Source organism: Oncorhynchus mykiss, chromosome 10 (assembly GCF_057628025.1).
Source record: "Oncorhynchus mykiss isolate SJ-2025 chromosome 10, ASM5762802v1, whole genome shotgun sequence".
In the NCBI taxonomy this organism is placed as follows: Eukaryota; Metazoa; Chordata; class Actinopteri; order Salmoniformes; family Salmonidae; genus Oncorhynchus; species Oncorhynchus mykiss.
The window spans coordinates 48570541-48626722 of record NC_143031.1 but is presented as its reverse complement, the minus strand read 5'-3'; the positions used below and the strand labels follow the sequence as shown (position 1 = coordinate 48626722).

The 56182-nt window shown below is 44.2% G+C and overlaps 2 protein-coding genes across 2 annotated transcripts; both read left to right on the top strand.

Moving 5' to 3' along the window:
• The first annotated feature begins 4848 nt into the window (after positions 1–4848).
• fhl1b (four and a half LIM domains 1b) lies at positions 4849–29982 on the top strand. The gene is made up of 7 exons (XM_021618854.3): positions 4849–5021; positions 21578–21762; positions 26436–26610; positions 28714–28883; positions 29063–29249; positions 29398–29550; positions 29640–29982. Exons 2-6 carry the CDS (start codon positions 21607–21609, stop codon positions 29547–29549), a joined length of 840 nt encoding a protein of 279 aa, XP_021474529.1. The 5' UTR covers positions 4849–5021; positions 21578–21606; the 3' UTR covers position 29550; positions 29640–29982.
• Positions 29983–30417: 435 nt separating this feature from the next.
• Positions 30418–47657, top strand: adgrg4b (adhesion G protein-coupled receptor G4b). The gene is made up of 27 exons (XM_036933249.2): positions 30418–30531; positions 31117–31193; positions 31921–32562; positions 34344–34441; positions 34565–34629; positions 34756–34786; positions 34932–34969; positions 35175–35323; positions 35550–35654; positions 36043–36119; positions 36218–36282; positions 37622–37770; positions 37982–38111; positions 39581–39681; positions 39783–39987; positions 40305–40473; positions 40627–40767; positions 40871–40996; positions 41103–41148; positions 41297–41400; positions 41516–41637; positions 41856–42124; positions 42263–42368; positions 42875–43158; positions 43435–43536; positions 46844–46999; positions 47134–47657. The coding sequence occupies exons 2-27, from the start codon at positions 31124–31126 to the stop codon at positions 47286–47288; spliced, it is 3705 nt and encodes a 1234-aa protein (XP_036789144.2). The 5' UTR covers positions 30418–30531; positions 31117–31123; the 3' UTR covers positions 47289–47657.
• Positions 47658–56182: the final 8525 nt, after the last annotated feature.

The window sequence follows — 56182 nt, the reverse complement described above, 5'->3', positions numbered from 1 at the left end:
TTTACATATGGCATCACCCGTTTCACATGTACATACTGTATTGTATTCTGTACTACACCACTGACTGTTAAACAGCCATCTCCAGGACATCAGAGGCTGCTGCCTATAGACATAGATGAGGATTCACTGGCCACTTTAAGGAAATGAAACACTAGCCACTTGTCTCCGTATCTTGCATTACTCATCTCATATGTGTTAACTGTACTCCATACTATTCTACGGTATCTTAGTCACTTTAATTGTTTGTAAATATTGCATCACCCATCTCATATGTATATACTGTACTCTATACTATACCACTGTATCTTAGTCCAGTGCCGCTCTGAAATATATGTATATATATATATATTCTTAATCCATTCCTTATTTAGATTTATGTGTATTTTGGGTTTATGTTGTCAAACTGTTAGATATTACTTGATATATATTATTGCACTGTCGGAGCTCGAAGCACAAGCATTTCGCAACACCCTCAATAACATCTGCATATGTGACCAATAAAAACTGAAACGGATGGAGGAGCTTCTGGGTGACGCTGAGAACATGACTTTTCACAATTTTCTCAAGGCATTCCATTACTAAGGTTGTCAAGGCGACAGGGCGGTAGTCATTCAGCCCAGAGGGATTAGATGCTTTAGGAATGGGTATAATTATTGAGTTTTTCCACAATACTGGCACGTGTTGCTGGTCGTTGACTCTCGCTTTGAGTCAACTACTCACCACATTTTAGCCACTGCAGTGCTAGCTAGCTGTAGTTTATGCTTTCAGTACTAGATTCATTCTTTAATCCTTTGATTGGGGAGGTCTGATAGGTTGAAGGACATCCTCCGGAAGTTGTCATAATTACTGTGTAAGTCTATAGATGGGGGTGAGTACCCAGAGCCTCCTAGGTTTTGTGTTGGAGTCAATGTACCCAGAGGGGGACGGAAACTAGCTGTCCTCCATCTACACCATGGTGCTACCCTACAGAGTGCCGCTGAGACTACTGTAGACCTTCATCCCAAAACAACGTGTGATATTTAGTGTAGTTTTATCTAAAGGATAAAGGATAACTTTTTTATTTTTATGAAATTCACTGAGGAGGTGAATAGTCCTCTTCCTCCTCTGAGGAGCCTCCACTGGTACACATATTTACACACAGGTACGCACACGGTTTCACCCTACCTTTCATAGGTGAGTCTATCACATGCTTGTGTGTGTGTGCTTTGTCCTGCAGTTTTGGCGGCCATGTTGTTGTGTAGGAGGACTCAGGCTCACTACACCTTCAACGACCTTTCGTCTGACTCCCAGGACAGAGTCCAACCGGTACTGGAACAGATGCCAGTCTATTGGTCTCTAAAACCATGCTGTTGGTTTTTGTTAGACAATGCCTGGCCTGACATTTGAATTTAGATTTTTGGTGTTAAAATGTTCATTTTTCATTAGATAAACACAACAGTTCTAGCCATAACAATCCAGTGTTCAACTTGGACCCACCATTCGGGAATCACTGTTCAATGGTGATTGTATGTACAGAATAGTGCAGTGCAGATGCAATGTTAAACATTATACGCTAGAGGGCACTCTTTGAATTTGGTTTGCAATGTAAAGGAAAGTCAGTTCATGTGATACACAATCAATGAAAATATGACGAGAGTGCCTTTATAGAGGTTATTCCTTTATTGATGATGATTGTGCTCAGACTACTACAAATCAAGTGCAGCAGTTTCATACAGGAAACCCGACTGTTTCATTAGCTGATAGCATCACATCAAATAGATTCATCACACTACCCTTAATATGTTGGTCTATTTAGCCGACCAGGTTGAGCACACATTCTCTGATGGCTGGTGTTCTCGGTGACATTCTAATGCTGTAACATGCGTTACTCGCAACGCTTATCTGTTTTCTGCTTTCCCACCAACCACCCCGGCCTCCACCTGTTTGGGATCTGCTTTTGTTTCGGTCAGGGGGATTGGTATAGCATGCCTTGTTCACTGCCTGCTATTATTATATCTTACATGATATATGCTCTGGCAGTGAGCTACCCCAAAGGAGCCGAGCCAAAAGGCCAAGACTAATGTATAGTAATCTCCTAATGAATTGCTAAAGGAATCCGTGGCGTTTTGAGGATTAGATCTCTTGATAGTAGCCTCCTCCAGCTACCTGAATCCGCTGTTGACTCACAGCGGCCCACCCCTTACTGCCACCCTGCCAGGCTGCTGTGGCCCCTTGGCACGCTGTCTCACCAGCCCTCAGGCATATGAGGTGAGTGTTCACAAGCAAACACACTCCCACACACACTGGTAATGTAATGGTAGTGGTTCTTGATTCGTTCTCTGTCCAGAATGAAGGGCGCCTGCACAATGATGAATCTGACGAACTGAATGACGGCAATGCAACCATGTATTGTGACGTTACAATGAGCACCGATGCCTCAAGCACCCGCACCACCAACCGCAAATGCCTGTCTGCCTCCACAAGGGGTGTGACCTCCTTGAACCAGGTGGTGGTGTTTGGGGAGCATGAACTGATCATAAGGGGAACATGTCTGGTTCTGCCCATGGACGACACCCCTGAGCCTACTGTGATTTGTACATATTAATGAATAATTTACAGTAAATCATTTGGATTATTATAACTTGAAACCCAGCTCAATGTTATACCAATACACTGTGGAATATAATGTGTATGAGCAGACTTATTCATAAGCAGATTTATGTTAGGAGATCCCTGCCTACTCAAGTCTTGCTCTGTGCACTACAATGTCCTTATCCATAAGCAGATGCGTTGATACTGAATCTATTGACCCAAAGTAGGGTTTGGTATGACACTGTACAGAGCTGCTGTCTATGGAGTACACCCTGGCTTAATCTGTGTATGGGCTCCAAGACAGGAAGCTGGAACTGTAACTCCGAGCTCCCGCTATGCAGGATATGTTTTTGTTTTCAAAGAATTATACCTGGCCAAACCCTTTCTTTTTTAGTCAGGTAGGCAGAAACTAAATCTAAATCAAATCATATTAGTCACATGCGCCGAATACAACTATAGACATATTCTGACATTTGTTCTATACTACATTTTTGTATTTTCTTTTATTGTCATCTTTATTTAACATAAGCCACTTGCGCTAACAAATTCTACCCTACCACAGACAGTAGATAGTGTAACCACATGTTATGAGTACTGTAACTGTACCAGTGTATTGTAGTCAGTATATATGAATGGAATTCTTCACATAGTCTACCCTGGAACAAATCTAGTCTGTAAGTAGGGTTGTGGGTGGGGTTGTAGATATTTAGTATATAAAAGGCCATTTGTCGAAGTAGCAGCAAATTCAACCTGAAAAGGTGAGGCATTCTTTATTTGTTCCAACCGTATTTGGGTGTATGATATTGATGTATATTTTGTTTTTGCCTTGAAATGTGAATTAAAAAAATAAAGTTAAATTGGTGGATGTGGGGAGAAACAAAACCTTAGATCTGTATTATTCATTTGTACATGACAAAGTTACTAACAGCTCAATAAAATACTTTATTATGTGAACTTAATGTGAACTTAATGGTGAATAAAAATATGTTAAAAATGTTGCTATTACCAAAAAAGGCAAATCCATCTCACTGTGTGTGTATTTATGTGCAAGTATGTGTTAAACTGTAACTTGTTTTATATCACATAGGCCAGGGGTTTTCAAACTTTTCTTGCCCAGAATCCCCTGCCAGGCAAATCAGCGACCCAGGGACCCCAATTTATGTTAGCATAACAAAACAACATCACGTCTTGTTTTATCATCAAGTGAATGATAATGGCAAGTAGAAGTAACGTTAATCAACATTATAAAATTAATATATTTGGTAGACAGTCATTATTTGAACTCATTGAACTCATTGGAAGAGCAAGTGTGAACTCAGTAATCTAGCTAGAAAGGTATATTGGCGGAGTAGAGAAAATGTTGCTATTGTAAAGCAAATTTTCTGCAATTCTTCAGGTTTTTCTATTGAGCTGAGAGAACACTTTGCAGTTTTGAATCTAATTTCCAGCAAGTTTGGCATGGAGCTGAGAGACATTTTAGCTCTATGCATTTTGCCATGGCTAAATGTTCCTCTGCTCAACAAAATCAATGGCCATGTGCCTTGAATGCCTGTTTTTTTAACGTTTTTTTTTTAAACATGTTTTGATTCTTCCTTACTGTCGAGCTTTTATTTGATTGTTAGTTCTCAAAGATGGTATTAAATATATATAGATATATCTATATATATTATTTTAAAATCTGCTTGCTTTCTATCTGTTTTTGGTCATTTAACTGTTTTTCCATCCCGAAAATTACCACTTCTATGCAGAAACAACCCTGTAATTAGCGCCAGTAATTTCCTCCATATTAAAGGGATAGTTCGAGATTTTGGCAATGAAGCCATTTATCTACTTCCCCAGAAGTCCGTTGAACCGGAACAGCTAGCATGCTAACTTCCAATCATTGCGCTAACGCTAGTCAACATTGGCTCATGAAACTACTTCTAACTTCTTTCATACTGGATGCAAATACATAGAAATGTTATCCATGATGGTATTCTTTTGCACCTAGCGTTATTCATAATTTTGTTTTTTAAATCACCAAAAAATCCTCCCCCAAAAGTTTCCCAATGATATATTTTTAAAAATCGCAGACCACCTGCAGTACCTCCACAGATCCCAGTTTGAAAACCCCTAAAATAGGCTACACTTTCAGTTTAAAACAATTGTGTAAAGAATAGTGCTACAATTAAAAACAAAGATCAATCAACATTTCAGACCAATAAGTAGGCTTATTGTTAATTCAACCATTTCCTGAAGACCTGGCCAATATATTCTGCATGGAAATACAGTACTTTTGCGTTTATTCGAAGGCAGTCATATCCTGTCATGATTTATTACCCTATATCCTGCCTCCAGAGTGGTTTGCATTTTTTTGTAGGTGCCTTATACAGTAGTAGGCTATATCCTGTGCAGAATAACTGGCGCTTGTGCAGATCAGGGTGCGCGTCCCACAACTTTATTTGAACTTGGTAAGTTGCATGGACAGATCCAAATCTTGTCGTTATTGATTAATACAAGGACATTAGAAAGTATTTGTAGACATGTTGGCAAGGCATGTTTTTCGATTCAATTGTGAATGTAAAAGCTATGTAAACACGAATGTACCGTTAGCCAGTCCATATAATGCAACATGGCAACATATACTGATATTGTTTCTGATGTGCATCTTCGACTTCTGCATTTCATGTCTTTTATTGTCTTTTATTCGAGAATCAGCAATATATACCGCATTTTAACAAGCCTATTATTAATAGTTTTCTGCACATGAATTGGCTCCATGATAATTACATAGCAAACTCTGGCGACTTCGGTTAAATCACCGGCGTTAGTAATAGGAATATGCCTGCTTTAATAGATCGTCATCTTTCTTTAAACACCGAATACTATTTCCTTTGTATCAATTAGAGACTTTAAAAAATGCTGTAGGGCTATTTGCAGTAATGTGTTGAGTTGGTTGGGGCGTTGGCTGAAATATCATATGCAACATGCTGACTTGTGAAAATCTTCCTCCAAAATCTGTTTCTTGTTAAGATTTTTCAGTGTAGGGATGGACCTCTGGGACTGAGGCATGTGATGGCAGAAACATGCATCACCAAGATCAATTAAATGGATTCCTGTCCTCTCTCTCTCTCTCTCTCTCTCTCTCTCTCTCTCTCTCTCTCTCTCTCTCTCTCTCTCTCTCTTTCTCTCTCTCTCTATCGCTCTCTATCGCTCTCTCTCTTTATGTCTCGCACTCATTCTCTCACCTCCTCTCTCTCCGTCTCTGTGTGTCTGTGTTTGTCTGGTTTAAAGTCCAATTGTGCTATCGGACAGATGTTGGGCCATAGAGCGCGTTCTTTCAGCAGCTTTCCCGCTCCCTTAAAAGAGCTAACGTCAGAGGTTGCACGCAGAAAATTAATTACTATGAGCTCAGTGCTCCATAAAATCTTAATTTGCTCATATTGCTGTATGGCTGCTATATAAAGCTGACTCTTATCCATCCTGTAAAATGGTAGGCAGTATACCCCAAAGATCTAGACACTTAGAAAGTTTGTGTGTATGCATTGATATGTTTGTGTGTATGCATTGATATGTAGGCTACGTGTGCGTTTTTAAAATTGTATGTAGTTCTGTGCTTGAGCTGTTCTTGTCTAATGCTGTTCTGCATTATGTCATTCTGTATTATGTTTTGTGTAGACCCCAGGAAGAGTAGCTGCTGCTTTTGCAACAGCTAATGGGGATCCTAATAAAATACCAAAATACCTACAGTACCAGTCAAAAGTTTGGGCACACCTACTCATTCAAGGGTTTTTCTTTATTTTCCTATTTTCTACAATGAAGAATAATATTGAAGACATCAACACTATGAAATAACACATATGAAATCATGTAGTAACCAAAAAAGTGTTAAACAAATCCAAATATATTTTAGAGTTTAGATTCTTCAATGTAGCCACCCTTTGCCTTGACAGCTTTGCACACTCTTGGCATTCTCTCAACCAGCTTCAACTGGGATGCTTTTCCAACAGTCTTGAAGGACTCCCCACACATGCTGAACAGTTTTCCTTCACTCTACGGTCTAACTCATCCCAAACCATCTCAATTGTGTTGAGGTCAGATGACTGTGGAGGCCAGGTCATCTGATGCAGGACTCCATCACTCTCCTTCTTGGTCAAATAGCCCTTACACAGCCTGAAGCTGTGTTGGATCATTGTCCGGTTGGAAACAAGTGACAGTCCCACTAAGTGCAAACCAGATGGGATGGCGTATTGCTGCAGAATGCTGTGGTATTCATGCTGGTTAACTGTGCCTTGAATTCTAAATAAATCACTAACAGTCACCAGCAAAGCACCTCCTCCTCCATGCTTCACGGTGGGAAACACACATGCGGAGATCATCCGTTCACCTACTCTGCGTCTTACAAAGACATGGCGGTTGGAACAGAATCTCAAATTTGGACTCATCAGACCAATGGCCAGATTTCCACCGGTCTAATGTCCATTGCTCGTGTTTCTTGGCCCAAGCAAGTCTCTTCTTCTTATTGGTGTCCTTCAGTAGTGGTTTCTTTGCAGCAATTCGACCACAAAGGCTTGATTGACGCAGTCTCCTCTGAACAGTTGATGTTGAGATATGTCTGTTACTTGAACTCTGTGAAACATTTATTTGGCCTGCAATTTCTGAAGCTGGTAACTCTAATGAACTTATCCACTGCAGCAAAGGTAACTCTGGGTCTTCCTTTCCTGTGGCGGTCCTCATTAGAGCCAGTTTCATCACAGCGCTTGTTTGTTTTTGCGACTGTACTTGAAGAAACTTTTAAAGTTCTTGAAATTTTCCTGATTGACAACCTTCATATCTTAAAGTAATGATGGACTGTAATTTATCTTTGCTTATTTGAGCTGTTCTTGCCATAATATAGACATGGTCTTTTACAAAATAGGGCTATCTTCTGTATACCACCCCTACCTTGTCACAACACAACTGATTGGCTCAAATGCATTAAGAATGCGTTAACTTTTAACAAGGCACACATGTTAATTGAAATGCATTCAAGGTGACTACATCATGAAGCTGGTTGAGAGAATGCCAAGAGTGTGAAAAGCTGTCATCAAGGCTAACGGTGACTACTTCGAAGAATCTCAACTATAAAATATATTTTGATTAGTTTAACACTGTTTTGCTTACTACATGATTCCATATTTGTTATTTCATAGTTTTGATGTCTTCACTATTCTATAATGTAAAAATAAAGAAAAACCCTTGAATGAGTAGGTGTGTTCAAACTTTTGACTGGTACTGTATATCTTTACATACAGTGAGCTTCAAAAGTATTGGGACAGGGACACATTAGTTGTTGTTTTGGCTCTGTATCTCACGGCCGTCGTTGGAAGGAGACCAAAGTGCAGCGTTGTGAGCGTACATTTCTCTTTTATTTAGTAAATGTCGCCAACAAACGAAAACAACCTTGAAGCTTACAGCGCTATAGTGCCACTAACAAATATAACCTCCCACCCTAAAGGGAAAGGGCTACCTAAGTATGGTTCCCAATCAGAGACAACGATAAACAGCTGTCCCTGATTGAGAACCATACCCGGCCAAAACATAGAAATACAAAATCATAGAAAACAAAAACATAGAATGCCCACCCCAAATCACACCCTGACCATACTTTAAAGTACCTAAGTAATTTCTTTGGGTATCTGTACGTTACTATTCATATTATTTACAACTTTTACTTTTACTTCACTACAGTTCTAAGGAAAATAATGTATTTTTTATTCCATACATTGTCCCTGACACACGAAAGTATTTGTTATATTTTGAATGCTTAGCATGACATGAAAATGGTCCAATTCACGCACTTATCAAGAGAACATCCCTGCTCCTCTCCATTAAGGTGAAGCAACTACTCCCAGTGGTCCCAGCTTGCGTGGCGGAAACCCAACTCAACTGGGACAAGCTCTTGTCCAGCAAGGTCCAAACCAGACACTTTGATAGGCCTTGGCAAGCTGCCGGTGGTGAGCCGTCATTGGCTAGCCACCTCAACCCCAGTTTCTCTTCTATGACCGCCACTGCTCTCCCTGGGAATACGGAGCGCTTCACAGTCTCCATATTAAAAAAAGTTTACGTATTTGCGGCACGTCCAGTACAGGCGTTGAACGTAACATCCCCACTGTTGGTTTACCAGGCAGAATTGTTACAAGAGATGGGCAATCTCTTAATCAAAGACAGCCAAACCATGACCTATGGGACGAGATCTGCATCATTGCAGATCTCAATCTCCGGGCCTCCAGAAGCGCCATCCAAGGCTGTGGGCGTGCCATGATCCTTGGGGTGCTGGGGGAGAGAGCCTTGTGGCTCAACTTGTTTGGACCTTGTTTGGACCTCTTGTTTTGACCTTCTGTCGCCACCATGCGTCAGAAGTGTGAACTTCGCAGTAAGGAAGGCGAGTGCCCCGCTGACCTGGGTACCGTGACAACCCGGTGTCCCCCTCCACGAGCCAAGGCTTCGCGGCATGGAGAGGGCAATTAGCTTGTCCCATCCTGGACATACGGGTCCTCAACTTCTTTCTGAGACATGTTGTCTTGCTCTATTCACCGAGGCGACTGGTTTACATCAGTTGACATGCAGGACACTTACAGTGCCTTGCGAAAGTATTCGGCCCCCTTGAACTTTGTGACCTTTTGCCACATTTCAGGCTTCAAACATAAAGATATAAAACTGTATTTTTTTGTGAAGAATCAACAACAAGTGGGACACAATCATGAAGTGGAACGACATTTATTGGATATTTCAAACTTTTTTAACAAATCAATATCAAAGTATAAATGCACCTGCACTGTGATAGTCTCAGAGGTCCGTTAAAAGCGCAGAGAGCATCATGAAGAACAAGGAACACACCAGGCAGGTCCGAGATACTGTTGTGAAGAAGTTTAAAGCCGGATTTGGATACAAAAAGATTGGGAAAAAAAAAAAAATTTCAGTCTCTCGATGTGAAAAACTGATAGAGACATACCCCAAGCGACTTACAGCTGTAATCGCAGCAAAAGGTGGCGCTACAAAGTATTAACTTAAGGGGGCTGAATAATTTTGCACGCCCAATTTTCAGTTTTTGATTTGTTAAAAAAGTTTGAAATATCCAATAAATGTCGTTTCCACTTCATGATTGTGTCCCACTTGTTGTTGATTCTTCACAAAAAAATACAGTTTTATATCTTTATGTTTGAAGCCTGAAATGTGGCAAAAGGTCGCAAAGTTCAAGGGGGCCGAATACTTTCGCAAGGCACTGTAAGTATTCAGTCAACACAGGAGGTTTCTCAGGTTTGCCTTTTGTTCCATTCGGGCTCGCCCTGGCTCCCCGGACGTTCAGTGAGTGTGTACAGGGAGCTCTAGCTCTGCCTAGATCGTCGATTACCTGCTTGGCTTCCCTACGCAGGAGCAAGCGGTACGTGACACGGCTTCCCTTGTAACCCACCGCACCGAGTAAAGGTCCAAGATCAACCAGAAAAAGAGCTGTTTGGTGCCCACACAGAGAATAGAATACCTAGGCATCAAGCTGGGTTCTCTCTCTTATCGAGCTACTCTTGGACGACCACATCACGTTGTTCCCGACAGTGCCTCTACCTGTTCAACAGGGTGCACTCGGTCACACTCAGAACATGTCTCCTAGCGCTGCAGTCTGCACAGGTCATCACAGGGGGCAAACTACCTGCCCTCCGGGACACCTACAGCACCCGATGTCGCAGGAAGGCCATAAAGAACATCAAGGACAACAACCACCGGAGCCACGGGCCTGTTCACCCCGCTATCATCCAGAAGGCGAGGAGAGGAGGAGAGGCGAGGAGAGACTGAAAAACAGCGTTTATCCCAAGGCCATCAGACTGTTAAATAGCCATCACTAGCACAGAGACGCTGCTGCCTACATACACATACTTGAAATCATTGGCCACTTTAATAAATGGAACACTAGTCACTTTGATAATGTCACTTTAACAATGTCTACACCAATACGGCTGTGGTGACATATCTTGCATTACTCATCTCATATGCATATACTGTATTCTATACTATCTACTGTATCTTAGTCTATGCCTTTCTGACATTGTTCATCCATATATTTATATATTCTTAATTCCATTCCTTTACTTAGATTTGTGCGTATTAGGTTTTTGTTGTGAAATTGTTGGATATTACTTGTTAGATATTGCTGCACTGTCGGAACTAGAAGCACAAGCATTTCGCTACATCTGCTAAACACGTGTATGTGACCAATAGAATTAGATTTTATTTGATGGCGTCCACCATCTCACTAGTACAGCTACGATGACTGAGACTGAGAGACTCCCAGCGTTGGTTATCTGCCCATTGCCCGTGTCCATGACAGCACCTTGATTGAAAGATAACGTTGAGCACAGATTGTGGTTAATTCCCTAATACACTTTCTGCCCTTTCTTCGAAACTGTCACATCCTTGTCAGGACAGACAATACGGCTGTGGTGACATACATCAACCAACAGGGTGGAACTTGCTCTCTGCATCTACACAGACTAGCTGTCAAGATTATTCTGTGGAGCAACGCACACCTCAAATCAAATCAAATGTTATTTGTCACGTGCCGAATACAACAGGTGTAGACCATACAGTGAAATGCTTACTTTACAAGCCCTTAAAGAAAAATTCACGTCCTGGGTGTACTGAATGTAGGGACGGACTAGTTGTCCAGAGGGAATCCCCTTTACGGGGATTGGAGACTCCATCCCCAGATGGTGAACCAGATCTGGGAGAGATATGATATAGCCACCATAGATCTCTTCGCATTGCACAAAGATATGCTCTGTCCTTTGTTCTTTGCAATAGCAGGATACGCACCACTGGGATTGGATGCGCTGGCTCTACTCTTTTCCTCCTCCATGCTTGATACTCCCCACCCTGAGCAGAGTGATGGAACACTGATTATTCCTAATCTTGGTAGCCCCTCGATGGCCAGGGAGGCTTTGGTTAGCAGAGATCAGTCTTCTGCTTTACGACAATCCCTGGCAACTACCATTACGAATTGAGAGATTTTCCATCCTCACCTAGGAACCATGGCCCTCTGGGCCAGGCCCGTGACAGGAGAAATCTGAATGCAACAGGCTGCACTCTCAGAGTCACTGAGACTATACAGTGCCAGAGCCACTTCTACACCCTCACTGTATGGAAACATGTCGTGGGACCGAAAACAGATTATTCCTTACCAATGCTCTGTATCCGAGGTTTAATGCTTCTTGCAGAACCTTTTGGACAGAGCGAAGGCTTTATCCAATGTTAAAGTCTAACTAGCTGCGATCTCATGTAGGCTTCGACATTAACAGAATAGGGAAACACCTTCTGTTATGTTACGCTTACCCCCATTCTCCAGGCCTTTAGCCCCATCTTGTGATCTGTCTATTGTGCTTGAGGCAATTCCACAGCAACCTTTTGAGCCTCTGGAAGGTTTGGAGTTGAAATATCTCTCCTTCAAAACATCTTTGCTGATTGCCCTTACATCTGCAAAGCGAGTGAGTAAGCTACACGCACTGTCAGTCCACCGCTCGTGCCTAAAGTTTATCCAAGGTAACATTTACTCAATCCCGCCATTACACCTGAGGTCCGTTTCAATTGCAATTGTCTCGCCTTAGAGCTTATGGCTTTCCACCCGCCGCCCTTGACTTCTACAGAAGGAGTGGTGATGATGTTGGGACTACCCTGGCTTTGGAGAACATGTCTGTATTACGGGAGTTAGCCATATCCCATTGTGAGAATGCTTTTCATTTACTACAGCTCAGCGTTCAACAGCATAGTGTCCATAAAGCTCATCACTAAGCAAAGGATCCTGGCACTAAACACCTCCCTCTGCAACTGGACTTCCTGACAGGCCGTCTCCAGGTTGCAAGGGTCACATCTTCCACGCTGATCCTCAACACAGGGCCCCTCAGGGGTGCGTGCTCAGTCCCCTCCTGTACTCCCTGTTCACCCACGACTGCGTGGCCAAGCACAACGTCAACACCATCATTAAGTTTGCTGACAACACAACGGTGGTAGGCCTGATCACATACAACGATGAGACGGCCTATAGGGAGGAGGTCAGAGACCTGGCAGTGTGGTGCCAGGACAACAACCTTTCTCTCAACGTGAGCAAGACAAAGGACTACAGGAAAAGGATGTCCGAACACACCCCCGTTCAAATTGAAGGGGCTGTAGTGGAGCGGGTTGAGAGTTTCAAGTTCCTTGGTGTCCACATCACCAACAATCTATTATGGTCCAAACACACCAAGACAGACGCCTTTTCCCGCTCAGGAGACTGAAAAGATTTGGCATGGGTCCCCAGATCCTCAAAAACTTCTACAGCTGCACCATTGAGTGCATCCTGACCAGTTGCATCACCGCCTGGTATGGCAACTGCTCGGCATCCGACCGTAAGAACCTACAGTGGGTTGTGCACACAGCCCAGTACACACTGGGGCCAAGCTTCTTGCCATCCAGGACCTATATACTAGGCGGTGTCAGAGGAAAAAATTGTCAAAGACTCCAGTCACCCGAGTCATGGACTGTTTAGTAAATATTTTCTTAACTCTTATTTTCTTAAAACTGCATTGCAGGCTTGTAAGTAAGCATTTCACGGTAAGGTCTACACCTGTTGTATTCGGTGCACGAGACAAATAAAATGTGATTTGATTTGAGCGTCAGACATCGAAGCGGTTCTACGATAATATGAGTAGATGTCTCACCGCATTTCCATGCTCGAAAGAGCGCAAGGAACAGAGGCACGCTTGAGAATGACCAGTGGGTGGGCGAGTGGCGTCTTATTCGGAGGAGAGGGGCTCACCTCATTCGCCACTCACCTTGTCTGTCTCCAACAGACATTGTGTGAGTCATTACTCGAGCCATAAGTGATCCACTGAGTGAATCCGATTGTGAGACATCTCACTCACATTATCGTGGAACCAGGGTTATGCAAGTAACCCCAAGGTTTTGTTAGCTGTTTAGTGTCTGCTCTTTTCTGTACAACCTAACTTCTCAGTTACTGAGCTACTGAGTTCAGGTGAGCTCTTTAGGGAAAGAGGTACTGAGAGAGAGCAAGAGAGACCGAGAGGGGAGGGGGGGGGGGGGCATACATTGCCTGTTTTGGCCTACTTTCAACCTTTTTTACAAGTATCTGTGAAAGTGATCATAACGTATGACTCACACAGATGTCATACGGAGCCCCTCGTAAAATGCCCATGTTGGTCGGTGTCAGTCAGCTGCTGATAGATATCTGGCTCATGTCTAGTAAAAGTGTATTGCTGGAAGGATAGTGTGTACTTGTGCGTGAACTAGACTATAGGCAGTTTCTGAAAATAGTTTGGCAGTTTTTGCAGACTGTTGACAGCTTGAAGCAGACTGTGCCACCAGTCTACCAGACGTCCTGTTTCTCAGCTTTCCTCCACATTCTTTAGTGATAAGCTCATGCCAACATACCAGAACCGTACAATGCTTCCCCAGCTGCTGAATTGTCTTCTCTCTGTTTGTGTGTGTGTGTGTGTGTGTGTGTGTGTGTGTGTGTGTGTGTGTGTGTGTGTGTGTGTCTAAAAGCTGTTTGAACCACAGGATGATGTCATTGTCCCAATTCTAATTAGGTCTCCCTCATTTGTGCCACTGGTTAGGGTGAGGTAAAGCACCAAACCCTTTTCCATGGCCAGAAGGATAAAAACAACTTTACTACAGAGAGAGAGGGAGGGGGAGAGAGGCCACAAGGCAGTATATGGCTTGCCAACCACTTTGGAATTTCCGTAGAGTCCCGTGGCTGATGCATATCCCCTGCTGAGAGAGACCTGGCCACAGATGCTCTGGTTTTGCCGTGTCCCCTCTTTGGCTGTAGCCCTTCACACATACCCAACCAGGATCCAGATGCTGGCACGAGATGTCAGAGAAGCAAGAGTCTACCGCTCTGTTTCCAAATAACTCTTATCGTTTCCATGGAGATGAGATCAATTCAGATAAAAGAAGTTTGCTTACCTCTGACGTCATCGTCAGAGTCATTGTAAAGTTCATGTGCGTACGTGTCTGCATTTGTCGAGGATTGACCAGAAAACAGTGATGATAGCATGCAGCACAAAGCAGAATGGCTGGCCTATGAATGGCGGTCATTGTTCTGAGTAGCTCAAGTTACCTCTGACTGCCAAACCACCCGGGCTACTGATAATGGTGGTGGTGGCTCACTCAGAGATAAATCATTGACTTCTTTCATTTCAATGTTCTCATTGGTCATACCTTAACATAGATGCCAGTTCTCCTTTTTTTTTGGGGGGGGGGGGGGGGGGGGGTAAAGCAACATAAGAGGAGGGGGAAATGTAGATAACGTCACGTGTGTCTATGAAAGAGAGAGAGCAAGAGATGGGGAGGGGGGTAAAAACAACATAAGAGGAGGGGGAAATGTAGATAACGTCACGTGTGTCTATGAAAGAGAGAGATCAAGAGATGGGGGGGGGGGGTGAGCGATGGTGGAATAGAAGGGGGAAAAAGAAGGATTTCAACCGAGGAAGTGAAGAAGAGAAAAGACAGAGAAGGTGTGGGTTGGCCTCGGCTGTCAACTCAACAGAAGATACATTCGATTATGGAAACTTTCTGTGGGCACTGGCCCCTCTCGTTTTTGTTTTCTCATGTGCTTAAGTGATGCGTCAGTCTTTTACAGGTTACTACGGGAGATGAGGAGATGGTAGGGAAGATAGGTAGAGACAACATGTGTGTCATGTACTGTCATGTTGTCTTGTCTCTGTCCTTTCCCTTCACCCTGTCTCCCTCTGCTGGTCGTTGTTATGTTACCTTTTCTCCCCTTCTTTTCCCCAGCTGTGCCCTGTCTCCTCCTAACTACCTCGTCACCCCGTTCCCCACCTGTTCCCTTTTTCCCTCTGATTAGGTCCCTATATCTGTCTCTGTTTCTGCTCCTGTCCTTGTCGGATTCTTGTTTGTTTGTGTCATTCATGCCTGAACCAGACTGTCGTCATGTTTGCTGTAACCTTGTCCTGTCCTGTCGGAATCTGCCGGTCCATCTGAGCCTACCTGTGTGTGGTAATTAAAGAAGCTCTGTTTAAGTTGATTCGCTTTTGGGTCCTCATTCACGCACCGTAACAGAAGAATCCGACCAAGAATGGACCCAGCGACTTCGGATCCTCTCCACTCAGCCGTCGAGATCCAGGGAGCGATGCTAGGCAGACACAAGCAGGAATTGTCTGCTGCTCGACATGCCGTTGAGACCCTGGCCACCCAAGTCTCCAACCTCACAGAACAGGTTCACCATCTCCGCCTCGATCCACCGGCCACTTCCAGGGCTTTCGAATCTCCGGAGCCCAGAATCAATAACCCGCCGTGTTACTCTGGGGAGCCCACTGAATGCCGCTCGTTCCTCACCCAGTGTGATATTGTGTTTTCTCTCCAGCCCAACACTTACTCCAGGAGCACTGCTCGTGTCGCCTACGTCATATCTCTCCTTATTGGACGGGCTCGTGAGTGGGGCACGGCAATCTGGGAGGCAAGGGCTGAGTGTATTAACCAGTATCAAGACTTTAAGGAGGAGATGATACGGGTTTTTGATCGATCTGTTTTTGGGGAGGAGGCTTCCAGGGCCCTGTCTTCCCTATGTCAAGGCAATCGATCCATAACAGACTACTCTATTGAGTTTCGCACTCTTGCTGTCTCCAGTGGCTGGAACGAGCCGGCCTTGCTCGCTCGTCTTCTGGAGGGTTTCCGCGCAGAGGTAAAGGATGAGATTCTCTCCCGGGAGGTTCCTTCCAGCGTGGATTCCTTGATTGAACTCGCTATTCGCATTGAGCGACGGGTTGATCTTCGTCACCGAGCTCGTGGAAAGGAGCTCGCGCTCTCCGTCGCCTCCCTCTCCGCATCACTACCATCTTCCTCTGCCGGCTCGGGTGCTGAGCCCATGCAGCTGGGAGGTATCCGCATCTCGACTAAGGAGAGGGAACGGAGAATCACCAACCGCCTCTGTCTCTATTGCGGTTCCGCTGGTCATTTTGCCACTTCATGTCCAGTAAAAGGCCAGAGCTCGTCAGTAAGCGGAGGGCTACTGGTGAGCGCTACTACTCCTGTCTCTCCTTCAAGATCCTGCACTACCTTGTCGGTCCATCTACGCTGGACCGGTTCGTCAGCTTCCTGCAGTGCCTTAATAGACTCTGGGGCGGAGGGCTGTTTTATGGACGAGACCTGGGCTCGGGAACATGACATTCCTCTCAGACAGTTAAAGGAGCCCACGGCCTTGTTCGCCCTGGATGGTAGTCCTCTCCCCAGGATTCAGCGTGAGACGCTACCTTTAACCCTCACTGTTTCTGGTAATCATAGTGAAACCATTTCTTTTTTAATTTTTCGTTCACCTTTTACACCTGTTGTTTTGGGCCATCCCTGGCTAGTTTGTCATAATCCTTCCATTAATTGGTCTAGTAATTCTATCCTCTCCTGGAACGTCTCTTGTCATGTGAAATGTTTAATGTCTGCTATCCCTCCTGTTTCCTCTGTCTCTTCTTCACAGGAGGAGCCTGGTGATTTGACAGGGGTGCCGGAGGAATATCACGATCTGCGCACGGTGTTCAGTCGGTCCAGGGCCACCTCTCTTCCTCCACACCGGTCGTATGATTGTAGTATTGATCTCCTTCCGGGAACCACCCCCCCCCGGGGTAGACTATACTCTCTGTCGGCTCCCGAACGTAAGGCTCTCGAAGATTATTTGTCTGTAGCTCTTGACGCCGGTACCATAGTCCCCTCCTCCTCTCCCGCCGGAGCGGGGTTTTTTTTTGTCAAGAAGAAGGACGGGTCTCTGCGCCCCTGCATAGATTATCGAGGGCTGAATGACATAACAGTGAAGAATCGTTATCCGCTTCCTCTTATGTCTTCAGCCTTCGAGATCCTGCAGGGAGCCAGGTTTTTCACTAAGTTGGACCTTCGTAACGCTTACCATCTCGTGCGCATCAGGGAGGGGGACGAGTGGAAGACGGCGTTTAACACTCCGTTAGGGCACTTTGAATACCGGGTTCTTCCTTTCGGCCTCGCTAACGCTCCAGCTGTCTTTCAGGCATTAGTCAATGATGTCCTGAGAGACATGCTGAACATCTTTGTTTTCGTTTACCTTGACGATATCCTGATTTTTTCACCGTCACTCCAGATTCATGTTCAGCACGTTCGACGTGTCCTCCAGCGCCTTTTAGAGAATTGTCTTTTCGTGAAGGCTGAGAAGTGCACTTTTCATGCCTCCTCCGTCACATTTCTCGGTTCTGTTATTTCCGCTGAAGGCATTAAGATGGATCCCGCTAAGGTCCAAGCTGTCATTGATTGGCCCGTCCCTAAGTCACGCGTCGAGCTGCAGCGCTTTCTCGGCTTCGCGAACTTCTATCGTCGTTTCATCCGTAATTTCGGTCAGGTGGCAGCTCCTCTCACAGCCCTTACTTCTGTCAAGACGTGCTTTAAGTGGTCCGTTTCCGCCCAGGGAGCTTTTGATCTCCTCAAGAATCGTTTTACATCCGCTCCTATCCTTGTTACACCTGACGTCTCTAGACAGTTCGTTGTCGAGGTTGACGCGTCAGAGGTGGGAGTGGGAGCCATCCTTTCTCAGCGCTCCCTCTCTGACGACAAGGTCCACCCATGCGCGTATTTTTCTCATCGCCTGTCGCCGTCGGAACGTAACTATGATGTGGGTAACCGCGAACTGCTCGCCATCCGGTTAGCCCTAGGCGAATGGCGACAGTGGTTGGAGGGGGCGACCGTTCCTTTTGTCGTTTGGACTGACCATAGGAACCTTGAGTACATCCGTTCTGCCAAACGACTTAATGCGCGTCAGGCGCGTTGGGCGCTGTTTTTCGCTCGTTTCGAGTTCGTGATTTCTTATCGTCCGGGCTCTAAGAACACCAAGCCTGATGCTTTGTCTCGTCTCTTCAGTTCTTCAGTAGCCTCCACTGACCCCGAGGGGATTCTCCCTGAGGGGCGTGTTGTCGGGTTGACTGTCTGGGGAATTGAGAGGCAGGTAAAGCAAGCACTCACTCAAACTCCGTCGCCGCGCGCTTGTCCTAGGAACCTTCTTTTCGTTCCCGTTCCTACTCGTCTGGCCGTTCTTCAGTGGGCTCACTCTGCCAAGTTAGCCGGCCACCCTGGCGTTCGGGGTACGCTTGCTTCCATTCGCCAGCGTTTCTGGTGGCCCACCAGGGAGCATGACACGCGTCGTTTCGTGGCTGCTTGTTCGGTCTGCGCGCAGACTAAGTCCGGTAACTCTCCTCCTGCCGGCCGTCTCAGGCCGCTTCCTATTCCCTCTCGACCGTGGTCTCACATCGCCTTAGATTTTGTCACCGGACTGCCTTCGTCAGCGGGGAAGACTGTTATTCTTACGGTTGTCGATAGGTTCTCTAAGGCGGCTCATTTCATTCCCCTTGCTAAGCTTCCTTCTGCTAAAGAGACGGCACAAATCATCATCGAGAATGTTTTCAGAATTCATGGCCTTCCGTCAGACGTCGTTTCGGACAGAGGTCCGCAATTCACGTCTCAATTTTGGAGGGAGTTTTGCCGTTTGATTGGGGCTTCCGTCAGTCTCTCTTCCGGCTTTCACCCCCAGTCTAACGGTCAAGCAGAACGGGCCAATCAGACTATTGGTCGCATCTTACGCAGTCTTTCTTTTCGCAACCCTGCGTCTTGGTCAGAACAGCTCCCCTGGGCAGAATACGCCCACAACTCGCTTCCTTCGTCTGCGACCGGGCTATCTCCTTTTCAGAGTAGCCTCGGGTACCAGCCTCCGTTGTTCTCATCTCAGTTCGCCGAGTCCAGCGTCCCCTCCGCTCAGGCTTTTGTCCAACGTTGCGAGCGCACCTGGAAGAGGGTCAGGTCTGCACTTTGCCGTTATAGGGCGCAGACTGTGAGAGCTGCTAATAAGCGTAGAACGAAGAGCCCTAGATATTGTCGCGGTCAGAGAGTTTGGCTCTCCACTCAGAACCTTCCCCTTAAGACGGCTTCTCGCAAGTTGACCCCGCGGTTCATTGGTCCATTCCGTATCTCTCAGGTCATTAATCCTGTCGCAGTGCGACTTCTTCTTCCGCGATATCTTCGTCGCGTCCACCCGGTCTTCCATGTCTCCTGTGTTAAGCCCGCTCTTCGCGCCCCCGCTCGTCTTCCCCCCCCCCCCCCCATCCTTGTCGAGGGCGCACCTATCTACAGGGTCCGTAAAATCTTGGACATGCGTCCTAGGGGCCGTGGTCATCAGTACCTAGTTGACTGGGAGGGGTACGGTCCTGAGGAGAGGAGTTGGGTTCCCTCTCGGGACGTGCTGGACCGTGCGCTGATTGATGATTTCCTCCGTTGCCGCCAGGTTTCCTCCTCGAGTGCGCCAGGAGGCGCTCGGTGAGTGGGGGGGTACTGTCATGTACTGTCATGTTGTCTTGTCTCTGTCCTTTCCCTTCACCCTGTCTCCCTCTGCTGGTCGTTGTTATGTTACCTTTTCTCCCCTTCTTTTCCCCAGCTGTGCCCTGTCTCCTCCTAACTACCTCGTCACCCCGTTCCCCACCTGTTCCCTTTTTCCCTCTGATTAGGTCCCTATATCTGTCTCTGTTTCTGCTCCTGTCCTTGTCGGATTCTTGTTTGTTTGTGTCATTCATGCCTGAACCAGACTGTCGTCATGTTTGCTGTAACCTTGTCCTGTCCTGTCGGAATCTGCCGGTCCATCTGAGCCTACCTGTGTGTGGTAATTAAAGAAGCTCTGTTTAAGTTGATTCGCTTTTGGGTCCTCATTCACGCACCGTAACAATGTGACATGAATGAGCTCCAATTTGGTTTGTGCATTCAGACTGTAGTAAAATGTCACTGTCTGAAATATGCTAGTGCAGTGAAAATGGCCGGGCTATTTAAGTCTGTGGTCAGGTCTAAGGAAGTGGCAGACATTCCCTGGGTTCTGACTGTTTTACACTGCACTTACAACAACAAGCTCTTTAACATGATTTTATTTTTTCAAACACCATCGGTTCTGTATTGTAAGTGTTTGCACACAGCATATTGTATTTTGTTGTGTTAAACATGCATATTTCTGTCCTAGCAACAATGGAATAACCGTACACATTGTAATAGATGAACGTAAGAGTCTAGTTTTTGTGTGCTGTGGGTCCTTAGTACCTCTTCTGCTTCACAGAGGGGGTCCAAAGGGAGGGTACGCTCACTGGGTCTGTCAAAGAGCTGTGTCAACAGTCCAGGTCTCACCACATTCATACCAGGCATTCCTTCATGTGCACACCTCCCTGCACAAACATACCGTTCACACGCACGAACGCATGTTCACACACATGCACACTCACACCTAGTACATGCACAAGAACATGCTGCTAGAGTCAAAAAGGTGTGTGTAGGCTATAATCAGTCTCCGTTGTTTAGGTTCCACTCATTTTACAAATGGATTTGATTTCTTTTCTGTCATCCTAACCCTACCATCAGGGATCTATTTGTGATCTATGGCAGGGCACGTGGTGATTTTCTCCAGACCTTTTTATGCCCTTTCAACCAGTCACAGTTCATTCTCTGTTTTACAACATCCCTGCCGGTCATATTAGTTGAAGATAAGCATGATGTGAGGAACATGCACAGTCTACCTCTTGTTTGCTGTGATTACACAGCAAAGCAACCGGGCTCCAACCCAGTTCAATGTTCTCCCTTGTTAAAAGATGTTGAACAAATAGCATCTTATCAACACCTTCAGTAAATATTACGGCATGGTTTCCCTGGGAACGGTTTCAATTGAATAGTGTTCCGTCTCTCCTTGTTCACAGTTCACTTATTTCATTCCCTCATATCGTTAGAGCTACACTACTAGAGCTACGCTGTCCCTCTGTGGCAACAAGAAGTAATGCAAGTGGCCAAGTAATGTAAAACCCAGTCATTACCACATCTGATAGCTTTCAATTGTATTGATGTGCTCTGCAGGACTTACACCATTTTACTCTGACGACAGCTCCTGAAACATACCACTTGTGGTAAACAGAGTAACAGCTCAGTATGTCCTCTATGCCTGTGTGTTTTCCAGGTGTTTGCTACCCTGCTGTTGATGTTGCCATGGCGGACAGTATGAACTGCAAATACTGCCGGGAGGACCTGAGTGGGAAGAAGTACGTTAAACAGGAGGAGAAGCCTGTCTGTGTCCGATGCCATGACAAGTTCTGTGCCAACAACTGCACTGAGTGCCGCCGTCCTATTGGCATCGACTCCAAGGTGTGTGTGTGTGTGTGTGTGTGTGTGTGTGTGTGTGTGTGTTCAGTGACACCTCCCATGTCTAATATACTGCCATGAAATGTATTTTACATATTACATGTTATGTTTTTTTGTGTGTTTCCATATGGGTTTGTCTATACCTGCACACGGTCAGCATGTGTTTTCATGACTGCAGACTGTCTGTCTAGACTTGTTTATGAGTGCACACTGTCTACACAGCAGTTGAGGGAGAAAACCATTCTGCTCCTCCCTTCCTAAAGATAAAAACTTAAACAGGAAGTACCCGTGTAAGGACTGTTCAACTTTGGTCTGACCAGTCGGAATCTATGCTTCAGGATTGTTTTTTCAATTGTCACGTTCTGACCTTAGTTCCTTTGTTATGTCTTTGTTTTAGTATGGTCTGGGTTGTCTATGTTCCGTGTTCTATGTTGTGTTTTGCGTTTGGCCTGGTATGGTTCTCAATCAGAGGCAGGTGTCGTTAGTTGTCTCTGATTGAGAATCATACATAGGTAGCCTTTTCCCGCTTGTGTTTGGTGTTTATTTTCTGTGTGTTCCACACGGAACTGTTTTGGTTGGTTATTTCACGTGTCGTTTATTGTTTTGTTTCAGTGTTCGCTTGTTTAAATAAAGAGCATGAACACGTACCACGCTGCGCATTGGTCCTCCGATCCTTACTACTCCTCCTCGTCAGTAGTAGGGGCCGACGTGAGAAAGATATTTAAACGTGTTAACCCTTGCAAGGCTGCCGGCCCAGACGGCATCACTGGCCACGTCCTCAGAGCATATGCAGACTAGCTGGCTGAAGTGTTTACAGACATATTCAATGTCTACCTATCCCAGTCTGTTGTCCCTATTTTCTTCAAGCTGTTCACCATAGTTTCTGTTCCCTCATCACTAAGCTCGGGGCCCTTGGTCTGAACACCTCCCTGTGCATCTGGGTCCTGGGCTTCCTGACAGGGAATTTCAACCGGGAGATAAGGTGTTAGTGCTGATCCCCACGGTAGAGTGTAAACTACTAGCCACATGGAAAGGACCATATGAAGTACTGGAGAGAATTGGAGAAGTCAATTATCGGATCCGACAGCCAGGTCGACGGCCCCAGGAACAGATTTATCACATAAACCTGTTAAAAGCATGGAGAGAGAGAGAAACACTAATGGTCACATACCCCACACACACTCAGGAGACAGCCGAAGTAAATATTTCACCCACTCTGTCCCCAGCACAAGTACAGGAAGTAAAGACCCTGATCCAGAAAAACAGAGATGTGTTTTCAGAGGTACCTGGCCGAACTGAGGTTACGGCTCATGATATCGTTTCCCTACCAGGGAGAAAAGTGAGCATGAGGCCATATCGGGTACCCCCCGAGGCTCGACATGCCGCGATTAGAGCAGAGACAGAGAAAATGTTGACAGCTGGAGTGATCGAAGAGTCACATAGTGAGTGGTCTAGCCCAATTGTGATGGTCTCCAAGCCCGATGGGTCTTTGCGGTTCTGTAACGACTTTCGGAAGCTAAATGAAATCTCCAAGTTTGATGCCTACCCCATGCCCCGAGTAGATGAACTACTGGAGAAAATTGGTAATGCTCGGTACATTACGACCCTTGATCTAACAAAAGGGTACTGGCAAATTCCTCTGACCCCCAGGGCCAAAGAAAAGACAGCCTTTGCAACCCCTGACGGTTTGTTTCAATACACCTTCATGCCATTCGGCTTACACGGGGCCCCAGCCACCTTTCAACGGCTCATGGACAAAGTCCTAAAACCGCACAAAGCATACGCCGCAGCTTATTTAGATCACGTGGGGATCTACAGCCCAGATTGGGAATCCCACTTACCCCGGGTACAGGCAGTGTTAGACGCCCATAGAAAGGCAGGGCTCACGGCAAACCCTGCCAAGTGTTATGTGGGGTTAGAGGAAACAGAGTATCTGGGATACACTGTGGGAAGAGGGTTAATCAAACCCCAACGTAAGATGGTGAAGGCAATTAGAGAATGGCCGAAACCAGTAAATAAGAAGCAGGTTCGAGCCTTCCTATGGCTGACCGGTTACCACCGGAAGTTCATCCCAAGTTATGCCACAGTGGCCGCCCCACTTACCGACATGACTAGAGCCAGAGGGCCAAACATGGTCAAATGGGATGAAAGGGCCACCATAGCATTTAGGACATTACAGGAGGCTCTCTGCTGTAATCCAGTGCTGGTGATACCAGACTTAGAGAGAGAGTTTGTGGTTCAGACGGATGCCTCAGAGGTCGGCTTGGGAGCAATGCTATCCCAAGAGGTAGAAGGGGTGGAACACCCCATCCTGTTTTTAAGCAGGAAGCTGGAACCACGGGAAACCAACTACTCAGTCGTTGAGAAAGAGGCGCTGGCAGTAAAGTGGGCTCTAGAAAGCCTGAAATACTACCTGCTGGGGCGCCACTTCACCCTCATCAGTGACCATGCCCCACTCACCTGGATGCATAGGGCTAAAGAGAAGAACACTCGGGTGATGCGGTGGTTTTTGAGTCTCCAACCGTTTCATTTTGACTTGAAACACAGAGCAGGGAAGGAAATGGGAAACGTGGATGGGTTATCCCGCATGCACGCATATTTTGCTGCGGTAGCCCGACCTCGGGGGTCCGATCTAGGGGGAGAGATGTGTGGCAAAGAAGGGGGTCGAGTGATAAATGGCAGATATGTGAGAGCAGAACTAATAAACGGGCTCTGTCCGATCACTAAAATGGCCACCCCTGTGAGAACTACAGACCACAAAATGGCCGACCGCCAAAACTACAAGTCCCAGAAGCAAGGGGAACCCTCAGAAGGTGGAGCCGACCCACAGATAAAGGGTCAAGAAAAACCAGGAAGAGGGAGAGAGAGTGCTGGAAGGATCTATGAACAATAGAGAAAGAGACAATAGAGATGGGCTGGATTTACCGTGTATGAGCTGGATTGTTTTGGACTTACCTGTTGGAGTTTGGACCTGGACCTACCGAGAACCCGATTCGTGGACCAAACCCTGCTATCCTTGACCTCGCCTACGGCCTGGGTGGACCAGGACAGAGAAACAAACACACAGGTACTGTTCGAAAGAACTCTCATTCTTGGGTGATTTGGTGACAGTTTACCACTTAATTTGTGACAAACGCTCCTAACCTTGAAGAGGTTTGTCACAATATCCACATAATTTTCCTTACTCATGATGCCACCTATTTTGTGAAGTGCACCAGTCCCTCCTGCAGCAAAGCATCCCCACAACATGAGGCTGCCACCCCTGTTCTTCACGGTTGGGATGGTGTTCTTCGGCTTGCAAGCCTCCCCCTTTTTCCTCCAAACATAACAATGGTCATTATGGCCCAACAGTTCTATTTCTGTCATCAGACCAGAGGATATTTCTCCAAAAAGTACAATCTTTGTCCCCATGTGCAGTTGCAAATCGTAGTCTGCCTTTTTTATGGCGGTTTTGGAGCAGTGGCTTCTCCCTTGCTGAGCGGCCTTTCAGGTTATGTCGATATAGGACTCGTTTTATTATTGATATAGATACTTTTGTACCTGTTTCCTCCAGCATTTTCACATGGTCCTTTGCTGTTGTTCTGGGATTGATTTGCACTTTTCACACCAAAGTACGTTCATCTCTAGGAGACAGAACGCTTGAGCGGTATGACAGCTGCGTGGTCCCATGGTGTTTATACTTTCGTACTATTGTTCGTACAGAACGTGGTACCTTCAGGCGTTTGGAAATTGCTCCCAAGGACGAACCAGACTTGTGGAGGTCTACAATTTTTTTTCTGAGATTTTGTCTGATTTCTTTTGATTTTCCCATGATGTCAAGCAAAGAGGCAGTGAGTTTGAAGGTAGGCCTTGAAATACATCCACAGGTACACCTCCATTAGACTCAAATTATGTCAATTACCCTATCAGAAGCTTATAAAGCCATTACATCATTTTCTGGAATTTTCCAAGCTGTTTAAAGGCACAGTCAACTTAGTGTATGTAAACTTCTGACCCACTGGAATTGTGATACAGTGAATTATAAGTGAAATAATCTGTCTGTAAACAATTTTTGGAAAAATTACTTGTGTCATGCACAAAGTCCATGTCCTAACCGACTTGCCAAAACTATAGTTTGTTAACAAGAAATTTGTGGAGTGGTTGAAAAACGAGTTTTAATGACTCCAACCTAAGTGTATGTAAACTTCCGACTTCAACTGTATATACTGTTTTCTAGTCAAGGCTCATCCTATATAACTACTGCTGCACACACCTTTTCTATTCATATACTGTCCATAATGTCTGTACACACCATTATATACATATATATTTATATTCCAGACTCTGACATTGCTCTTTGAAATGTTTCTATTTCTTAATTTGTTTAATTTTATTTTGGGGGATTTATGTGTATTGTTTTGTATTGTTTGGTATTACTGCACTGTTGGAGCTAGGAACATTAGCATTTCACTACACCCGCGATAACGTCTGCAAAATATGTGTACGCAACCAATAACATTAGATTTGATTTGAAAACATTGACTTTCTTTCCCTCCTCCATTCCTTCCTTCCTTCCTTCCTTCCTTCCTTCCTTCCTTCCTTCCTTCCTTCCTTCCTTCCTTCCTTCCTTCCTTCCTTCCTTCCTTCCTTCCTTCCTCCCTTCCTTCCTTCCTTCCTTCCTTCCTTCCTTCCTTCAGGAGTTGCAACATAAAGGCCGTTATTGGCACGCAGACTGCTTTCGCTGCTACAAGTGCTACAAGCCATTAGCCAAGGAGTCCTTCAGTGCTAAGGATGACCGCATCATGTGTGGGAAGTGCAGCTCCCGGGAGGATGCCCCTCGTTGTCACGCCTGCTACAAAGCCATTCTAGCCGGTAAGGGGCACTATGGGCTAAGACTCACTGATTTGCGTTTGACACTAGATGAAGCTAGTGATATTTATGCCCTCTGTATGATTCATTTCTTAGATGCTCTCCATCACGTGAACTTAGATTAGTAAACGCTTTCCTGAATTTTAGTTAAGTGGAAATGTGCAGTTCAAACAATAACAAAGTGGACACCCCACTACTGTTTTGATAAATAGCTGAGGGTTGTGTCTGGAGAAATGTAACCAGTTTCAAATGCATAGACAGAGCTATAGATGGAATGACTGACCATCCATAAAATTGATGTTTTGAGGCTATTCAGTACTTGTTTACAATGACATTATTTATAACCAAAGGAGTAAAACAATATTTTATTTTGGGTTCTGATGGGGTACGACAACTAAGCTCATAAGTTATATTCAGCAAGAATCAATAGGTATATACAGTCGTGGCCAAAAGTTTTGAGAATGACACAAATATTAATTTCCACAAAGTTTGCTGCTTCTGTGTCTTTAGATATTTTTGTCAGATGTTACTATGGAATACTGAAGTATAATTACAAGCATTTCATAAGTGTCAAATACTTTTATTGGCAATTACATGAAGTTGATGCAAGAAGAGTCAATATTTGCAGTGTTGACCTTTCTTTTTCAAGACCCCTGCCATCTGCCCTGGCATGCTGTCAATTAACTTCTGGGCCACATCCTGACTGATGGCAGCCCATTCTTGCATAATCAATGATTGGAGTTTATCAGAATTTGTGGGGTTTTGTTTGTCCACCCGCCTCTTGAGGATTGACTACAAGTTCTCAATGGGATTAAGGTCTGGAGAGTTTCCTGGCCATGGACCCAAAATATCGATGTTTTGTTCACCGAGCCACTTAGTTATCACTTTTTCCTTATGCTCCATCATGCTGGAAAAGGCATTGTTCGTCACCAAACTGTTCCTGGATGGTTGGGAGAAGTTGCTCTCTGAGGATGTGTTGGTACCATTCTTTATTCATGGCTGTGTTCTTAGGCAAAATTGTGAGTGAGCCCACTCCCTTGGCTGAGTAGCAACCCCACACATGAATGGTCTCAGGACGCTTTACTGTTGGCATGACACAGGACTGATGGTAGCGCTCACCTTGTCTTCTCCGGACAAGCTTTTTTCCGGATGCCCCAAACAATCAGAAAAGGGATTCATCAGAGAAAATTATTTTACCCCAGTCCTCAGCAGTCCAATCCCTGTACCTTTTGCAGAATATCAGTCTGTCCCTGATGTTTTTTCCTGGAGAGAAGTGGCTTCTTTGCTGCCCTTCTTGACACCAGGCCATCCCCCAAAAGTCTTTGCCTCACTGTGCGTGCAGATGCACTCACACCTGCCTGCTGCCATTCCTGAGCAAGCTTTGTACTGGTGGTGCCCCGATCCCGCAGCTGAATCAACTTTAGGAGACGGTCCTGGTGCTTGCTGGACTTTCTTGGGCGCCCTGAAGCCTTCTTCACAACAATTGAACTGCTCTCCTTGAACTTCTTGATGATCCGATAAATGGTTGATTAGGTGCAATCATACTGGCAGCAATATCCTTGCCTGTGAAGCCCCTTTTGTGCAAAGCAATGATGACGACACGTGTTTCCTTGCAGGTAACCATGGTTGACAGAGGAAGAACAATGAATCCAAGCACCACTCTCCTTTTGAAGCATCCAGTCTGTTATTCAAATTCAATCTGCATGACAGAGTGATCTCGTCAACACTCACACCTGTGTTAACGAGAGAATCACTGACATGATGTCAGCTGGTCCTTTTGTGGCAGGGCTGAAATGCAGTGGAAATGTTTTTTTGGGATTCAGTTCATGTGCATGGCAATGAGGGACTTTAGAAATGAATTGCAATTCATATGATCACTCTTCATAACATTCTGGAGTACATGCAAATTGCCATCATACAAACTGAGGCAGCAGACTTTGTGAAAATTAATATTTGTGTCATTCTCAAAACATTTGGCCACGACTGTATATATATATATATATATATATATATATATATCATTAATTCAAAAGTCAAAAAATGTATGTACCGATTGCCCCTTTAAACCATCATAGAGACTGATGTGTGTTTTTTTCTTTCCTAAAGGCTCTGAGAATGTGGAGTATAAAGGCAATGTGTGGCATGAGGACTGCTTCACCTGTTACCAGTGTAAAAAACCCATCCGCTCCCAAAGCTTCCTGACCAAAGGCACTGACATCTACTGTGGCCCTTGCCATGAGAAGAAGTTTGCTAAGACCTGTGTCAGCTGTAAGCAGGTAACATAAAGATTTCATTTTTTCAATGACCTCCAAATTCTTGGATATCATTGATGGATGTTCATTGTCAATAAGCCAATTGGACCAAAGTGGTTGATTTGAAACCAATGATTCTCCTGTATAAAGGACATGACGATTCCCCTCTAAACTGACTTGACTCTCTGCCGACCCCTGTCTAGACCATCACCTCCGGGGGAGTGAACTACCAGGAGCAGCCATGGCACTCAGAATGTTTTGTCTGCAGCTCCTGCCGAAAGCCTCTGTCTGGGACCCGCTTCACCTCCCACGAGGAGAAGGCTTTCTGTGTGGACTGCTACAAGACTACTGTAGCCAAGAAATGCAGCGGCTGCCAGAACCCCATAACAGGTCAATACACGCTCGCACACACACACGCTCGCACACCCACAGACGCACACACACAAGCACACACACACACACTCTCTCTCTCTAACGCCACTATTGAACGATTGTACACATTTGTAATTGTTTGTTGTTTTTTCTCGGTCCCATCCAGGTTTCGGCAAAGCCACCAATGTGGTGAACTACGAGGGCAGCTCGTGGCATGAGTACTGCTTCAACTGCAAGAAGTGTTCCCTGAGCCTGGCTAACAAGCGCTTTGTGGCCAACGGAGGGAACATCTTCTGCTCCGACTGTGCCAAGGACTGAGGTGAACTTGGAACAGAAACAGTGGGTCTGCTATGCCAGCTTTTCAGGGATGTGAAGCTGAAAGCAATTGTTTTACTTTTCATTTTACAGCGATAGCGAGGGATACAAATATTTGGATGAAATCTGTGGATTCGGTGGGGTAATCGAGTATCTTCCTAAAGATTGGGGTCATGTTCTACAGGAGACATTTCAACCCTGGGGAACTTCAAAGCCGTAGCTGTTAATTCAAAAGTCTTAAAGGGAAAAACAGTGTCCCAGAGAGATTGCTTAGCTAATAGTTATTGTGATGGGTAATTATGAGCACTTTTAGTTTGTCACTTTCCGTGCACAAAGCCAATGAAAATATCTGAAAATCCAATATAATGAACTGCATGTCTGGTGTCTTGCATATGTGGGTCTGTAATCAGCAATAAACAAAATATATTTCCACAAAGTTGTGTGATTTTCCTTTTTCTGTGTTCCCAAGCATTGGGAGGGACTCTGGTTTCTTTTGTCATGATCGTTGTAATTACATTGAATTGTCACATGTTGGGTTCAGTATATACTAGGTATAACATCCTTACTCAAATAAAAATACAACATCTCAGACCCATGGACAAATGCCTAATATTATCCAGCAACACAGACGGTTTACTGTACGGCTTGTGTGCCATCCCACCCAAGAGATTGAAAATGTAACAAACATCCATTGATTATAAGCGTTTGGAGAGTGCAGTAAAGTAGGGAAGAGAAGAGCTCATACCCTGAAGGCTGATTCACTGTCACAGCATATAAATCAAAGAAGGAATAGGCGAGGGGGGGGGGGGGGGGGGGGGGGTGGAGCGACAGTCAGGTCGGGGTTTTCCATGTGTGTACACCTACAGGTCTCACTGACACTAGAAAACATCCATCCAGGGATAGAGACGATGCTTAATAACGCCATACAATAGGCTACTACATATCAGGACCCTCTGCAGTCAGTTGTATGCCTTCTAATGATTTGGTAAGTCAATTTACCATTTATATTACTGACCTTTTAAAATGTACTTTAAGACGATGGTTTACACAGCGGTAAAGTGTAAAGTGATGTTTTAAACTCTGTTCTCTGTTGAGAAAATCAATTTCCAACTCCATTTCATTTGAATCTTAATGTCATCTCCCGTTCATGTCCTACATTGTCATCTTTTATGATTGTCCATAATTCTGTTGGGATTATTATAAATGTTCATTACTGTGAATATTGTCAGTCTCATTTGGAATTAAATTCAACCGTCCCTCGACGGACTAGAAAGGCTTTGACAGTGGAAGCAATATAATAGAAAGAAAATATGCGAACACATGAACAAAGTGTAATTGGGTAGCTACATTTGCTTTGATATTGTATCGTGTCGGATAATAGCAGTCTTGACAACCGCCCTGTAAAGTGTTCACACAAATGTAAAGCTTATACAGTGATAGATTGATACTACAGAGAACCACATTTTGTCCTACAAAATATGATCTTCAAAGAAAAGACATTATACCGATAGATAAAACATCAGAGCAAAAGCTTGAGAACGGGTCTTATTCTTATTTGTGTTTATTTCAGAGCCGTGATGAAGTTCAGTGAGACACTCCTCCTTCTCAGCCTGTCTCTACTAAGCTGTGGCTCTCGCCGGGATCCAGGTTAGCAGCTGGCCACAGCACTGCACAGCACTCAGCACTCTTTACTCACACTCAATAACACACACAACTGATCAATAACACGCCACACGTAGCCAATCCTCTGAGAGACACTGTATCTGTAAGATGTGTAAGTTAATATTGGAGATGTACACGGAGTGGACAAAATATTAGGAACACCTGCTCTTTCCATGACATAAACTGACCAGGTGAATCCAGGTGAACGCTACAGTATGATCCCTTATTGATGTTACTTGTTAAATCCACTTCAGTCAGTGTAGATGAGGGGGAGCAGACCGGTTAAAGAAGGATTTTTAAGCCTGGAGACAATTGTGACATGGAATGTGTATGTGTGCCATTCAGAGCGTGAATGGGCAAGACAAAAGATTTAAGTGCCTTTGAACGGGGTATGGTAGTAGGTGCCAGGCACAACGGTTTGAGTGTGTCAATAAATGCAACGCTGCTTGGTTTTTCACGCTCAACAGTTTCCCGTGTGTGTCAAGAATGGTCCACCACCCAAAGGACATCCAGTCAACTTGACACAACTGCGGGAAGCATTGGAGTCAACATGGGCCAGCATCCCTGTAGGAATGCTTCCGACACCTTGGCGAAAAGGGGGGTGCAACTCAATATTAGGAAGGTGTTCCTAATGTTTTGTACACTCAGTGTAGAAGATAACAAAATCCAAATGTGCCTGTTGACAGTGGCCCATTTACCCTGTGTACACCAGAATGTTCCAGCGTGAGCTTGTGGGGGAAGATGGCTGACTTCACAGGGGAGTGCAGTTACTGGCAGCTGAGTCCGGACCTCTCCATCCCTGCCCTGGAGGAGCTCAGCGTGTGTGTTCACCTCCAGCGGCACATCAGCACACCAGCCTGGACAGCCTTCATGTACCGCCACCCTGACGGGCTGCAGGCTGAGCTGGGCCTGGCGGGTCAGGAGGGCCTGGTCCACACCTGGCTGTTTGGGATGAGGTGGTCAGCCCCCCTCCACCTCCCCCTGGGCCACTGGCACTACGTCTGTATAACCTGGTCTGGGGCTTCTCACCAGCCAGCCCTCTACGTCAATGGGACCAGTGTGGATGTTACAGCCCATGCTAACGAATCCCCCCTGTCCCCGTCCTGCTGCAGGCTGGCCCCGCACGGCACGCTCACCCTGGGTGTCTCCCACTACTTCATCCAAGGGGAGATGCATGTGGAAAACGGTACCAACCTCAATGGGAGTGTTTCTCTGTTCCGCGTGTGGGGGCAGGCACGCACCCCTGAACAGGTGTCGGACCTGAGCTGCACAGAGGGGGATGAGGTGCGCTGGGATGCTGTTGACTGGCTTACCCTGAGCTGCCCTCCAGTCCCAGACTCCCATCTACAGTGTGGTGAGGCAGGAAACCATTAACATTTTATATACATTTTGATTGTCTATAAATGTATATTGAATGTCATTCTCTATGGAAAAACTGATTGGTGTTCGCTTTAATGAGCAGCCTTTTTTGTCATGTTTCCACGTCTCTGGCGGCCTCATCTCCTGTTCCTGTTACGTGACTGGAAAATATTGATCTTGTGAACCCATTTTAATGGCGCACACACAGGGTGCATAATTAAACTTGTTAAACATCAAAGCTTACTGCAGATGTTTTCATGTTGTTAGAGATGGTCCTTTAACATTGTATTAAGTACACTGAACAAAAATATAAAGGCAACATGTAAAGTGTTATTCCCATGTTTCATGTGTAGAAATAGAAGATCCTGGAAATGTTCCATACACACAAAAAGCTTATTTCTCTCAAATGTTGATTTGATTACATCCCTGTTAATGTGCATTTATCCTTTTAAAGCATTTATCCTTTTAAAGCATTTAAATCCTTTCCTTGCATTTATCCGCATATCAAGAAGCTGATTAAATAGCATGATCATTACACAGATGCACCTTGTGCTGGGGACAATAAAACCCCACTATAAAATGTGCAATTTTGTAATACAACACAATGCCATAGATGTCTCAAATTTTAAGGGAGCGTGCAATTGGCATGCTGACAGCAGGAATGTCCACCAGAGTTGTTGCCAGATAATTTAATGTTAATTTCTGTTCCATAAGACGCCTCCAACGTCATTTCAGAGAATTTGGCAGTATGTCCAACACGGCCTGATGAAATTGTAGGTTCGCACAACCAAAGAATTGCGGCGCAAAACTGTCAGAAACCATCTCAGTGATGCTCACCTGCGTGCTCGTCGTCTTCACCAGGGTCTTGACCTGACTGTAGTTTGCTGTCGTAACCAACTTTAGTGGGCAAATGCTCACCTTCAATGGCCACTGGCACACTGGAGTAGTGCCCTCTTCATGGATGAATCCCGGTTTCAACTGTACCGAGCAGATGGCAGACGTATGGCGCCATGTGGGCGATGCGGTTTGCTGATGTCAACGTTGTGAACAGAGTGCCCCATGGTGGGGTTATGGTATGGGTAGGCATAAGCTACGGACAACGAACACAATTCCATTTTATCGATGGCAATTTGAATGCACAGAGTTACCCTGACGAGATCCCGAGGCCCATTGTCGTGCCATTCATCCGCCGCCATCGCCTCATGTTTCAGCATGACATGCACGGCTCCATGTCACAAGGATCTATCCACAATTCCTGGAAGCTGAATGTCCTAGTTCTTCCATGGCCTGCATACTCACCAGATGTGTCACCCAATGAGCATGTGTGGGATGCTCTGGATCGACGTGTACGAACACGAGTGGGACAACATTCCGCAGGCCACAGTCAACAGCCTGATCAACATGCGAAGATGTGCTGCGCTGCATGAGGCAAATGGTGGTCACACCAGATACTGACAGGTTTTCTGATCCTACATTTTTCTTAAAATATCTGTGACTAACAGATGTATATCTGTATTCTCAGTCATGTGAAATTCATAGATTAGGACCTAATCAATTTAAATTTCAATTGACTGATTTCTTTATATGAACTGTAACTCAGTAAAATCGAAGAAATGGTTGCATGTTGCGTTTATATTTTTGTTCAGTGTAGATTTATAGGTAAGTTAAGTAGCGTTAGCTACAAATCAGAAGGTAAATGGGCTAAACACCAAGGTAATGCTTTGTCTGTTATACATTGCTACTGATCAATGCCATCATTTTCCTAATTTGTGTCAGCCTGGTCTTTGTACGAACTTAAAGTCAAGATCGCCATCATCTGCTACGATGGAAACAGTACAGACGTATACAAAGCCAGAGACCTTGCACAGAAATGGGTAAGCTAATGGGGTCACATTTCACTTACTGTTTGTTGCACAGTGTTTTAAATGTTTCCGAGATGACTCAGCACATGCAGTGTTCTCAATTTGAATGTCTACATTACCTTTATGTCCTTGCAGCTCAGACACATATTACCATCCAACAAATATCATTTGTACAGAGTCTCTGTGTCTGTGTCAACCAGGTAAGGAAAGTCCAAAATACAAAATGAGTACAGGTGTATCATGGATTTATGCATGTAATATTCTCATCAATAATCTTTTCATCTCAATTGCAATCACCAACACAAGCTATTTCACACTTTTGACAGTGTCGGTGAGACATATGAGGACGAGGCCCATGTAAGTGTTGAACTTGACGGAATGACGATACTACACAGTAACAACAATAACGTGATAGTTACATATACATTTACTCTGATGATAATCCGTGCAACGTTTTTAGAGAACAGATGATATAGCATGTACTACAATTTCAATTCCCCAGGACAAACCAATATTGCGGGCTGAATTTGATGCAAACCGGTAAGAAAGGCATTATTCTGGTGGCGTTCATAAGTTTTGAGTTTCCCTTTTTTTTGAATGGTCTCTGTGACACTACAATTGGCAGAAATGAACACAAAAATATACACACTGTTTAACATGTCCAGGAGCTGATTGAAGCTATAGGTTTGGGAATAAAAGGACTTGCCCTTGTTGTGGTTTGATAATTGCTGTATTCACCACACAGCTTTGACTGCCTGGTCCACCTCAACGTGATCCCCAGCTCTGATGTCAGTACAGTGCAGAAACAGGTCTCTCAGTTGCTGAACACACCTCACAACGTCGGATATCTCACGCTAATGGCTAACCCCAAGAGCATCCAAGTGAACGCTGTAGGTAAGTCACAAACCATTCCAAAAGGAATCCCACCTCTGGAGAAAAAGTCATAACTAAAGAGTAGCCAACTGGGGAAGAACGGTTACTGAATGATTAGGCCCAGAGTTGTTCCTGGTCACATGGCCAGCAGGACAGATTCCTGGCCCTATATATGATATAGAAGAGTGATGCCAATGCAGGTCCATGGTTCCACTGTGATGATGAGAGGGATTGTTTCTTTCCCCAGAGGACTTCCCCCCTGCCACAGTCAATCCTCCCATTGTCATGGCCACTGGAACCTCTTCTGACACAGCCACAGACCTTATTGTCACGACTGGTGGCGAACTCTCAGGTTAGTGCCCTCTTCTGTTTCAGGAAATGATCCAACCACAACCTGTCACGTTCGTCGTATACATAATGAGCGGACCAAGGCGCAGCGTGCGTAGAGTTCCACATACTTTATTACAAAGGGGACAACCTGATCCCCAATTAGAGCCAACGATAATCAGCGGCCTGTAATTGGGAACCATACAAATACACCGACATAGAAATAACAATACTAGAAAAAAAACCTGGACACACCCTGACAAAAAACACCCAGAGGGCTCTCTATGGTCAGTGTGTGACACAACCAAACTAATTACAGCATGTGATATCATATCTGGCCTGAAATACGTATATTGGTTTCAAATATCTCACACTCTCAGTGTTAAACTACTTAATGTTGTCTTTCATCACAGACATATATTTTGAAGTTGATGTGAACGTGACCCTTACTGGGTTCTGTATCCATCCGGAACTGACAATCATTACCTGGGTATGTAGCCTGAAAGGACAGCTTTTCTTCATTCAAATCCTTGATTTCCTGATGAACCCAGGTTTCCTCTCACACTGCCTGTTCTCTGACAATTTCAGCTGCATGTCACTCTACCTGATGAGATGTCTGTTCTGACCTTCCACCTTTTGGGAAAGGCATACAGGTATGTATCAGAAAAACACTCACTAATACAGGAAAAACTGCATTTTGAATGCACTGGGCCTATGAGGTTCGAATTAAGAGCAAGATAAAATCTCCCATAATTCCATTTGTGGGATTTAGTGAGCTCTTAATTTGACCCTCTTAAAGGCCCAGTGCAGTAAAACATATAAAATGTCCTGTGTTTTGTATCATATTCTAAAAGAGCTGACGAAACTAACACTGTAAAAGTGATTTTTTCCTTTGACAATTTTAATGGGAACCTATTACAGAATGGTAGATAATTGTTACTCAGAAATGATCTGATACTGAGATAAAAATGGCTGAATTGGGCCTTTTAAGAAAAAACTGATACGCAGAGTATCAATTTAATCAGTAGGTGTTCTATCTTTCAGTGTGCAGCATCCATCTCCACGATCAAACACGGTTGAGTGGGTTAGGTATCGGCAGGACATTCAAATTATGAGTTGAGGCAGCAATACATGTAATTGCGAGAGGTTAACATATTCCTTTTCAAAATAAAAACTGCTTTGACCTTCCACTACTGTTTCTGCTCAAATATTCAAGGTCTGTAACCACTAAACAGTGTAATTCTTTCTTACAGCCTTCCTTGCTCAAAACGTCAAGGTATGATCATACAAAAGAATACCCCAAAAGCCAGACATACACTGAAGACAACAAGACACCGCATGTCGTTTATGATGAAATGGGAGTGAGCCATATGTATGATTTAACTTAAGGAGCAAGTAGTTTGGCGCACAGATGTATGTAATGTTTCCCCATCCATCCACAGACACGGCTGCCGATTCCAGATGTATGTAATATTTCCCCATCCATCCACAGACACGGCTGCCGATTCCAGATGTATGTAATATTTCCCCATCCATCCACAGACACGGCTGCCGATTCCAGATGTATGTAATGTTTCCCCATCCATCCACAGACACGGCTGTCGATTCCAGATGTATGTAATGTTTCCCCATCCATCCACAGACACGGCTGCCGATTCCAGATGTATGTAATATTTCCCCATCCATCCACAGACACGGCTGTCGATTCCAGATGTATGTAATGTTTCCCCATCCATCCACAGACACGGCTGTCGATTCCAGATGTATGTAATGTTTCCCCATCCATCCACAGACACGGCTGTCGATTCCAGATGTATGTAATGTTTCCCCATCCATCCACAGACACGGCTGCCGATTCCAGATGTATGTAATGTTTCCCCATCCATCCACAGACACGGCTGTCGATTCCAGATGTATGTAATGTTTCTCCATCCATCCACAGACACGGCTGTCGATTCCAGATGTATGTAATGTTTCCCCATCCATCCACAGACACGGCTGTCGATTCCAGATGCGGGTGACAACGTCATCAAGTCAAGAGGAGACAAGGACACGGATCCGTACCCTCCTGGAGAGGACATACACCAATGGCACTATAACCATGGAAAACAAGTCCAACGACATTAACATCCGTCATATACGTCAGTTTCACTTTGTTGATGTGAAACAAGACCCATGAAAAACGGAAATTGAATGGACTCTGGTGCTGTCTAGACAAGAGCAAAAGAGGTTTAGGGGTCTAAGAACCAGGACAACAATTGCATTCGTTTTGATGTGAATGATTTGAAAATACACCCTTTGTCCCTGTGAATTGTGCAGGAGTTGATGGCTTGTCTTCCTTGTTCCCCCAAGCGCCAGGGAGTTGTCCTGAGCACCGACACCAGACCAGACAGGGCCTGTTTGTGTGGCCAGGCACCTGGGCCCCCCGGACTGCCACGCTGCCATGTCAGGGAGACACCAGCAAGACAGCTAGCAGGCTCTGGTGAGACAAGCTGTCAAGCTAGAACATTGTAGTACATAATGTAGTTAGTATGTTATGCAAGGTCATGAAAATTTCCAACGTATAAAGGGCTCTTGTGGTCTCAAATGGTGTCTCTCAGTGAACAACTTGAGTTGTAGAGGTTTATCGTTTCTGGCTCATTGATTTTATAGCCAATTTCATCTTGTTGTCAGAGACAATGTGCTGTCTGCAACATAATGACCAAGCTGTCTCTCTTTAACATTAGAATAGGGCTATTTGCATTGAACAATTATGACTAAATCAATTGATGACTGTACATCTGGAATATGTCCTGCAATAAAAGCATTAATCTGCTATAGATAATAAGCAGAGTTAATATTTAAATTATAACCATGATCAATTTTATTATGGGTGTTAAATACTGTTTGCGAGGGACGTGATAGTGTTTGTCTCTGAGAGACCTGTTTGCCTCCATAACAATAAATATGTGTAGGGATGAAACACGTCAAATTACATATGTGGTATCCTAATTTGATCACTTCATTGTCACTGAGAATTTTCCTGCGCTACGGGAAACTCAAATTGTGATGTAGATACATTTTATGAAAGCCTGCAGTTCTCTTTCTCTCTCACTCGCTGAAACGCTAAAGCACCAGGCAGAATACATGTCCTACTAGTGTAAATCCTACTACTGCAAAAGTCAAATGAACAAAAATGTATCTGAAATGCATCCAAACACATCAACGACGTTGTTTTATATATTGTAGCTTAATAACACAAAATATATATTGGTCTCCACTACGACATACCTGAAATGCAGACGGAAGCTACACCTAAACTATAGCCTACCATAGCCTATCAAAACTAATTTCCCGTTACAAATTAGCACTTCTTTGAGAATAATCAAATCCTCCTGCCGCAGGATTATTTTACTCCTGCGACGAAACTGGAAGAACAAATATATATATATATATTCTCTAAAATGCCATTGGAGGCAGCTTATGGTAGAGAAATTAACATTCAGTTCTCTGGCAACAGCTCTGGTGGACACTCCTCCAGTCAGCATGCCAATTGCACGCTCACTCAAAACTTGATACATCTATGGCATTGTATTGTGTGACAAAACTGCACATTTTAAAGTGGCCTTTTATGGTCCCCTGCACAAGGTGCACCTGTGTAATGATCATGCTGTTTAATCAGCTTCTTAATATGCCACACCTGTCAGGTGGGTGGATTATCTTGGCAAAGGATACATGCTCACTAACAGGGATATAACATTTGTGCACAACATTTGAGAGAAATAAGCTTTTTGTGCGTATGAAAAATGTCCGGGATTTTTTTTATTTCTGCTCATGAAACATGGGACCAACCCTTTACATGTTGTTTAGATTTTTGTTCAGTGTATATTATACTCATTGACTTTGATATTTCTGTCTGTCATCTGTTTGACCATGGGTGGATGACGCCTGACACACCTGTCCTGCTGACAGTCTGTTGGGTTTTCCAATCCATTGGGGCGTCCCAGATCTGCACCAGTGCCCGTTTGTGGTTGAGACCATTCCAGACCTAGACAACATTGATGTCACTCCTGGTGAGTTGACTTCACCTGGGTAGTTCTACTGCGTCCATTTGGGGTTACGCACACTGTCTGTGACCATAATAACCAATGCATTGTACTTTTTGTGTTTTCAGAGAATGCTATGGATGTGGTGGAGATGATAGAGGGCCTGCTGAAAGACCATCCAGACCTCAACTGCACTGAACTGAGCACCATTCTGAAGAAACTCAAAAACATTGTTTTCATCAGCTGTATGACCCCACCTCTGGGCGAAGCTATCATCAACATCATCTCAGACATCTTGGAGTCTAAGAGCTACCTGCAGCATGTCACCAACCAGTGGGTGTTTTCTCTCTGTTCCACTCATCCCACCCACACAGATCAGGTGGTTAAAGAAATGGAGGGGTGATCAGGAGGAGGCTTCCTCAAAACCACACGGTCGTACGAGATACGCCTGGGATCCGATCTAGGATCCATACTAGCCTACCAATTAGAATGAAGGAATGTTTGGGCTAATGTTAGTATGGATAATGGAACGTAGCCCTGGACTATTGATGCTGTACAAATGGATAACGTGTTCTCTCTCATTTTCCTGTACGTTCTGCTATCAATATTTACTGTGTCCTCAACTTTTCCCCCTGCTCTTTGCTCTGCAGAATACTGGACATTACGGAGATGGTTGGCGACAAGATGTCTTGTTTTGACCAGACAAATTATACTTTGGTTACTTCTGCGATGGCAATCTCCGTGGTGGACGTAGACCGGGGCCAGTTTCAGGTCCTCACTTTTGGCGTCTCGTCTGCTGCAGAGGGCCTAAACCCCGAGGTTAGCGCTAATTCATTGCCAAACATTAAAATGATTCCCCAGAGTTGTGCTTCTAAACACTAGGTGATATAACCCCTCCATTTTACCCATCTGTACAGTCATTGATATTAAGATGGCATTGTTCTGATCCTGGCCTTAATCTTGGTGTTGTAGATTTATATCAACAAGGATCCGTTCAAAGGGACTGTTGCATTCATCTCCCTACCCTCAGCCTTGAAGTACAGATTTCCTCAACACAGTGGAGCCCAGCCGCGGGTTCAGTTTCAGTTTTATGGAGTCCCAACTCTCTTCATGGTAACCAAGTTGTACCCCTGCAGGGCTGCCTTTATTATGTCAGAGCGGCACTGTATTATTGGATAGAATTAAATCGCCGGTCTTGTGTGCTTTAAAATTTCAGAACAACCCGGATGGGAAGATCCTGAACACTTATGTGGTCTCAGCCAGTGTCACCAATGCCAGTGGCCCCATCAAGGACCTAGAGGAGGATGTAGAGGTGACACTACATCACTTGACGTCCAATCCAGTATGTGGAACACTTCCTGACAAGAAATCAACTGAACAATCACTTGTAAAATGATCAATCAAACCCATATTTTTGCTGCCTGATCTAATTGGATGTTCTCTTGAAGCTTGGCAAGGAGGTGCAGTGTGTCTACTGGAACTTCAATCAAAATGGTGGGTCCTATTATAAACCGCAGAGGAATAATCCAGCAAATGAAATCCTAATATTTTGGAAAGTGTGTACTCCGAGTTGATCTGTGTAGTGTGTGTGTGTGGGGTACAGAGGAGGCATGGGGTAGATAAATATTGTATTTTACTACAGAAGGAAGGGGAGGATGGGAACAGCATGGATGCAGGAAGCACAACACCAGTGCTGACTATACCACATGCCTGTGTGACCACCTCACTCATTTTGGAGTACTTCTGGTAATGAGCCTCTTTGAAATGCACCAAGGGTGGTTACCTTGCATTAAAACGGTACACAAGCTTTGTCCTCACCACGATGTTCTCCTCTACGCCACGATCCTCCCTCGTACTGTAGGATGTATCCAGGACTCAAATCGACATACCAAATGAGGAAATTCTGACCATCATCACTCATCTGGGCTGCGGTGTGTCCTCCGTCTTCCTGGGAATCACTGTGTTGACATACACAGCATTTGAGTAAGAATCAATTCAGTTACATCTACACTCTGCACCTTCAGTTTTTGGAGTGGCACCGTCTTCCTGCTTTCACACTGTATCGTCTTTGTGCGTTTTGTAAAGTGGCTTACAGTGTTCTTTCCACAGCCTCCTTTTTTTTCATGTACTTTAAACCATCTGCTCAAATTTTGCCTTCTCAGCTTTCTCTCAATCTCACATACCCCCATTTTCCCTCACAGGAAGCTCCGCAGAGACTACCCATCCAAGATCCTCATTAACTTGTCTCTGGCGCTGCTGGGGCTCAACATGGTTTTCCTGGTCAACTCCTGGCTCTCCTCCTTTGGCAGCTATGGGCTTTGTGTGGCGGTGGCTTCCGCATTGCACTATTTCCTACTGGCCTCTTTCACTTGGATGGGCCTGGAGGCTGTGCACATGTACTTTGCCTTGGTCAAAGTCTTCAATGTTTATGTGCCCTCATACATCCTCAAGTTCTGCTCCCTAGGATGGGGTGAGATTAACTTTGTTCAATTAGAACAATAGCGAAATGCTATATTTTTTTTAACTACAGTTATCTGTATTTCCCCTTAGTCTTATCAGTTGAACCATATCACGTGTTCTACTTCTCCATCTTCCTCCCCTCTCGCAGGAATCCCTCTGGCCATATGCTGCGTAGTTCTGGTTGTGAAGAGAGAGTCCTACGGCAGCTCCCTCGGCAGTGAGTCCATGGAACCACTAGATAACTCCGAGGCGTTGTAAGTATTAGATTCATCCTGTTGTACTTTGATTGTTCCATGTCACTATCATTAGATGAACAGCACCTTTTTCTGACCCTGAATGACATGTATCTGACACTCAATGTCAATTCAAAACTTTCGACAGTTATGTTGGGCTACGTGTAGATCATGAATGATCATTGTGTGGTACTAAAGTCTGGGTATTGTAGATTCTGGCAGGGGGGCAACTTTGGTTTTAGAAGTGGGGGGGACATATATATCTATATTTGTATTTTTCCTTCCAGTCAGATAAACACTCCAAACAGCTCAGAGGCCTGGTACCTGGTCCTAAAGTACACCGCGCCTCGTTTTGTATCACATTCCTATGTTAAAACTGGGGGGGGGACAAAAATGCAATTTCAGAATGGGGGGGGGGAATACGAGACATGTTCCCCCCCAGTCCCCAGTGAAAGTTACACCCCTGGATTCTGGACTGAGGTTGTTATCCAAGATGTGTAGATAAAGTCCCTCTATCCTATTATCAGCTGCTGGATCCAGGATGAAGTGGCTTTCTATGTGTCTGTGGTGGGCTACATTCTGCTAGTGATGCTGTGCAACATGGCTATCTTCGTGGTGGTCCTGATCCAGATCCGCCACATGCGGGTCAATCAGCCAGCTGGCATCCACAGCGGCCTCCTTCTGCAGGACCTGAAGGGGGTTTCCAGTCTCACCTTCCTGCTGGGTCTCACCTGGACTGTGGCTTTCTTCGCCTGGGGGCCAGCCAAGGTTCCATTCCTCTACCTCTTCTGTGTCCTCAACAGTCTGCAAGGTGAGTGACTGCTGCCAGGCGTTTATTTGTTTAAAGCATGCTAGCTGTTCCTGTAGACTTCCAGTCATGGCGCTAACGCTAGTTAGCAATGGCTCCAGAAATGACCTTAAACTTCCTTCAAACTGCACGCAGAGACGTGAAAATGGTATCCATGAGTTCATCTGACTCTGGGTAAGTAGAACAAAAATGGAATTGCCAAGATGTCGCACTAGCCTATCATAGGGTGTAATGTATAGAGGGTATAAACCTGATGCCAGTGTCACTGGTGTGTTTTAGGGTTCTTTATATTTCTGTTCCATTGTCTGATGAAGGAGAATGTGAGAAAACAATGGAGAATCCATTTGTGCTTTGGCCGCTTCAGACTCCAAGACTACTCTGGTAATGCAACCACATATCAATATACTGTAATATAACCACCCAAATCAGAAATGTAATTAATGTTTGATTAAATAAAACAAATGTTCATTTTTATATATATATATATGTATATATACAGTGCCTTGCGAAAGTATTCGGCCCCCTTGAACTTTGCGACCTTTTGCCACATTTCAGGCTTCAAACATAAAGATATAAAACTGTATTTTTTTGTGAAGAATCAACAACAAGTGGGACACAATCATGAAGTGGAACGACATTTATTGGATATTTCAAACTTTTTTAACAAATCAAAAACTGAAAAATTGGACGTGCAAAATTATTCAGCCCCTTTACTTTCAGTGCAGCAAACTCTCTCCAGAAGTTCAGTGAGGATCTCAATGTTGACCTAAATGACTAATGATGATAAATACAATCCACCTGTGTGTAATCAAGTCTCCGTATAAATGCACCTGCACTGTGATAGTCTCAGAGGTCCGTTAAAAGCGCAGAGAGCATCATGAAGAACAAGGAACACACCAGGCAGGTCCGAGATACTGTTGTGAAGAAGTTTAAAGCCGGATTTGGATACAAAAAGATTTCCCAAGCTTTTAACATCCCAAGGAGCACTGTGCAAGCGATAATATTGAAATGGAAGGAGTATCAGACCACTGCAAATCTACCAAGACCTGGCCGTCCCTCTAAACTTTCAGCTCATACAAGGAGAAGACTGATCAGAGATGCAGCCAAGAGGCCCATGATCACTCTGGATGAACTGCAGAGATCTACAGCTGAGGTGGGAGACTCTGTCCATAGGACAACAATCAGTCGTATATTGCACAAATCTGGCCTTTATGGAAGAGTGGCAAGAAGAAAGCCATTTCTTAAAGATATCCATAAAAAGTGTTGTTTAAAGTTTGCCACAAGCCACCTGGGAGACACACCAAACATGTGGAAGAAGGTGCTCTGGTCAGATGAAACCAAAATTTAACTTTTTGGCAACAATGCAAAATGTTATGTTTGGCGTAAAAGCAACACAGCTGAACACACCATCCCCACTGTCAAACATGGTGGTGGCAGCATCATGGTTTGGGCCTGCTTTTCTTCAGCAGGGACAGGGAAGATGGTTAAAATTGATGGGAAGATGGATGGAGCCAAATACAGGACCATTCTGTAAGAAAACCTGATGGAGTCTGCAAAAGACCTGAGACTGGGACGGAGATTTGTCTTCCAACAAGACAATGATCCAAAACATAAAGCAAAATCTACAATGGAATAGTTCAAAAATAAACACATCCAGGTGTTAGAATGGCCAAGTCAAAGTCCAGACCTGAATCCAATCGAGAATCTGTGGAAAGAACTGAAAACTGCTGTTCACAAATGCTCCCCATCCAACCTCACTGAGCTCGAGCTGTTTTGCAAGGAGGAATGGGAAAAAATTTCAGTATCTCGATGTGCAAAACTGATAGAGATATACCCCAAGCGACTTACAGCTGTAATCGCAGCAAAAGGTGGCGCTACAAAGTATTAACTTAAGGGGGCTGAATAATTTTGCACGCCCAATTTTTCAGTTTTTGATTTGTTAAAAAGGTTTGAAATATCCAATAAATGTCATTCCACTTCATGATTGTGTCCCACTTGTTGTTGATTCTTCACAAAAGAATAGTTTTATATCTTTATGTTTGAAGCCTGAAATGTGGCAAAAGGTTGCAAAGTTCAAGGGGGCCGAATACTTTCGCAAGGCACTGTATATACAGTACCAGTCAAAGTTAGGACAAACCTACTCATTCAAGGGTTTTTCTCAATTTTTACTATTTTCTACACTGTAGAATAATAGTGAAGACATCAAAACTATGAAAGAACACATATGGAATCATGTAGAACCAAAAAAAGTGTTAAACAAATCAAAACATATTTTATTTTTGAGATTCTTAAAAGTAGCCACCCTTTGCCTTGATGACAGCTTTGCACACTCTTGGCATGCTCTGTGACGGTTTTCGTCCTCCTCTAAGGAGGAGTAGGAAGGATCGGACCAATGCGCAGCGTGGTAAGTGTTCATAATGTAATTTTAATGAAATATAACTGAACACAGAAAACAAGAGAATAAATGGAAGCCGACACAGTCCCGTATGGAGCAAACACAGACAGGGAAAATAATCACCCACAACCAAAATGGGGAAAACAGGCTACCTAAGTATGATTCTCAATCAGGGACAACGATCGACAGCTGCCTCTGATTGAGAACCATACCAGGCCAAACACAGAAATACAAAAAAAAGAAAAAGAACATAGACTACCCACCCCAACTCACGCCCTGACCAAACTAACACAAAGACATAATAAAGGAACTAAGGTCAGAACGTGACATGCTCTCAACCAGCGTCACCTGTAATGCTTTTCCAACAGTCTTGAAGGATTCTCACATATGCTGAGTACTTATTGGTTGCTTTTCCTTAACTCTGTGATCCAACTCATCCCAAACCATCACAATTGGGTTGATGTTGGGTGATTATGGAGGCCAGGTCATCTGATGCAGCACTCCATCCCTCTCCTTCTTGGTCAAATAGCCCTTACACAGCCTGGAGATGTGTTGGGTCATTCTCCTGTTGAAAAACAAATGATAGTCCCACTAAGCCCAAAACAGATGGGATGGCGTATCACTGCAAAATGCTGTGGTTGCCATGCTGGTTAAGTGTCCCTTCAATTCTAAACAAATCACAGACTGTCACCAGCAAAGCATCCCCACACCATCACACCTCCTCCTCCATGCTTTATGGTGGGAACCACACATGCGGAGATCATCCGTTCATCTACTCTGCGTCTCATGGCGGTTGCAACCAACAATCTCAAATTTGGATTCATCAGACCAAAGGACATATTTCCACCGGTCTAATGTTTCTTGGCCCAAGCAAGTCTTCTGTATACCCCTGCTACCTTGTCACAACACAACTGATTGGCTCAAACGCATTAAGAAGGAAATAAATTCCACAAGTTAACTTTTAACAAGGCACACCTGTTAATTGAAATGCATTCCAGGTGACTACATCATGAAGCTGGTTGAGATAATGCAAAGCTGTGTGCAAAGCTGTCAAAGACTAAGGGGGGCTACTTTGAAGAATCTAAAATCTAAAATATGTATATGTTTACAACATGATTGCACGTGTTATTACATAGTTTTGATGTCTTCACTATTATTCTACAATGTAGAAAATACTAAAAATAAAGAAAAACCCTGAAATGAGGTGTGTCCAAACTTTGGATTGGTACTGTATGGATTATGTTGATCCTGAAAATCTAAAGTTATGGATGTGTAATTTGTCTTGTTATTCAGAGTGGAGCCAGACTTTTACAGTTGGTGCCAAATCCAGACCTAACCTTCTGGTGCGCATGCCCTCAGTGAGGTCCATCAAGTCCAGTGCCACAGAAAGCACCTCGGCCTCCTCCGACTCCAGTCAACGACAGGTCTCCATCAGAAGACCTAACTTGGGTGAGATCCCATTTTTTTGAAGGAAGAACTATTCTGATTTTGAATTATTCTATGACTCCTGTGATGACGTTATAATGAGTGATTTGAGCTCGAGCGCCTGGTGTAGAAATATATTTTCTGCTTGTTTTCGGCAGACCTTGTGTATGAGAATAACTTGACACTACCACTTGTCCAACGCAACTCCACTCCTCTACCTCACAAGAGTGCCTCTTTCCCAGAGGAGGGGCACTGCGAGGGGCCCTCTTGGCAAGACGGATCTCACCCAAGACACCGGCTACCCATTCCTTAAGACCTTTGAAATACGGCAAGGAGGAACACCTTCATTTGTGTTAAATGAATGAATAGAGAAACAAAGATTGTAACTTGTGCAATCTGAGATATCAGACCAGGCTTGGTTCTGTGTAACAAGGCAGCTTTCGCTTTGACCTCAATCTGGGACATGAATGCACATGTCTGATAAAGCAACATTTAGGACACAATATGAATGGTGTTTTTCATTTCTACTTTGGAGCAAATTAAAAATGAAGTTCTTTGTGATGATCTATCTGATGAAGGATGTCCTGTCCATCTTCACTGATCTATTTATTGTACTGAAGGTGTGAGAAATTAGACTAGTATGCATGTGTGCAAAACAGACAATAAATGACATTGGCTGCAATCTTTTTTTAATATTAATATTTGTGTATCAAAGTTTTATGCGAGATGAAAAATACCAGTATGTGCCTGAAAAGTTGGGATGGGAGATTTTATTGATCTGTGGTTAACGGGTGGTGCTCTCTACTGCCCCCTGCTGCCATGCATTATATGCACGGGCAGAGAGCAAGTTTCGAAGTGAGAGGCTCCACACCTGTCAGAATCTGTCCATGTGAGAATACAGTGGTAAGCAGACCGACTAAGGATTCTTTGTATGAGACTGTTGGATCTGATTTGATCAAATAGTTTTGTAATGTTACGGTAGTTACGAATGTACTGATATAAGTGGACGCACGTGGCATCAACAAAAAGTTGTCTGCTGTGCACACGTATCTGCCCTCTCATTTGCTAGAATGTTCCCACCTGATCTCGCCTCCTGCCGCCTGCCTTTCCGCCTTCTATTTATGGTGCATTACCGAAAATCCACATAATCCTCAATTTGTCTACAGTCGGTTTCTGACGCCCGACCACTCAATCGAGCCCAGACAATTGTTATCCCCATAATGCAACACACATTGAAAGGCGGTGACCAATGATGGTCACGACTTGATAAAAGTGATCCGCTCGAACACGCCCAACGACTCCTATTTTTGAGGGACGAGACAAGACGATCTGTGTCATGGGCGTGTTCGAGGGGATCACTTTCACACACATACCAGCAACAGTACAGCCACCATCATCAGTACTTTTAATCAAATATAAACAATTGTGAGTTTTATTAACTGAAAAATATACAAGAGAGTAAAAGTAAAATTCAACTCAGACAAAACAGAAGTCCAAACTCTCGTGGTATGGTAAGAAAAAAATAACTGCTCACTCAAAACCGTCTAACAAATAACAGAGCGCAGATGTTACACCCATTGCTGTTGATCCATCCATTTCTATCACAACACCCACTTTCAGACACACTCTAATGCTGCGTTCTTAACAAAGTGGGAAAGTAGTATTTAATGGAAAAATAAACTTGAACGACCCTTCAACTGGCAATTACTAGTCTATCATCCCTGAGCTCCGACTTCTCCCACCTCTGATGTCAACTACTAAAGAAATTACCTTGATATCAGTATTTTCGGCAGATTTTTTTGTAATTGTATTTATTTATATATATTTTTACCCCTTTTTCTCCCCAATTTCGTGGTATCCAATTGGTAGCAGTTACAGTCTTGTCTCATCGCTGCAACTCCTGTACGCACTCGGGAGGGGGAGGTCGAGAGCCATGCGTCCTCCGAAAACACAACCCAACCTAGCCGCACTGCTTCTTGACACAATGCACATCCAACATGGAAGCCAGCCGCACCAATGTGTAGGAGGAAACACTGTACACCTGGTGACCTGGTCAGCGTGCACTGCGCACTGTCCGACACAGTCGGTAGTGTCGCTAGTGCGCGATGAGTCGCTAGTGCGCGATGAGACAAGGATATCCCTGCCGGCCAAACCCTCCCTAACCCGGACGACACTGGGCCAATTGTGCGCAGTCCCATGGGCCTCCCGGTCCCGGCCAGCTGCGACAGAGCCTGGGTTCGAACCCAGAATCTCTGGTGGCACAGCTAGCACTGCAATGCTGTGCCTTAGACCACCCGGGAGGCCATATTTTCGACAGTTAACTGCAACAACAATACATTATTTATAAAAAGCAATCTATTAATATAGTTTGATTTGTTTACAAACATGATAGCTGTACTTTGAGTTTATGGTTGACAAAGCATGTTGGCCATTAGCCAATCAGAGTTTCTCAAGGTGTTCAAAGAACGTGGGCGCGTTTGAGTGATCACTTTTGTTAAGTCGGTGACCCTCAATGGTCACCACCTTTCAAAGGTGTGTTGCATTATGGGCATACAAATTGTCCGACTTGCAACTACGTGATGAGTGTATAAACTTTACAAAAATCATGTGATCAAAGGACATGCAGTTTTTGATGAAGTCGCCTTCAAGTAGCTGCGATTGCTTATCACCAACTATACAATGCAGGTTGGAGACACTATTTGTCAACCAATCATTAGGGTATTTTTGTTTAACCCACGTGAATGTGGCCAAAGACATGACTGAAACAGGAGCCAACTTTGCCACGGTTCTAAAGCTACGGGAGACATACATGAAAGTGATATTTGCGACCTCGCTCTAACCAAATAATCTTCCACGCATTATGTTTGCAGTTTGTGAGTGTGTAATATGGGGGTATATTTGGACATACGGAAACTTTTAGAAACAATAGCAGCTATGTTGACATTGCCGTGTTGATCTGAGCCTTGCTGTTGGAAAACCACCAGTGTCAGACTTTACTCAACTTTCGTCTGCAGTCGGCTTTGTTAGGCGTACTACTAGAACTCACCCCGTGAATGCATTCAACTGGTATTTACGACTTTCCAACTGGGAATTACCACCTTCCTACTTGGTTATGAATGCAGAATTCGTAAGCAGTTACCCATACTTAGATCATCTCGTCATTAGAGTATCACTGGCAAGATGTCCCAAGGATTCTGTTTAGACTCATCCCACTCTGGTATGCCTCATGGTTAGTGTCATGGGTACCTGCATATGTGGAGTGTGTCTGAACGTGGGAGTTGAGAAAGAAGTGGGGGGGATCAACATAAGTGGGTGTATGTATGGAAACCTAACAGCTAAATGTGAAGATTGGTTGCCTCTCAAGACTATTCAGTGGCTGCTTGCTGCTTCCTTGTAGCATTTTTAGCAAATCCTAACGCTTTTCCTAACCTTAACCTTATTCTCCTAACCTGTCACATTAATTATCTTAACTGGCTACATTCATTCTCCTAACCGGCTACATTAATCCTCCTAACCTGACAATTTATTTATGAACAGATAAAAAAAATTGCGCACACAGAAGTCATGAGGATAATTTAGTTGCAAATGGCAGCCTGCAGTACCCGAGTCGGCCTTCAACTAGAGTTAACGCTTAGACGTTGCATGCATCAACTAATAGTTGCGTGCCACGTCATCGACTGTGTCAGCGACTGACAGATTGCTATAACATATGTGGTTCGCCATTTTTATTCATTTTGGTTGTGGAACTTCTACCTCTAGATATTCTGAATTATGCAAATTTGTATGGCTTAACCATTTTTAACAAAGAAATCAAAATTTCCCAACTGGCTGATGATTCTACTCTTTTCTTAAGAGACAAAGACCAGGTCGCACATGCCCTTAATGCTATAACTGCATTTTCTATTGCATCAGGATTAATGCTGAATATTTCTAAATGTGAAATCTTATGTTTATTTGACTCTGATGATAAAGAAATATAAAATATTCCTGTAAAGGACTGTGTTAAATATTTAGGAATACATCTGTCAAAAAACCACTTAGTCAGACAACATTTGAATTTCTCTCCTAAAATGAAGAGAACTAAAAATATATTTAATAATTGGCTACAAAGAGATCTTTCTATACTTGGGAGAGTTTTTTATTTATTTATTTTATTTATTTTACCTTTATTTAACCAGGTAGGCAAGTTGAGAACAAGTTCTCATTTACAATTGCGACCTGGCCAAGATAAAGCAAAGCAGTTCGACAGATACAACGACACAGAGTTACACATGGAGTAAAACAAACATACAGTCAATAATACAGTATAAACAAGTCTATATACAATGTGAGCAAATGAGGTGAGAAGGGAGGTAAAGGCAAAAAAGGCCATGGTGGCAAGGTAAATACAATATAGCAAGTAAAACACTGGAATGGTAGTTTTGCAATGGAAGAATGTGCAAAGTAGAAATAAAAATAATGGGGTGCAAAGGAGCAAAATAAATAAATAAATTAAATACAGTTGGGAAAGAGGTAGTTGTTTGGGCTAAATTATAGGTGGGCTATGTACAGGTGCAGTAATCTGTGAGCTGCTCTGACAGTTGGTGCTTAAAGCTAGTGAGGGAGATAAGTGTTTCCAGTTTCAGAGATTTTTGTAGTTCGTTCCAGTCATTGGCAGCAGAGAACTGGAAAGAGAGGCGGCCAAAGAAAGAATTGGTTTTGGGGGTGACTAGAGAGATATACCTGCTGGAGCGTGTGCTACAGGTGGGAGATGCTATGGTGACCAGCGAGCTGAGATAAGGGGGGACTTTACCTAGCAGGGTCTTGTAGATGACATGGAGCCAGTGGGTTTGGCGACGAGTATGAAGCGAGGGCCAGCCAACGAGAGCGTACAGGTCGCAATGGTGGGTAGTATATGGGGCTTTGGTGACAAAACGGATTGCACTGTGATAGACTGCATCCAATTTGTTGAGTAGGGTATTGGAGGCTATTTTGTAAATGACATTGCCAAAGTCGAGGATTGGTAGGATGGTCAGTTTTACAAGGGTATGTTTGGCAGCATGAGTGAAGGATGCTTTGTTGCGAAATAGGAAGCCAATTCTAGATTTAACTTTGGATTGGAGATGTTTGATATGGGTCTGGAAGGAGAGTTTACAGTCTAACCAGACACCTAAGTATTTGTAGTTGTCCACGTATTCTAAGTCAGAGCCGTCCAGAGTAGTGATGTTGGACAGGCGGGTAGGTGCAGGTAGCGATCGGTTGAAGAGCATGCATTTAGTTTTACTTGTATTTAAGAGCAATTGGAGGCCACGGAAGGAGAGTTGTATGGCATTGAAGCTTGCCTGGAGGGTTGTTAACACAGTGTCCAAAGAAGGGCCGGAAGTATAAAGAATGGTGTCGTCTGCGTAGAGGTGGATCAGAGACTCACCAGCAGCAAGAGCGACCTCATTGATGTATACAGAGAAGAGAGTCGGTCCAAGAATTGAACCCTGTGGCACCCCCATAGAGACTGCCAGAGGTCCGGACAACAGACCCTCCGATTTGACACACTGAACTCTATCAGAGAAGTAGTTGGTGAACCAGGCGAGGCAATCATTTGAGAAACCAAGGCTGTTGAGTCTGCCGATGAGGATGTGGTGATTGACAGAGTCGAAAGCCTTGGCCAGATCAATGAATACGGCTGCACAGTAATGTTTCTTATCGATGGCGGTTAAGATATCGTTTAGGACCTTGAGCGTGGCTGAGGTGCACCCATGACCAGCTCTGAAACCAGATTGCATAGCAGAGAAGGTATGGTGAGATTCGAAATGGTCTGTAATCTGTTTGTTGACTTGGCTTTCGAAGACCTTAGAAAGGCATGGTAGGATAGATATAGGTCTGTAGCAGTTTGGGTCAAGAGTGTCCCCCCCTTTGAAGAGGGGGATGACCGCAGCTGCTTTCCAATCTTTGGGAATCTCAGACGACACGAAAGAGAGGTTGAACAGGCTAGTAATAGGGGTGGCAACAATTTCGGCAGATAATTTTAGAAAGAAAGGGTCCAGATTGTCTAGCCCGGCTGATTTGTAGGGGTCCAGATTTTGCAGCTCTTTCAGAACATCAGCTGAATGGATTTGGGAGAAGGAGAAATGGGGAAGGCTTGGGCGAGTTTCTGTTGGGGGTGCAGTGCTGTTGACAGGGGTAGGAGTAGCCAGGTGGAAAGCATGGCCAGCAGTAGAAAAATGCTTATTGAAATTTTCAATTATGGTGGATTTATCAGTGGTGACAGTGTTTCCTATCTTCAGTGCAGTGGGCAGCTGGGAGGAGGTGTTCTTATTCTCCATGGACTTTACAGTGTCCCAGAACTTTTTTGAGTTAGTGTTGCAAGAAGCACATTTCTGCTTGAAAAAGCTAGCCTTGGCTTTTCTAACTGCCTGTGTATAATGGTTTCTAGCTTCCCTGAACAGCTGCATATCACGGGGGCTGTTCGATGCTAATGCAGAACGCCATAGGATGTTTTTGTGTTGGTTAAGGGCAGTCAGGTCTGGGGAGAACCAAGGGCTATATCTGTTCCTGGTTCTACATTTCTTGAATGGGGCATGTTTATTTAAGATGGTTAGGAAGGCATTTTTTAAAAATATCCAGGCATCCTCTACTGACGGGATGAGGTCAATATCCTTCCAGGATACCCCGGCCAGGTCGATTAGAAAGGCCTGCTCGCTGAAGTGTTTCAGGGAGCGTTTTACAGTGATGAGAGGAGGTCGTTTGACCGCTGACCCATTACGGATGCAGGCAATGAGGCAGTGATCGCTGAGATCTTGGTTGAAGACAGCAGAGGTGTATTTAGAGGGGAAGTTGGTTAGGATGATATCTATGAGGGTGCCCGTGTTTAAGGCTTTGGGGAGGTACCTGGTAGGTTCATTGATAATTTGTGTGAGATTGAGGGCATCAAGTTTAGATTGTAGGATGGCTGGGGTGTTAAGCATGTTCCAGTTTAGGTCGCCTAGCAGCACAAGCTCTGAAGATAGATGGGGGGCAATCAGTTCACATATGGTGTCCAGAGCACAGCTGGGGGCAGAGGGTGGTCTATAGCAGGCGGCAACGGTGAGATACTTGTTTTTAGAGAGGTGGATTTTTAAAAGTAGAAGTTCAAATTGTTTGGGTACAGACCTGGATAGTAGGACAGAACTCTGCAGGCTATCTTTGCAGTAGATTGCAACACCGCCCCCTTTGGCAGTTCTATCTTGTCTGAAAATGTTGTAGTTTGGAATTAAAATGTCTGAATTTTTGGTGGTCTTCCTAAGCCAGGATTCAGACACAGCTAGAACATCCGGGTTGGCAGAGTGTGCTAAAGCAGTGAATAGAACAAACCTAGGGAGGAGGCTTCTAATGTTAACATGCATGAAACCAAGGCTATTGCGGTTACAGAAGTCGTCAAAAGAGAGTGCCTGGGGAATAGGAGTGGAGCTAGGCACTGCAGGGCCTGGATTCACCTCTACATCGCCAGAGGAACATAGGAGGAGTAGAATAAGGGTGCGGCTAAAAGCAATAAGAATTGGTCGTCTAGAACGTCTGGAACAGAGAGTAAAAGGAGGTTTCTGGGGGCGATAAAATATCATCAAGGTATAATGTACAGACAAAGGTAAGGTAGGATGTGAATACAGTGGAGGTAAACCTAGGTATTGAGTGATGAAGAGAGAGATATTGTCTCTAGAAACATAATTGAAACCAGGAGATGTCATTGCATGTGTGGGTGGTGGAACTAATAGGTTGGATAAGGTATAGTGAGCAGGACTAGAGGCTCTACAGTGAAATAAGCCAATAAACACTAACCAGAACAACAATGGACAAGACATATAGACATTAAGGAGAGGCATGCTTAGTCGAGTGATCAAAAGGGTCCAGTGAGTGGAGAGGTTGGTTGAGGGTCACGGCGATTTAGACAGCTAGCCAGGCCATCGGTAGCAAGCTAGCATAGGATGGAGGTATGTTGTTAGCCACCTCTTGCGTTCGGTCAGTAGATTAGTGGGGTTCCGTGTGGTAGAGGGGATTAATCAAAATCACACAACAACAACAAAAATAAGAACAATAGATATAGTTATAGAGGCCCGAGAAGAACTTAGTACTTCTGTCCAAGGCAGAGGGACTGTCTCGTTTGTGTACCCCTCATTATCGTTATGTGTAAATCCAGCTACTTGTAAAGAGATCAATAAGACCTTTCTTGACTTCATCTGGAAAAATAAGTCTCACAAACTAAAAAAAATATGTCCTTTCTAACAAAAGAGCTGAAGGCGGTCTAGAAGTGTTGGATTTTGTTGACATAAATAACACTTTCAAGATAAACTGGTTGAAAAAATGTTTGCTCGATACTGATTCAATATTGTTGTTTTTTTGGCTCAATTTCAAGATTTCCAACAAGGACTTTGCCTCTCAGATCAAGGCTCATTCGGATGTGACGATGTAAAACGTCATTCAAGGTGCTGTCTTTTTTATTTTATTTAACCTTTATTTAACTAGGCAAGTCAGTTAACCCGCCTAACCAGGACGACGCTGGGCCAATTGTACGACGCCCTTTGGGACTCCCAATCACAGCCGGTTGTGATACAGCCTGGAATCAAACCAGGTTCTGTAGTGACGACTCTAGCACTGAGATGCAGTGCCTTAGACGTTGTGCCACTCAGAAGCCTGTCTACTTCGCGTTGGGACCATAATCAGTAATTGCTTTGTCCATTGTTTTACAGACTATTGCAATTACACATACCATCATCTTTGCCCATAAAAAGTCATGAAAATCGCCATACTTGGACTATATTGGGGGATCGTGTTTTCTGCAAACAATGCCTGCCTGTAGTACCACGGTCGGCCTTGAATTGCGTGGCTTCATCAAATATGTTCTGGCTTCATTTTTTTATTTTTATTATTCATAATACGAAAAATCAACTTACATTGCTACATCAAACATGTCTAGCAAACCAAACACAGGTATTAACAATGCTCAAACATACAAAAAATATAAACACAATTAAAAAAAGAAACAATTTAAGTGCAATTATATTCACTCTGAAAATATCTTATTATAATGATTAATGAAGATGTTATTATTTGTGTTATTCACTAGGGTTAGTGTTTTAATAAGATAATTAAATTTAATCAGAAAAATTGGTAATTTTGGTATAGAATTTTGGATTTTTTGTTTGTTCTGGCTTCATTGAGAGGCAGTTGTTCTCCCTTGGTGACGACACAGGTTTAGGT

Coding starts and splice junctions, on each gene's coding strand:
- fhl1b (XM_021618854.3), top strand. CDS start 21,607: ATGGCGGACAGTATGAACTGCAAATACTGCCGGGAGGACCTGAGTGGG. Junction 26,611..28,713: donor CTACAAAGCCATTCTAGCCG/GTAAGGGGCACT, acceptor TCTTTCCTAAAG/GCTCTGAGAATGTGGAGTAT. Junction 28,884..29,062: donor CCTGTGTCAGCTGTAAGCAG/GTAACATAAAGA, acceptor ACCCCTGTCTAG/ACCATCACCTCCGGGGGAGT.
- adgrg4b (XM_036933249.2), top strand. CDS start 31,124: ATGAAGTTCAGTGAGACACTCCTCCTTCTCAGCCTGTCTCTACTAAGC. Junction 31,194..31,920: donor TGGCTCTCGCCGGGATCCAG/GTTAGCAGCTGG, acceptor TGTGTACACCAG/AATGTTCCAGCGTGAGCTTG. Junction 36,120..36,217: donor AACTGACAATCATTACCTGG/GTATGTAGCCTG, acceptor TGACAATTTCAG/CTGCATGTCACTCTACCTGA.